The sequence below is a fragment of the Malania oleifera genome, chromosome 9 (assembly GCF_029873635.1).
Source record: "Malania oleifera isolate guangnan ecotype guangnan chromosome 9, ASM2987363v1, whole genome shotgun sequence".
Lineage (NCBI taxonomy): Eukaryota > Viridiplantae > Streptophyta > Magnoliopsida > Santalales > Ximeniaceae > Malania > Malania oleifera.
In genome coordinates, this window is record NC_080425.1 from 34,182,266 (window position 1) to 34,254,354 (window position 72,089).

The 72,089-nt window shown below is 36.8% G+C and overlaps 1 protein-coding gene and 1 pseudogene across 1 annotated transcript; one reads left to right on the forward strand and one right to left on the reverse strand.

Annotated features, from left to right (window-relative positions):
- The first annotated feature begins 12,869 nt into the window (after window positions 1-12,869).
- LOC131163420 (uncharacterized) lies at window positions 12,870-13,388 on the forward strand. Its single transcript, XM_058120007.1, has one exon. The coding sequence runs from the start codon at window positions 12,870-12,872 to the stop codon at window positions 13,386-13,388; it is 519 nt and encodes a 172-aa protein (XP_057975990.1).
- Window positions 13,389-13,532: 144 nt separating this feature from the next.
- Window positions 13,533-55,856, reverse strand: LOC131163421 (uncharacterized; annotated as a pseudogene).
- Window positions 55,857-72,089: the final 16,233 nt, after the last annotated feature.

The window sequence follows — 72,089 nt, forward strand, 5'->3', positions numbered from 1 at the left end:
TCAAACCCACACATCTCAAACACATTCAGGTTTATGGGTAGCACTCTCCCCTGAATTTCTATTGGATAACCTCTGAGCACCCTCTGACACCGTATCACTGACCCTGACGATGTAGCTACTGACAATTCCATATCTGACAATTGGGTCTCATTTCCAGATAATTTAACATAAAATGCAGAGACAAATGAATATATAGCATGTAAGTGAAATAAAACAATAACTGGATATGATAAAATAGTAAAAGTACCTGTCACCATATCCGTGGCAGCCTCAGCATCACCCGGCGTCAAAGCGTAAACTCGCACTGGGGCTACATTCCTCTGCTAGCCTCCACGAGGCACCTGATATCCTCCCCAAGCTGCCTGATATCCTCCCTGATAGGACCTAGGAGCTGGAACCTGGTCTTGTAGCCCTGGGTATGCATGTGCCATATGGTTGGGTCTCCCACAATGGTACCATACACCTCTCCCTACCAGGCACTCCCCTGAATGAGGTCTCCTACATGTCTGGCACACTGGAAAGTTCTGTATACTTTGGTATTCCCGAGATCCTGCCATCTACCTCTGATATCCTCTATCACTGCCTCCTCTCCATGAACCCCTTACTGGAGCTAACTTGAAAACCCTGAGGCACATGCCTCTTCCTTTGACTCTGAGCTGCTTAAACCACTCTGAATACCACTCTCAATGATCACAACTCTATCCACAACCTCCCTAAATGTTTGAGCTCTGAAACCAATCACCTGCTCAAACAAGTTTTGCCTCAGTCCCTCTTCAAACTTCCTTGCTTTTTTCTCTTCATTGGGTGCTAGATGTGAGGCAAAACACAACAACTCGATAAACCAAGTCGTGTACTGAGATATGGTCATATGCCCCTGTACCAGATGCATAAACTTTGCTGCCTTCGCGCTTCGAATGATAGAAGGAAAATATCGCTCAAAGAACATCTCATTGAATCGATCTCATGTCACTGGTACTAGAACTGGCCTCTACTCCTCTATCAATCGCGTTGATCTCCACTAGCGCTTCCCTTCCCGTGTCAGCTTAAATGCTGCAAATACTACCTTATGCTCATCCGAACAAGGAAGCACCGCCAACGTATCTTCAATGTCTTGGACCCAATTCTCAGCTACAATCGGGTCATCTCCTCTAGCAAAGGATGGGGGCTTCGTTCGCGTAAACTGCTCGATTGAACAGCTATGGTCCCTAGAGCTCCTGGCCATCTCAGCCATCACCTTCTGGGTGACACTGCGCAGTACTGCATCTATATCACCACCGATGCTGGAAAGTCTTGACCTGTCTCCCCTAGCATTTGTGCCACTGCTTCCTGGGTCCATCTTGAAAAACAAGAACACACTTAAGAACCTTATCTCCTGCACCGACCCTATCTATTTCATTATACTCAAATCAATTAACTACCCTCACCAATCTTAACTCAAAATCCAATTCTGCCACCTAGACACACGACCCGACGATAATTTACTATGGTTTTCCTAAAATCGTCACCCCAGGAAAAACACAGTAACCACTATGGAAAATCTTGTACCCAGACTACAGAACAACCCTTAAATCATGTCCTATATACTCTAGTATTGCTTTCGCTGCATTCTAAAGTCTATAGAACCTAGCAACCTAAGCTCTGATACCAAATTGTAACAACCTGCTAATAATAATAAAATCTTTTCCCCTATTTTAATATCAAAATATTAACCTAAACAGCAGGAAGCTACATACATAAACATAACCACATAAATTACAATACCAGAGCATCTAAATATCCCATAAATTATACATAAATCACTGTTCTCCTCAAAACTATTCCTTACTCAAGTCAGGGCATACAAAAATACTACCTAAAAATACTACTCATCCTTAACAGAGCAGACTAACAGTCTTTTTACCTGCGAGCCTGATCTGCTCACCTAGATGGTTCACCTGAAACATAATTCAACACTAGGGTGAGATGACGCTCAGTAAGACGAAACATGCTATTACTAGTGTGTGACTAGTGAGTTATATTTCTATATAAATAATCTGATTTAAAAATAATATCATGGATAACTGAAATTGTCAATACTGGTATAAATAACATATATTAAAACTATATAAATTTACTTTTCATAATACTTCTCCTATTTCTGGAAATCTACTTATACTTATAATATCTAAGAAAATTTTCCTGGATGGTTATATGTCATGATTTAACCCCTCATGACAAGGTTGTGCGGCCTGAAGGCGGGACCTATCCTGGTTGGCCGACCAAGATAAGTCAACTAAACTCCGACAGTCTGATTGGCCCCCTTAATCCATATCTGATGGAGAGCCTATCTCGACGTGGGCACGACCAACCTCATACCACTTACTGTCTGAGTAAAGTAGTTGCACTATGAACTGAATGTCTGCAGCTACGGTACTGTGCTCTACTGAATCTGATCCATCGGGGTCTGATACGATATGGGTAGCTGATATCTTTAACATACTGTTTTACCATGGTTTCTGAAATAACCATAACCCCATAAAATTTATTTGAAATTCTAAATTAACTGATTGCAAATATGATTTCTGTATAACTGAACTATTATCTGTATAACTGAATATTGGGGTGTTATGGTATCGAAAAACTGATTATTATGAAATTACTGGAAATACATTTTTCTGAGTATACTGTATACTGAAAGTCCTTCATTCTATAAGCATGTAAATATCATGGTATTTCTATTCATAAACTGTAAACATGGTATTCATGGTTTGTATAAATACGGTACTCTACTCTAATAAACTCAAGCCACACTAATAAATATTATCATAATCAGTCTCTGATACCGTATATATAATATGAATAATAATTTGATAACAACCTATATTTTGTACTAAAATCATAATGAAATTTCCTAACATAGCATGTTTCCCTTACCTGACTGCTAGAAAGCCTCTACTGGATATCGATCCCACACCCGAAGGGTTTCCCACTCAACTCCCTGAAAACAACATTCACCAGAACAAAACATAATTATTTATCTGTCCACTTTATTTCCTACAACTGTTGGAAAGCCTAATTTCGAATAAAAAGCCTTACCCTGAACTTGGGGAGAAATTCAACTCGATCCCATCGACGATCCGCCTAGGTAAACTTGGAGAGAACTTCGCCAAGAGCATTGTGGTGGCCTCAGATCGTCAATCCGGTGATTGACAGGGGCAAATCGAAGAGAGATGGAGGAGAGACCATAGAGAGAGAAGAGAGAGAGTTTCTGTTGAAAATCCTGCGTAAAAATATGAGGTTTACACTATTTATATTGCGGCCTTCGTCGATAAGCCACGCCATCTTGTTGACGAGTCTAAGAAGCAATTCTTCGACGAACTCTCCCCTTCATCAACGAAATTCAGAATCGCCCAAAACATCCTCTCGGTATCTTCTCATCGATGAAACATGCCCTCGTCGATGAGACCCTCTTGTACCCTCATCGACAAATCCCTTGTGTTTGTCGACGAGGCCATGAGAAAATTCCTTGGGTTATTACATCTAAAGTGCAACGTCGTCGACGAATGCGAAGCGTACGTCGACGAAGTCTGTTGCCTCCTTCTGTTTCTGTTCCCATTTTCCTCCCTCTTTATTATTTAAAACCATTATTCTTCGGGTCATTACAAGTATACTGCCATTTTATCTTGCACACAAACTTGGAAAACATTAAATACCTTATATTTGTCATTATCAAAAATGAAATAGGACTCAAAAAGTCAACAAGTAATATATGTATTTAGTAGGTTGGGATTTTAATTATATGATATGTCTAGCATATTAGTAGTATATATGTAGTATGTGAAAATCTTGGTCATATTGTATATTAAGTATCTCAGTATTTTAACAATATTATGTACTTAGTATATTAGGATTTTACTTATATCTTATATTTGGTACGTTAGAATTTTAATTTGAATTGTATATTTAACATTTTTTGTAATATTACTTATATTGTACATATTACTTATACTTGTAATCATTGTATATTTATAAAAATATGAAAAATCATAAAAAGGAGAAAATTAGGAGAAAATTCTAAAAATAATTTTGACTTGACTTTCATTATTATTAATTATCATTTTGATATTAAAGATTAGGGAGATATGGAAAATTACAAAAAAAAATAAAATAAAAATAGAAAAGATAAAAATAAGAAAAAATATTTTGGAACGTGAAGACTATTCCTTGTACCTTGTCACTCTTACGCACTCTCACGAAAATCACCGCATATTGGCTTGATGGCCTTGACCGAGCCTAAAATTGGTCGACTCTCTTTAACCAGTTCATTCCTAAGCTGGTTTAAGTCATCTGAATCGGTATGAAACTAGTTTAGACTTCTATTTTATTTTCCACCTTTTTTTAAAAAAAAATTCCACAAATTTTGCCTTAATTCCATTTTTGTTATTTAAATCACTTCGGAAAAAATATTGAAAAATCACAAAAAATAAAAAATTTCCAAAATGTCTTTGCACTTGAAAAAGTCATAAAATCTAGAATAGTCGTAGGAAAACCATAAAAAAATATTTTTGAGGCCCCGAGAATTATGCCATCCTGAAGGAGTCTAAAAAGCTTGCGGAATATTATTTTCATACTTAGGCAAATCTTACAAATTTAAAACATTCTGGGAGTGTATTTTGTACCTTATTTTCTCAATTTTGCAATCTCGATGATTTGAAAGGGAAGCATGAGAGTGCGATATGCCCCGATTTTGAGGGAATACCTATTTTTGCAAAGGAGTAATTTAGAAAGATTATTAAGTTTAGTTGAAGGGATAATTTTTGATTGGTCTGGTACCGTTCGTAAGAATGGGCGTGTAGGGGGTGCTAATACCTTCCTCTTGTGTAACCGTACTCACGATCCCGACTTTGCTAGTGCAAACTGATTCTATCCTTAATTGGGTAGTAATCAAGTGTTCTAACCATACTTCAAAGGTTAGTGTCGAATCCATCACACTTGTTTTTCGACGAAAATATTCTTTTCAAAATTCACCCCATTTTTCTCAGTTCGCAGCCGCACCTGTGCAGTGTTTGGTGGGTTCGAGACGTCATGACAGATTGGCGACTCCACTGGGGATCTCGAGAGTCAAGCCAATGATTAATTGAGGATTATCTCTAAGCTTAAACCTAATAAGCCTTTTTGATTACTCCTTCCCATTTTGTACATGTTGTTCATACAATTATTTGATTGTAGGTATTTTGTGAATATTATGGTAAAAATGATTAAATAAGTGAATACCTGACTTTAATCATGACTATTTTGTTGACTGAATAAGCATGCAATTACTTGTGAATATTTTGTTCAAACATGCCTTTGCTTGTGAATAACTTGTTTTGATGATTAACTTAATAAGCATGATATTACTTGTGACTACTGTGGATAAGCATATGATTACTTGATTAAGCATGTGGTTGTTTCAATGATCGTTTGAATAAGGCATGTGTTCCATTGTGTATGTTGTATCATGCATGGATAAATGAGGGGTGATGGGGAATTAGGCATAAGACTCACACACATTCACAGCTCTATACTTAGGTTTTCCTTGTTAGGATCAGATAGGAGTGTAATAGTGTTAGTCCCCAAGTGGCAGGGCTTATTGGGACTCGCGAATCACTCCGCTCAGTGTGAGCTTTGTCCAGACCTATGTGAGGGAGGATGAAGTTCAATCTGAGGTCCTTTTTTCAAGTAGGGTTAGAGCCTAACCACACTTGTTTATCCAGAAATCCTATCCTTAGGATAGAGCCTTAGAGAAGCCTGTGAAATGTACCAACCTTCCTTGGGACTAGGACAGAAGCTCCATCCTTCTCTGTGTAGTTTCATGCATGTGTATTTTGCTTTGAATTGTGTTGTATATTTACTGACATTATGCATCCACATAGGCATCCCATCTATTTTGCCAAGGTTTCATAAAAGATCGAATTCATCCAGGGAGAGCACGGTAGTCCATTGGGAGACAGAATCAGTAGTCCGACTATATTTCAAAAATCAACAAAGGCAGTGGGGCAGCAATAAGAGCAAGGAGTCTGTGATTGAGTAATTAGACCGAGTCAACATTAATACTCGGTCCAATTATCTAAAGGAGCCAAAAGACATTTGGAAAAGGTGGACACCCCAACGTTGTTTGATGTTCTCTTAGATATATGGACATATTGACTTTCTATTGCATGTGTCCGTGAACCCTCACGTGATTGACGTATTGGTGGAATTCTGAAACCCTTCTTATTGTTGTTTTACCAGTGATAGGGTAGATCTGGCTCCAACCATTGAGGAGTACATCTCACTGTTGCATCTGGCCAAGCTTCTCGAACCCTACAAAACGTATGTACCCACCCCAACATCTATTGCCAAAGAACTATATGATGTTACCATGATTAAGGTCTAGAAGCCAGAAGATTCAAAAGTCACCTAGCAATCTTTGAAAGAGTTGATGGAAAAAGAAGAGAGGGAAGAGGCCCATCTGTATATGCTAGCACTGGCTATCTACAGCCTGTTCATTTTTCCAAAAGAGTTGGGGACCATTGATCATGCAACCATTGCTTTTGTGGCATAAGTGGAGAAAGGGGTTAACCTGGTGGAATTCTAGCAAAAATGTTATGATCTCTTAACAAGTGTTAGACCAAGAGATGCGCTAGGTTGACCTGTTGTATACCATTGATATATGTTTGGATAATGAGTCACTTACCATGTACTCAAGGGGTACTCTCACGCTTCCTTCTCAATAGTCAGCATCCCCTAGGCGGAATTTAAGGTAGTTCAGTGGGAAGAGAAAGCTAATAGGACTGAATGGAAGGCTAGGCTGCGTAATCTGGTTAACAAGGGGATCATATGGCAAGCACCATGGATGGACCAATGAAAAGTAGTATACAGATGCGGACATATCCCATGGGTCCCACTACTAGGCCCCTAGGGAGGTATAGCCTATGCACCCCTCATGTTTAAAATACAGTTGGGCGCAATGCAGTTCATACACATGACACACGGGTTAGCCGATGCTCTGTTCACACACGAGGGAGATGATAGTCAAAAGAAGGTTCGAGAATTTGTCATATCCTAGAAGTGTGTGCACATAATAGAATCCAGAGATTAGAACTCGGGAGTCCAAGAGAATTATGAGCTATGGAGGGTCAATAGAGCGAATCCTTGGGTTAGATAGACAAAAAAAGCACCAGTGGTAGAAACGCAGCCAAGAAAAAGTGTGCATCCAACAGAGAGAAAAGCCATGGAAGTAGCAACAAAAGAACACCCATAGAGCAAAGAAAATAGGATCTAGCTATTTCTCAACACGGGCAGAACAAACGACAAAAAACCCAATGCACGCAATTAGAGGAAGAGATGGTGGCTTTGAGAAAAGAGAGATGAAAACTTTAGGTGGTGCTCAATCAAAAAACCCAGAAGCTGAGGGAATCTAAAGTTGAAATTGAAGAAAACTCTCGGTGCATTACAACAAAGAACTAGAAAATCTGGAGCCTTATGTCATGAAAGCCAATTATTGGGAAGCCCAATACTGGGCACTAAAACGAAGGGTAGATGACACAGCACCTAGGAAGTCAGAGTTAACCTGAGCAGGCTCGATCCGCATCAACAAGGGCAAGACTCCCGTATCTGCTTGATCCATTCAAAAATTTCTTGTACTACCTTCAAAGTGTTGTATGGAAAGATTATAATGAAATGATGACGATTTTTCCCAAAACCTTGGTTAAGACACATAAGCTGCATGCATGATTTTCATGTTTGTGTACATGCATGATTGTCATGTTTGTATACATTCATGCACTAACTACATTATTGTTGAAGCAGTCATTGCACATCATTTTGAAGAGGAAATTTCCTGTACAAGAGGAAGGAGAAAGGAGAAGCAACTGCGAGTCAAAAAAATTGACGCGCCTACCTATCCATACAATACCTGGAGAAAAGCAAGAATCATGGCAGAACAAGTAAAGAATAGGATCGTAGGTCTGGGGTAGGGCTAGGAGGCAATGAATGAAAAAATAAACAGAATAATGGAATTTTTGATTAGAAAAGGGAAAAAGGTTATGAACCTAAATGAAGACATTGATGAAGACCTCAACTATGCCCCAGGCTTTACCCCAATTCTTGGGCAAGTATCTGGGCCACCTCTCGGTAGTCATGGAGGGACCATTGCCTAACGTGGACCCATTTGTCCCTATAGCACTGGCGCCGAGGTTTCCCTTGGAAAAAGCACCAGTAATGGCAACAACAGGGGCAAGAGCAAGTATGTCTAACACCGAGCATCGCTGTGACGTGCACAAAGAGCACCCGAAGGCCATCGAGGGGATCAATGTATTTGGTTCCTTTGACCTCGCGGATCTCTGTTTGGTACCCAAAGTTGTTTTGCCGCCAAATTTTAAAGTATCAAACTTTGAAAAGTTTGATGGGACCAAATGCCCACAAACCCACCTCTGTCTATACTGTTAAGCGATGACAACCTATTATGACGATGAAAGATTAATGATGCATTGCTTACAAAGCAGCTTGACCAGAGTAGCGGTTCAGTGGTATATTCAATAGGATAGGACCCAGATAAGTACTTAGAGGGATCTCGCTAATGCCTTTGTCGTCCAGTACCGCCATGTAGTGGAAATGACACCGGATTGAATGACGCTACAAGAAATGGAAAAGAAGCCCACAGAAAGATTTAGGGAATATACTTATTAGTGGAGAGACAGCCATTCAGGTGGACCCTCTTGTGAATGACTGCGAGGCCATTTCGTTATTTGTGAGCACATTGAAAGGCCCCTAGAACGGGCACCTGTGGGGAGCAACTCCCTATGACTTCATGGACATCGTGGCTGCATGAGGTAGAATCGAAGCAGACATTAAAGCAGGTCTCCTAAAGAGCAGTGGAACTGAGGCTAGACCAAGTAAGAAGTGGATCGGTAAGAAGAAAGAAGAAGAATCCTAAATGTTTCAAGGACCATCTAATTGAAGAAACCATAGAGGCTGGAGTCAATGGCCTGAAAGGAACTTCATGTGGGAGCCAATGGTAAATCAAGCAGTACATGCGAGCGCTAGGCCCCAATTTACAACTACTCAGCTTGCAGCTCCTGTCCCCACGCTGGCTTGACAAAATATGACGTCCCGTTAGAATATGCAAACCTGTGAAGGAAATGCTCCCCGAAACTGGAGAATTGAACCCATCCTTATGACTTACGTAGAGCTATTCCCTAAATTGAAAGAAAGAGGAATGGTAACAACAATCTTGGTAATACCCGTAACCAACCCTCTGCAGCATTGGTACGATCCTGAGGCCCGTTACGAATACCATGAAAACTTTCCCCACCACATTATCGACCGGTGTTGGGCATTCAAGTATAAGGTATAAGAATTAAGAGATGCAAGTTGGCTGGCATTTGATGACAAACAACATTTAATATAAGGGAGCCCTTTACTGAACCATGGAAGTAATAACATGGGAATGGTAAGAAGTGATGGAGATCCGAGAAGGGGATTTTGACTAGATGACATTAGATTGGGTGTATGAGGTGCTCATGGCTATCGGCCAATTTGAACAAAGGATTACTTGTCCTAGTGATGTGCACTGTGCGTTCTAAGATGTGGAGGAAAGATCGGTATAGAATTGTGCAACCTTCAGAGCTTGTTTGCTGGAAATGGTGAACAGTAAATAGGTGGAAATTGGTTGTGTCTAGAAGATGAATGAGGTTTTAGCTATCTGGGAATCTGACCATCCCCAATTCAAAAACAGGCTATTCATTCCCACCATGAAAAAGGACTTCGCAAGTCTTGGAGGCACTAGCTCATGTAGTAATCTCTGTCCCCCAGCCTTTTTCATACTGCAGCAGCCAAGAAGTACCGTGGAAGTACAATTGTGAGGTGTGCATTGAGGGAGAAACTAGCAATGCAACGGAAACAAGGAGGATTACCAGGAGTGGAAGGGTGTACACACCCGAAGTCATGCAAAAGGTGCAGTTAGGGAAGGCAGAGGAATAGAGCAAGAGCATAAAGAAACCAGTTCCGCCTCAGGAAGTCAAAGAATTCCTGAAAATAATCAAACATAGATAGTACAGTGTCATCGACCAGCTCAAGAAGATGCCCGCGCATATCTCCATCCTATCGCTATTGTTGAACTTAGAAACTCACTGGGAAGCTCTTCTAAAGGCCCTCAACCAAGCCTATATCCCCCAAGACATTAGTGTCAACAAGTTCAATGATGTGATTGGCGGTCTCACAACTTCCAATTACATCATATTCGGTGATGAGGAGATCCCGGTGGAAGGACATGGGCACAACCAGGCGCCGCACATTTCTGCTAAATGCTGGTACCACACGATTGCGCGAGCACTAATTGATAACGAGTCATCCCTGAATGTTATGCCCTTGATGGCCGTGCAAAATTTTCCTATTGACCTTGCCTATATGATACAAAATAACCTGACCGTGCGAGCTTTCGATGGCACCCATAGAGAATTAGTGGGATCCATAGAAATCCTTATACAGATCGGGCCTGACACCTTTGATATCACATTTCAAGTTATGGCCATCACGCCATCCTACAAGTGTTTATTAAGAAGGCCATGGATACACAACACTGGGGCTGTTCCATCATCTTTGCATCAGTGGGTGAAATTCATTGTGGACGAGAAATTGGTATGCGTCTGCGGGGAAACAGACTTGATGGTAACCAAACCCACCTCCACCCCCTACATGGAAGCAGCTGAGAAGGCCTTAGAAGATTCGTTGCGGGCTTTTGAAATCATCAATGCAATGACTGTGACTGAAGGATCTCCAATTCCACAACCCCGTGTTTCCTTTACTACTTATAAAGTTGCCACAAAACTGAACTGGCAGGGGCACCATTCGGGTTGGGGGCTAGGAAGGTGCTTGTAGGGAATTCCAAAGCCGTGGATGGTTCCAGAGGTGAAAAACATATATGGTTTGGGTTATAGACCCGCTTTTGCAAATAGAAAGAAGAAAAAGGCAGAGAAAGAGGCGGAGAAGGGAGAGACTCACCGACAATACCAACATTCAGTGGGGATTAGGTGTTCCATATATAGATCAGACCTTCACGAATAGTAGTCATGCTGATCTCGAGACAGAAATGAGGCAGCTGAGTATATCTGTTCTGGACTCAGAGGCTTCCCCAGACACCTTGAAAAAGTGGGTTCGTTGTCTTCAACCAGGAGCGGAACTACAAAACTGGAGCACTTTTGACTTTCCTACTGTTTTCATGTAATAATTTTTATTCTTATTTTTCCTTTTAAAATTTTTATAGTTTTGTAACCCGGGGGCATTATAGTCCCGGGCTGTTTTTAATTTAATGAAATTGAATTATGCATTTCTTGACATTCATTTGCATCTTAAGCTCAGTTATCAAAAATTTGTTTGCTATGACTTCATGCAAAAATAGGGGAGATAATGACACTAGTACCCTTGACCAAAAAATTAACATTAATTTTGAAAACATAATTCATGAAATCAAAATTGAAGAAAGTGAGGTGAACTTATCCCTCGAAATGGAGAGAATGTTGAAGTCTGATGAAAAGCCAACACTAACTAGTAGTGACCCCACCATCATAATTAATCTAGGTACTGAGGAAGAACCCAAACAGGTGAAATTTGGAGCGTGGTTGGAGGGTGAGGAAAGGAACAAGATAATTGAGCTACTAAAAGAATATTGGGATGTGTTTGCTTGGTCATATCAGGATATGCCGAGTCTAGACACAGATTTGGTAACCCATAAAATTCCCCTCTACCTAGATTCTAAGCCGGTGAAGCAAAAGTTAAGGAGAATGCGGCCGAAAATGTTGCTTAAAATAAAAGAGGAGGTGCAGAAACAATTTGAGGTTAGGTTTCTGAAGGTAGCCCAATATCCAGAATGGATGGCTAACGTCATCTTGATAGTAAAAGAATGGCAAAGTACGAGTTTGTGTGGTCTATCGGGACTTAAATAAAGCTAGCCCTAAAGATAATTTCCCACTCCCACACATTAATGTTTTGGTGGACGATACAACAGGGCATGCTCTATTTCGTTTATGGATGATTTTTTGGGAAACAAACAAATTAAGATGGCCCCAGAGGACAAGGAAAAAACCACTTTCATCACATTATGGGGAGCCTTTTGTTACAAGGTTATGCCATTTGGTTTTAAGAATGTCAGGGCTACTAACCAAAGAGCTAAGGTGACCCTGTTCCATGACTTAATGCACAAGGAGATTGAGGTGCATGTGGATGACATGATCTTCAAGTCACGGAATGAAGATGACCATGCAACAAACTTAGAGAAGTTACTCAAGAGGCTTCGGAATTGCTAGCTAAAATTGAACTCAGAAAAGTGTATTTTTTGTGCCACTTCAAGAAAATTGTTGGGGTTTATAGTAAGTGAGAAGGGAATGGAGGTTGACCCTGACAAAATCAAAGCCTTTCAGGAAATGCCTAGCCCCAAGACTAAGTAGAAGGTATGGAGTTTCCTGGAAAGGATCAATTACATAGCTCGATTTATATCCCAACTGACCCCCACCTGCGAACCCATTTTTAAGTTGTTGAGAAAGAACAACCTGGAGAGGTGGAATGAGGAATGCTAAGAGGATTTTGAGAAAATAAAGGAATGCCTCCTGAATCCCCCAATTTTAGTACCCTCGGTGCCTGGAAGGCCGCTAATTCTATACCTAGCAGTATCAGAGAACTCCATGGGTTGTGTATTGGGCTAGCATGAAAAGCCAAGAAGAAAAGAAATGGCCATTTATTACTTGAGTAAGAAGTTCATGGAATACGAGTCTAAGTACTCAGACTTGGAAAAAACATGTTGCGCTTTGGTATGGATGGTCAGTAAGTTGAGGCAATACACATTGTATTACTCAACTTGGTTGATTTCCAAAATGCACCCGATCAAGTATGTGTTCGAAAAGCCCGTAGTGACAGAAGGGGTGGCATGGTGGCAGATGCTTTTGATTGAATATGATATCACCTATGAAATCAGAAAGGCTATCAAGGGAAGCGTCATTGTGGAGTATCTAGCAGATAGAGCTGTGGAGGATTACCAGCTTATAGAGTTTGACTTCCTGGATAAAGACATTGATTTAATAAGCCAAGAAGAATATGATTATGAAGGTTGGACGATGTTATTTGATGGTGCGGTCAATGTGTGGGGATATGGAATAGGAGCCATACTCATATCATCAGAAGGGAAACATTATTCGGTTGTAGCCAAGCTTGTTTTTCCATGCACCAATAACGTAGTAGTGTACGAAGCATGTGTATTAGGTTTGCAAGCAGCCATAGACCAGGGCATTAGGGAATTAGCTATGAAGGGAGTTTTAGCCTTGGTTATTCATCAATTAATTGGAGAATGGGAGACTCGAGATTCCAAACTGGTGCCATATCAGGAATACATTTAGAAGACAATCAAAGGCTTTGATAGCATCAGTTTCTCCCACCTACCAAGGGAAAGAAATTTGATTCCTGATGCGCTGGCTACTCTAGAAGCTTTGTTCAAAGTAGAACCGGCAATGGAAATTGAGCCAATTCAGATCAGAATACGATCAGAGCCCACTCACTGTGTAGTGGTAGAAGAAGACGATGGGAAACCTTGGTTCCATGACATGAAAACATACATCCAGCAAAATGAGTACCTCGAAGGAGTAACCAGCAATGATTGAAAGACCATCAGGAGGTTGGCCATGGGATTTTTCTTGGATGGTGAAGTATTGTACAAAAGGAACCATGATATGACCCTCCTACGATGTGTCAAAGTGTAGGAGGCACAACAAATCATGCATGAAGTCCACGAAGGAGTTTGTGGTACTCACGCCGAGGGTCATTCGTTGGCTCGAAAAATCCTTAGGAGAGGGTATTATTGGATGACCATGGAAAGAGATTGCATTGAATATTCCCGAAAATGCCATAAATGCCAAGTTTACAGAGACTAGATACAAGTTCCACCAGCTCCACTCCACATTTTATCCACACCTTGGCCTTTTTCAACTTGGGGTATGGACATGATTGGACCAATTACTCTGAATGCCAGAAATGGGCACCACTTCATCTCTGTGGCTATTGATTATTTCACCAAATGGGTAGAGGCGGCCTCATACTCTAGTGTTGTGTAGAACGTAATCAGTTGCTTCATAAAAAGAGAGTTGATTTTTCGGTATGGAATTCTTGAAAGTGTAATATCAGACAATGCCAAAAACATGAACAATGAAGTAATGACAAAGTTGTGTAATCAATTCAAAGTTAGGCCTCACAATTCAACTCCTTATAGGCCACAGATAAACGGGGTAATGGAAGCAGCGTGTAACAACCTGCTTGATTTACCATATAATTTTTTTCCCACATAATAGCATACATAATATCCAGTTAAACTATCATAGTCATGGTCAACCTGGACCCATGGGTACTAGGGATATATTTGTCATAATACTCTGATACCTAAGTAGCGGAAAATATAAAAATCATATACATGCCAAAATACAAGAAACCAAATCAGAGTTCTAATAATTCTGTCATTAGCATATACATACATCCCAAAAGACTAAAATGTATCCTAGGGTCATAACCTAAAAATCCATCCTACCCTAGCTCATCCACTTACCCTACAAATAGGGTAGCTCAACCCACTTCTACTCCTGCGGGGCTCTATCCGCCCTCCCACCTGGATTTCCTGAAATATTTGTAATGCTGGGTTGAGACACCTCTCAGTACGGGAGACAAATTAATATCAGTGTATGGCAATATGAGTATTTTTTATGATATACATATAAACAGTACATAATTCATAACTGGTATAACAGTTGTATCATATTACATAAAAACATGGTTTATCATAACATAGCGTATTATACTAAATTTATGTACTGAGAAATCATCTTATATAACCATATCATATGTAACTTGTTACCCAGGATAGATAGTTAGTTAGCTATCGTCATTCTTACCCCCCACACGACAGGGTTGTGTGGCTTGAAGGTAGGACCTAGCAATGGCTGGTTGACCATACTAGATTAAACATAAGTCTATAAGTACAATGGGCCTATTCCACCTGCGCCGGTCTACCATGGGAACTACGACATTCCCATAAAGCCACATCGAATGTCATCTCCCATACTCTACATAAGATGTGTGGTAGCACTAACATATTCATATTCATAAACATATAGCTATGGTACTGTGCTTCATAAAACTAAAGTAAGCTATCCGGGTTCTGATAACATGTATTACATTTCATATTTAAACATAACTTTTTCGTAATTCAGAGTAATATCTGATGTAAAAATATTTCATAATTTCTTGCATATCATACGTAATCACGGCATTAGCGCCGGCATAAATCATAACGTAAAATCACGACTTTTTCGCCGACGTAATTCATAATGTAAAATCACGGCATAAATGCCGGCATATTTCATAACATAAAGATTACGGCATCTACGCTGGCATAATTCATAACATCATAAACATATATTCTTGCATTATTTAACATAATCTTTAAAACATATTTCCTGTACTGTTTTTAGGATTTTCCTGAAAACCGCTATAACATACTTATCTAGAAAACTCATAATATTTCAACATAGCATAATTTCATGAAAATATTGTACTCATGCCACACAAATATACATAACCTTATAAACTCATAATTAATTTCTGAAATCATATTTCCATAATAAACGTATTAAAACAATTTTCCTATTTAACAGCAGTATTCCCAAACATAGGTCTAAATCATACATATTTTCTTGAGAATAAATGCTGTTAAATTCATAGTAATTTCATGGAAAATACTGACTTAATTTATCCCCTTACATGACTTACTGAGAAGCCCACAAAATACTCCAAATTAACACCCGTGTGTTCCCTAGCTCAACACCCTCAAATTGAATTTTCCCAAACCAAACTTCAGTATAATACTATCTAAAGCATTTTCCCTAATTCAACAATACCAAATAACTTATAAAGCCTAATATAACTTACTTACCCAGATTTTGGGATGGTGCCCAAGTTGGCCTAACCAGCGAACTACTTTACCAGTCTTGAAGAGAATCTTCCCAGAAGTAGTGTGGCTGCTTCTGATTGTCGAACTGGCAAAGGACGGAGCCGAAATCGAAGAGAGAAGGTGAGAGAGACGTAGGAGAGAGAGAGGGAGAGAGAGAGGGGGGGGAGAGAGAGAGAGAGAGAGAGAGAGAGAGAGAGAGAGAGAGATAGAAGGTTTCTGAAAATTTTATCACAGAAAATCCAGAGTTGGCATATTTATAAAATTCTAATTCGTCGACGAGACACGTCACCTCGTTGATGAGTTCATGAAAAGAGTTTGTTGATGAATACTTACTCCTCGTCAATGAGTTTCAGGCCTTGAAAATAGCCCTCTCGATAATTTCTCATCGACGAGACACGCATCCCCATCGACGAGTCCAACAGGCCTGCTCATTGACGAGCACTCTGCACTCGTCGATGAGACTGCTAAAATTCCTTTTCTCTCATTTTTTTATTATTTAATTACTATAATTCTTCGAGTCTCTTTACTCTCCTCTCCTTATAAAATTTTGTCCTCGAAATTTACTATCTATATTGCTCCATCCATTAAAAAAAAATGGCTACTTACGTTATTACTTACCCTCACTTATGGAGGAGAAATGTCGTGGTTACATCAGGGTTCTGGGAGATTACATATTCATAAAAGAAAAATTCTCTCAAAACCAAAAAACTACGTATTCTATAACCTATAATAACACTTATACATATATTATCCCGCTTATCAAACCTTACCTACTTAACATAAAATTCTCCATTTGTCTAGTGCTGGTCCCCACTGAACAAATGTGGGTATTTCTGATGTATTTCTTCCTCAAGCTCCCATGAAGCTTCTTCCACCACATGATTCCTCCACAAGAATTTAACTAATGGAAATTTCTTATTACGCAGTTCCTAGTCTTTCCTGTCTAAGATTTGCACTGGTATTTCCTCATAAGTTAGTGATTCTCTGAGTTCTATCCCTATATAACTAACCACGTGGGAGGGATTTGGGACATATTTACTTAGCATGGAAATATGAAACACATCATTTATTCTGGATAAAACTGGTAGTAAGGCTAGCCGACAAGCAATTGACCCCACTTTCTCAAGTATCGTGAAAGGGCAAATGAACCTAGGACTCAACTTACCCTTCCTCCCAAACCTCATAGTTCTTTTTATTGGTTCTATTTTAAAAAATACATGGTCTCCTACTTTGAATTCCAATTTCTGGCGGTGATTGTTTGCATAGCTTTTTCGCCGACTCTAAGCTGCACTGATTCTTTCTCTAATAAGCCAGACTTTGTTGTATGCCTGCTACACTATTTCTGGTCCCACAACTCGCCTTTCACCAACCTCATCCCAGCATAAAGGAGAATGGAATCTCCTAACATATAGCGCCTTATAAGGTGCCATGTCGATACTAGTCTGATAGTTGTTATTGTATGCAAATTCTACTAGTGGTAGATATTGGGTCCAACTACCCCCAAAATCTAGCACACATGCGCATAGCATATTCTCTAATATCTGAATCATCCTTTCTGACTACCCATCCGTTAGAGGATGAAATTTCGTGCTGAATGACAACTGAGATCCCAAAGCCTCCTGCAAGCTCCTTCAAAACCGTGACGTGAAACGTGGGTCTCGGTTTGATACTATAGACATTGGCACACCATGTGATTGCACTATTTCTTAAATATATATTTCTTCTAGTCTATCTATGGACTAGTTGATTATGATAGGGATAAAGTGAGCGGTCTTCGTCAATCGATCTACGACTACCTAAATAGCATTCTATCCCTGTCGTACTGGCGATAAGCCAATCACAAAGTCCATAGAAATGTGATCCCATTTCCACTGTAGGATGTAAAGTGGCTGTAACTGGCCCGCCGGCCTCTGGTGCTCAGCCTTAACCTACTGGCATGTCAAACATTGTTGTATAAACTCAACAATCTCTCTCTTCATACTACTTTACCAGAAATACTCTCGCAGATCTCTATACATTTTAGTGCTGCTCGGATGTACCGTGTACAGGAACCTGTGAGCCTTCTCAAGGATCATCCTTCTAATATCCTCATCTGCAGGCATGCACAATCTGGTACGTAACCTTAGAGCTCTGTCATCAGAAATATTGAACTCCTCTCCCTTCCTGTCATACACCTTCTTTATCAACTTCATCAACTTTTTGTCATTGTTTTGGGCTGCTTTAATCTTTTCATATAGAGTAGGCTGCACCACTAGGTTGGTAATAAATGCCTAGTGTTCACTCTCTACTAATTCCACTCCAAGACTTTCCAAATCCATCTAGATTGGGCGCTAAATTACTACTGCTAACTGTGTTGTTTCTCCTAATTTTCAGCTCAAAGCATCAGCCATCACATTAATTTTACCTATATGGTGGCTGATAATATATTCATAATCCTTGATGATTTCGAACCATCTTCTTTGGCGCATGTTCAACTCCTTCTACGTGAATAAGTACTTTAAACTCTTATGATCTGAAAATATTTCACATCTTTCTCCGTACAGATAATGCCTCCAAATCTTTAGTGCATGAACCACTGCAGCCAATTCTAGATCATGAATAGGATAATTCTTTTCATATTCTTTCAATTGTCTAGAGGCATATGCTGCTACTCTGTCCTACTACATCAATACACATATGGGCCCCTTCAAAGATGCATCACAGTAGATCATGTAACCATCACCTCTCGATGGAATAGTCAATACTGGTGCTGTAACGAGCCTCTGCTTCAATTCTTGAAAGCTTTGCTCACAATTGTCATCCCATTCAAGCCTGACATTCTTTCTAGTTAGTCATGTTAGAGGTCCTGATAATCCTAAGCATCCATTTACAAACCAACGGTAATAACCTGTCAGTCCTAAGAAACTTCTAACTTCCTGGACGTTCCTCGGTCTGACCCAATTTACCACTACCTTTATCTTGCTAGGATCTACAAAAATTCCATCCTCTAATATAACATGCCCCACAAACACAACTTTTTTTTAACCATAATTCACAATTTCTAAACTTGGCATATAACTTCTTTTCTTTGAGCATCTGAAGTACTAGTTTTAGGTGCGTCTCATGCTCCTCAAAACTTCTTTAGTAGACCAGTATGTCATCAATGAAAATTACAACAAACTAGTCTAAATACTGGTGAAAGATTCCATTGACCCTATGGGTCATACCCGGTTTTGATAATAAAAAATACTCAAGTATTTGATGGCTATCTAGTTCATGTGCAGGTTTATATTGGTAGATACACTCATGACACATGAAGTAAAGCTTGAAGACCTTGAATATCATTTTTGTTGTATTTCATTATTATTTAATTCGGGTCTATAATATTTAAGTAGGAAAGGTTAATAATATTTAATGCATATCATGTTGACCTTATAGGTCATGCCCAGTTTTGATAATGACAAATACTTATGTATTTAATGAATATCTAGTTCATGTGCAGGTCTATATTAATAGATACATTGATAGCAAGTGAAAGCTTAAGCCTTGAAGACCAGTTCATGTTTTTCAGTTGTAGTATATATATTCAGTGGTGAAATTAGTCTATAATAGTAATTAGGACATTCGGTTTGTAATAAGCATACAAAACACATGCATGGTTTATTATGTAAGCTCAAACCAAAATATGAACTAAAAGTGACCTTAGAATGTCCTTAGGGTTTACCCTTCGGTCGACCGACACCGAACTTTTTTGGTGTCATCAAAATCAGACATAAATGACCCTAAGACACACACATTTGCACCTATGTTTCAAAGGTACTTGATTAGGGTTTGTGTGATGTATAACAGGACTAAAATGCACACATTGTGCACTTTTAGTCGACCGGTCAAGGCAGTTCATTTTGCCCTAGTCAACCGAACCTACGCAGTTCAAAATCCCCCAGTCGACCGAAACCCTTTCTAGTCAACAATTTGACCATCTAGTCGACCAAGAAAAAAATGAACTCCAACTACCTGGTCGACCGAGGGTCCTCGAGAAAAATCCCAATGGTCTGGTCGACAAAACCAGTCAGTTCAAAATGGCCCGGTCGACCGAACCTTGGTAAAAATGGGAAATCGCCCACTTTCGGTTGACCGACCACTCAGTTCAAAAATGCCCTGGTCGACCAAACCATATGAGTCCTGGTCGACCGAACTTGTTCTAGTCGACCGGACCTCTCAAGTTGCTCCTCATTCTTTTCCGCAATTAATATTTTTAAATAGGGATAAAATGTTTAAAATATCATTAAAATTTTCTAACAATTCCTAATAGGTCCCCAACGGTCATAATTCAAGGGGTGTCTATATATACCCGTTCATTTGGGAAAATTAGAGAGTGGATTAGCACATATATTCAAAAATTCTCTCTCAAGCAAAAATACTCTCTTTTGTTCATACTACTCATATTCTCTCTGCAAACGCTCTAGCTTACCTTCTCAAGTTCAAAATCCTTTGTAAGTGCTTTGAGTGTATATACAAAAAGGTTTGCTCTCATTGTTTGAAGTGTTTGAATCTATTTTTCTTACGAGAGCATAACCTAAGTATTCTTAGAAGGCTTTGCTAATAAGTTTATCCTAAGAAAACTTGTATTGAACTTCCGAGTGTTACATTCTCATTGCAATATCTTAGGAAGTTTGTATTTGTTTTTGGCTTGCAAAAATATTTTCAAACATACTCAAATATCTTGTTATATTCATATTGACATATTTGTGAAAAGATATTTGTGTGTGATATATTAATCTTTGTGGCAATATCTATTCAAGTATATATCATTTGCTGAATACAAAGATTATCTATTTTGCAATCCAAGAATATACACATTCACGTGATTAAGATATTTTGCTAATTGATATTCTTGAGGCTTGCTTGATATTCTGTGTGAACACGTTTGATTGAATATTTTGAAATACACAGATTGTTGTTGACACTCTCACGTACGCATTACACTGATAGAAAATATCTTTGACAGTTGAACTATTTAGACCACACTGAGCTTACATTTTAAATCATATGCGGTGTATGTGATTGAACGCATTTTGGTACAAATCTGATTTACGTGAAAGCACTTTTATATTATACCATTTGATTGTATATCTGAGTGATTCCAGGTGTGGCTTGAGGGGGCGATAATCCAACCCAGTAAGGATTGGTGTAAAGGTTGAGGTTAGCCCTGTGCTAATTGAGGTGCCTCTCCACTTGTTTAAGTGAGCAAGTTATTGTGGTAATCCTTGTGCTAGTTAGCCAAGGCGGGGACGTAGGCAGTTGGCCAAACCTCGATAACATATCTGTGTGTCACCCTCTCTTTACTGCTTTATGGTGCTTGCGTGATTGATTAAACTGCTTTATTTAATTTCTGGTATATTTATATTATTTGCACTAGATTGGCCATAAGGTTGTGAACATACTGCTATTAGGAGGAATACCGAGGGGTTAAATTTTAAAAATACCAATTCACCCCCCCCCTCTTGGGATTACGGTAAAGCTAACAATTGGTTTCAGAGCCACGTAGCATAGACTAGTTGTTATTTTTCAAAAAGATCACATATGGCTCATAGCTCCGTGACCCCTTTCCCTGAGGGACCATTTTCCACACGACCTCCTATTTTCAGTGGTGTTAATTACACCTTTTGGAAACAGAGGATGCATACCTACCTTCATAAATCTGATTGGAAGGTGTGGAGGATTGTCTCTAAGGGAAACTATGTTCCTATGAAAACTTAGGGTGCAGCTAGGGTTCCTAAGACTGAGGATGAATTTGATGATGATGATATGAAAGCTGTTAGTCTTAATGCCACTGTCATGAATATTTTATATTGTAGTCTTGATGTAAATGAATTTAATAAGATTATGACATGTTCTACTGCAAAAGAAATATGGGATAAGTTAGAGGTCACATATGAGGGTACTAGAGATGTGAAAGATAGTAGGATAGATATGTTGACCAGTGAGTATGAGACCTTTAGGATGAATGTAGGTGAGTCTATTCAGAGCATGTACACTAGAATCACACATATCATAAACTCACTACATGCATTAGGAAAGACCTATCTCACATATGAGATGATCAGGAAGATCCTCAGAGGCTTACCTCCTATTTGGGAAGCCAAGGCTATGGCCATTGCTGAGGGTAGAGACCTTAAGGTTATGACCTTAGATGAATTGATAGGTTCCTTGACTACTTATGAATTGTCCATAAATGAGAGACTTAATGAGCATAATAGGGCTAAGAAAGTGACTGCACTGAAAGCATCTAATAACACAGCTAGTGAGTGCAGTGAGTCTGACACTGATGATGAAATGACTATGCTAACCAAAAAGTTTAGCAGATTTTTCAGGAAGAACAGGAAGCCGTTTAAAAAATATAGACTCCACTAATGAGAAGGGAGAGTCTAGAAAAAGAAAATAAAAATCAAATGCTCCTACATGCTATAACTGCAACAAGGTGGGTCACATCAAACCCGACTGCCCACTTCTGAAAAAGGAGGCTAAGAAAAAGAAGAAAGCCATGAAGGCTGGGACTTTATGGGACCAATTTAGCAACAGCGACTCGGATTCAGATTATAGTGACACGGAGGTCGCTAATCTGTGCTTGATGGCACACGAGGATGAGGTTTTGTCTTTTTGTTCATCATCTTCTTATTATTCATCTAATGATTGTGATTCTGACAGCATACCTACATTTAGAGAATTACAGTTTGAATATATTCGTGTTTCAAAATTGTTAGGCAAAATGATCAAAGAGAATAATGATTTGAAAAAGAAATGTGAAAATTGGTCAAAATTGTTTAACATGGCAAAAACCTCTTATGTTTCTATTTTAAAAGAAAAGGATACTACTATTGTTGAGCTTGAGAGGAAATTGGAGGATAGCTCCAAAATCATTTTTAAATTCACCAAGGGCAAAGAAAACTTTGAAAAATCACTTGGTGCCCAAAGAAACTCCTTAAGTAAAGAGGGTCTTGGTTTTAATGGTATTGAAAATGTTAGACGACCTCATCTTTACTTAGGACATTTTACACATGATTCAAAATTTCATATTCCTCCTAAAGAACCTAAGCGTAGATTGAAATGTTTTAAATGTAAACAGATTGATCACATTCAATTTGATTGTCCACTTAGGAATAAGCATGCTAGAATTAGGAAGGTATGGGTAGTTAAGGAAGATCTAGCCACTAACCCCCGTGGACCCAACAAAATTTGGGGACCAGCATCAGTCACTTAGCTTATTTTGCAGGTATGCCTAAGATCATCCTCCTCCAAGGACAAATGGTACTTGGATAGTGGGTGCTCATGGCACATGACCGGCGGCAAGGGCAAATTCACATCAATCGTTCCCAAGGATGGAGGTTATGTAACATTTGGGGACAATGCCAAAGGGTGTATCATTGGGGTAGGTAAGGTTGGTAAGGATTCCTCTCCTACTTCTGATAATGTTTTGTTGGTTTATAGACTGAAACATAATCTACTTAGTATAAGTCAATTGTGTGACATATGATATAAAGTATCATTTGAAAATGACAAATGCATAGTAGAAAATAAAATGGATCACAAAGTGCTTTTTACTGCTAATAGACATGAAAATGTCTATATTACCTCACTTGATAATTTAGCTTCACAACAAGTAATATGTTTTTCTGCTATAAATGAAGCTAGTTGGTTGTGGCATAGGCGTTTAGGACATGCTAGCATGGATTTATTATCTAAACTTGTTAGAAAAGAATTGGTTAAAGGTTTGCGTAAAATGTCTTTTGTAAAAGATAAAATCTGTGATGCATGTTAAATGGGTAAGAAAACAAAATCTAGTTTTAAGAAAAAGAAATTCATATCTACTACTAGACCTTTGGAGATGCTTCACCTAGATCTATTTGGACCTAATTTTGTGTAAAGTCTTGGTGGTAAATCGTATGCTTTTGTAATTGTAGATGACTTTTCTAGATTCACATGGGTGTTGTTTCTTGCACATAAAAATGAATCATGTGAACAGTTCACCAAACTTTGTAGGAGAATCCAGAATGAAAAAGGATATAAAATCACTCACATAAGAAGTGATAGAGGCACAAAATTCAAAAATGAAAGCATAGAAAAATACTGACTTAGAGGGCATTTCACATAACTTCTCTACACCTAGGACACCCCAACAAAATGGTGTAGTGCGAAGAAAGAATAGGTCACTGTAAGAAATGGGTAGAACTATGTTGAATGAGCATAACTTACCTAAATATTTTTGAGCCGAGGCCATTAATACTTATTAGCTTTACTGTGATCCCAAGAGGGGGGGGTGAATTGGTATTTTTAAAATTTAACCCCTAGGTATTCCTCCTAACAGCAGTATGTTCACAATCCTATGGTCAATCTAATGGGAATAATATAAATATATTAGAAATTAAATGAAACAGTTTAATTAATCGCACAAGCACCAGAAAGCAGTCAATAAAAGGTGACACGTAGATATGTTATCGAGGTTCGGCCAACTACCTATGTCCTCGCCTTGGCTAACCAGCACAAGGATTATCACACTAACTTGCTCACTTAAACGGGTGGAGTGGCACCTATACAAACCAGGTCAAATTATCACAGAGCTGACCTCAACCTTTACACCAGGTCAATTAGCACAGGGCTGACCTCAACCTTTACACCAGGTCAATTAGCACAGGGCTGACCTCAACCTTTACCAATCCTTACCGGGCTGGATTATCGCCCCCTCAGGCCACACCTGGAATCTCTCAGTTATACAAACAAAAGGTACAATGAATGGGTGCTTTCATGTAAAGCAAATTTGTACCACAAATGCGCACAATCACAAACACCATAGATGATTTAAAAAGTAAGCTCTGTGTGGTTTAGATATTTCAACTCTCAAATATGTTTTCTATCAGTGCAGTGAGTACGTGAGAGTATCAATAACAATCTGTGTATTTCAAAGTGTTTCAATCAAATGTGTTCACACAGAATACCAAGCAAGCCTCAGGAATATCAATCAATAGAATATCTCAATCACATGAATATGTATATGCTTGGATTGCAAAATAAATAATCTTTGTATTCAGCAAATGAAATATACTTGAATAAATATTGCCACAAAGATTAATGTAACAAACATAAATATCTTTTCACAAATGCTTCAATGAAGATTCCACAAGATATTTGAGTAAGTTTAAAAAATGTTTTTGCAAACCAAAAACAAATACAAACTTCCTAAGTTGTTGCAATGAGAATGCAACGCTCGGAAGTTTTAATAAGTCTTCTTAGGATAAGCTTATTAGAAAAGCCTCCTAGGAATACTTAGGTTGTGCTCTTGTTAAGAAAATCGATTCAAACAATGAGAGCAAAACCTCAAACCAATAACACTCAAATACACTTACAAATGATTTTGAACTTGAGAAGGAGAGCTAGAGTGTTTTTAGGGAAAGTATGAGCAATAGGAATCAAAGGAGTGTATTTTTTCTTGAGCGAGAAAATTTTAATCCTTTTGCTAATCAATCATTTAATTTTCCCAAATGAAGGAGTATATATATAGACATACTGAAAATTTTGATTGTTGGGGACCTATTAGGGATTATTGGAAAAGTTTAATGACATTTAAATCAATTTAACCCTATTTAAAAAAATATTTAACTGTGGTAAAAATCAGGGCAACCCGAGAGGTCCGATTGACCAGAAATGTTTCAATCGACTAGGACTCATATGGTTCGGTCGACCAGGGGTTTTTTGAACTGAAGGCTCGGTCGACCAGAAGTGGGCGATTTCCCAATTTTTCGAGGTTCGGTCGATCGGGCCATTTTGAACTGCCTGGTTTGGTCGACCAGATCGTTGGGAATTTTCCCGAGGACCCTCGGTTGACCAGGTATTTGGAGAACAAAAGTTCTCGGTTGATCGGGAGGTCAAAATGTTGACCCCCAGGTGGTTCGGTCGACTGGGGTCAAATGAACTATAAGTGCTCGGTCGACCGGACCATGGTCAATATGTTGACCCGGACCGGTTTCGATAGACCAGGAGGAAATAACCTATATGGGTCGATTGACCGAAAGTATAAGACTTGTACATTTCTATCCTTTTTCAAGCATGCAATTACCCAAGTCAAATATTCAAACATATGTATGCATGAGTGAGTGTCCTAGTGTTATTTGGTCCAAAACTAAGACACCAAAAAATTCCGGTGTCGATCGATCGAAGGGTACACCCTAAGGTCATTCTACGGTCACTTTTTGGTTTGAGCTTACAAGATAAACCATGCATGTGATGTGTGTGATTATTACAAACTGAATACCCTAATTATTATTACAGACAAATTTCACTAAAAATATTACAATTAAGAACATGAATTTGCCTTCAAGCTTTAAGCTTTCACATGCCATTAATGATCTGCTAATATGGACCTGTACATGAACTAGATATTTATTAAATACCAGAGTATTTGTCATTATCAAAACCGGGCGTGACCAATAAGGTCAACAATACTGCATGTTATGTTATGAATAGGGTGTTAATTAGACCATCAATTAATAAAACCCCTTATGAATTGTGGAACAACCATGAGCCTAATATTTCCTATTTTCATGTGTTTGGTTGTAAATGCTTTGTGCTTAGAGATAATGAATATCTAGGAAAGTTGGACTCTAAATCAGATGAAGGCATCTTCCTAGGCTATGCACTTAATACTAAAGCATATAGGGTTTTCAATAAAAGAACTTTAATTGTCATTGAATCTATTCATGTTGTGTTTGATGAGTCTAATCCATTTTCTAATAAATATGATGAAGATGATATTGATATTAGAAAATGCTTAGAGAAAATTTCTATTAAAAACAATGCAAGTGAAAATCAAGAAGCAAATGAAAAATCACTTGAAGAAAATGAAAATGGAAATCAGGAGTTGCCTAGAGATTGGAAATATATAAAAATCCATCCTTTAGACCAAATCATAGGTGAACCATCCTGTGGCGTAGCCACAAGATCCTCCTTGAGAAATATAGTGGATCATTCCGCTTTCTTATCTCAAGAAGAACCTAAAAATATTAAAGAAGCCATAGAGGATGAGTCTTGGGTGATGTCCATGCAAGAAGAACTTAACCAATTTGAAAGAAGCAAAGTGTGGACCTTAGTTCCTAGGACAAATGAGCACACCATCATTGGAATTAAATGGGTATATATAAACAAGAAAGATGAGAATGGGGTCGTAACTAGGAATAAAGTTAGACTAGTTTCCCAAGGGTATAACCAACAGGAAGGGATTGACTTTGATGAAACATATGCTCCTGTTGCTAAATTAGAAGCCATTCGTATGCTACTTGCCTTTTTCGGTTTTAAAAATTTTAAACTATTTTAAATGGATGTTAAAAGCGCTTTTCTAAATGGCTACATTAATGAAAAAGTATACGTAGAACAACCACTCGGTTTTGTAAATCATAAATATCCTAATCATGTTTACTGGTTATCTAAGGCCTTGTATGGATTGAAACAAGCTCCTAGAGCTTTGTATGAGAGGTTTAGTGGTTTTCTACTAGAAAATGGGTTTACCAGTGGCAAAATTGACACTACACTTTTCATCAAGTCCAAAAATGATGATATGTTGCTTGTTCAAATTTATGTGGACGATATCATTTTTGGGGTAACAAATGATGAGTTGTGTAATGAGTTTGCCAAAAGCATGAAAAGTGAATTTGAAATTAGCATGATGAGTGAACTTAGTTTCTTCTTAGGGCTACAAATTAAGCAAGCAAATCATGGAACTTTCGTATGCCAATCTAAATACATTAGGAACTTGCTAAAGAAATTTAATATGGAAGATTGTAAAATTTTGATACACCTATGAACTTTTCCAATAAGCTTGATAAAGATGAGTAAAGAATCCCTATTGAAGTAAAATTGAATCGTGGCATGATTGGGAGTCTCCTATATCTCACTGCTAGTAGGCCTGACATTATGTTTAGTGTGTGTATGTGTGCTAGGTTTTAGGCAACCCCTAAGGAATCTCACTTAAAAGCTGTCAAACGAATCCTTAGGTATCTAGTTGGGATTATAGAGTTAGGCTTGTCGTACCCTAAGCATACTACCTTTGAGATTATTAGTTACACTGATGCTGACTTTGCCAGTAGTAAGGTTGAAAGAAAAAGCACTAGCGTCATTTGTCATTACTTAGGACAATCTCTTGTTTCTTGGTTCTCCAAGAAACAAAACTCAGTTGCCTTATCCACATCCGAAGCTGGATATATTGCGGCTGGAAGTTGTTGTGCCCAAACTCTTTATATGAAACAACAACTTGTAGATTTTGGATTGCACTATGAAACAATACCGATCAAATGTGATAATACTAGTGCAATCAACATCTCTAAAAATCCTATCTCACATTCATGAATTAAACACATTGAAATTAGACATCATTTTCTTCGTGATCATGTGCAAAAAGGAGATGTGGCTCTTGAGTTTGTATGCACTAATGAACAGTGGGTCGACATATTCACTAAACCACTACCTGAGGATAGATTCATACAAATTAGACGTGAGTTAGGCTTAATGCATAGTAGAGAAGCTTCCTAAACTTAAATGTTTCTTAACTTGCATAAATTTTGGGGGAGCCCTCTCATGGGAACTTTCCAAGTCTTAGCAACTACTTCTATTGTTGACTTATCTTCTTGCTTTAGACTTTGTGAAAGTTGATTGCTGATTGTGTGCATATGTCATATATATATATATATATATATATATATATATATATATATATATTGCATGCTTATATTGACTATCATCTGTGTTGCACAATATGTCCAATTCATGCTTATATTGATATTTTATCTGCTTGATTGGACCATACTGAACTATTTGAGTAGTTGTGGATAAATTGTTAGGAATTTTCAACTCAAACAGGTTACACTTATACAGGTTTTCTTTTGGAAAGTCCAATTTACAAATGGCACTCTGTTGAAATTTTCAAAAATTCTTTCCAAAATTATTCTTGTATAAATGTAATATTCACCCACTGCCTAGAATTTTAATTCAAATGGCCCTTTTTACTATTGCCAAAAGGGGGAGATGGAAAAGGGGCAAAAATAATGGGTTTGCTTAAAAATACATTGGATGCATATTGTGAGGGGGAGCCTTCCTAGGCTTAACCCTGTATTTTTGCTAATTGTATTGGTCATCATAAAAAAGGGTGAGACTGTTGACCTTATAGGTCATGCCCAGTTTTGATAATGACAAATACTCATGTATTTAATGAATATCTAGTTCATGTGCGGGTCTATATTAGCAGATACATTAATAGCACGTGAAAGCTTAAGGCTTGAATACCAGTTCATGTTTTCAGTTGTAATATATATATTCAGTGGTGAAATTGGTCTGTAATAGTAATTAAAACATTTGGTTTATAATAAGCACACACAACACATGCATGGTTTATTATGTAAGCTCAAACCAAAATACAAACTAAAAGTGACCTTAGAATGTCCTTAGGGTTTACCCTTCGGTCGATCGACACCAGACTTTTTCGGTGTCTTCAAAATTGGACATAAATGACCCTAAGACACACACATTTGCACCTATGTTTGATAGGAACCTGATCAGGGTTTGTGTGATGTATAATAGGACCAAAATGCACACATTGTGCACTTTCGGTCGAAAGGCCAAGGCAGTTCATTTTGCCCTGGTCGACCAAAACAGGTCTGGGTCAATAGTTGTCCAAGGCCCTGGTCGACAGAACCTATGCAATTCAAAATCCCCCGGTCGACCGAAACCCTTTTTGGTCAACAATTTGACCATCTGGTCAATCGAGACAAAAATGAACTCTAACAACCTGGTCGACCGAGGGTCCTCGAGAAAAATCCCAACGGTCTAGTTGACCAAACCAGCCAGTTCAAAATGGTCCGATTGACCGAACCTCGGTAAAAAAGGGAAATCGCCCACTTTCGATCAACCGACCACTCAGTTCAAAAATGCCCTGGTCGACCAAACCATATGAATCCTGGTCGACCGAACTTGTTCTGGTCAACTAGACCTCTCGGGTTGCTCCTCATTTTTTACTGCAATTAATATTTTTAAACAGGGTTAAAATGTTTAAAAGATCATTAAAGTTTTCTAACAATTCCTAATAGGTCCCAACGGTCATAATTCAAGGGGTATCTATATATACCCTTTCATTTGGGAAAATTAGAGAGTGGATTAGCACATATATTCAAAAATTCTCTCTCAAGCAAAAATACTCTCTTTTGTTCATACTACTCATATTCTCTCTGCAAAAGCTCTAGCTTACCTTCTCAAGTTCAAAATCCTTTGTAAGTGCTTTGAGTGTATATACAAAAAGGTTTGCTCTCATTGTTGAAGTGTTTGAATCGATTTTTCTTACGAGAGCATAACCTAAGTATTCTTAGGAGGCTTTGCTAATAAGCCTATCCTAAGAAAACTTGTATTGAACTTCCGAGTGTTGCATTCTCATTACAATATCTTAGGAAATTTGTATTTGTTTTTGGCTTGCAAAAATATTTTCAAACTTACTCAAATATCTTATGATATTCATATTGACATATTTGTAAAAAGATATTTGTGTGTGTTATATTAATCTTTGTGACAATATCTATTCAAGTATATATCATTTGCTGAATACAAAGATTATCTATTTTGCAATCCAAGCGTATACATATTCACATGATTAAGATATTCTGCTGATTGATATTCTTGAGGCTTGCTTGATATTCTGTGTGAACACGTTTGATTGAATATTTTGAAATACACAGATTGTTGTTGACACTCTCATGTACGCATTACACTGATAGAAAATATCTTTGAGAGTTGAACTATTTAGACCACACTAAGCTTACATTTTAAATCATCTATGGTGTATGTGATTGAACGCATTTGGGTACAAATCTGCTTTACGTGAAAGCACTTTCTTATTGTACCATTTGATTGTATATCTGAGTGATTCTAGGCGTGGCCTGAGGGGGCGGTAATCCAACCCGGTAAGGATTGGTGTAAAGGTTGAGGTTAGTCCTGTGCTAATTGACTTGGTTTGTATAGGTGCCGCTCCACCTGTTTAAGTAAGCAAGTTATTGTGGTAATCCTTGTGCTAGTTAGCCAAGGCGGGGACGTAGGCAGTTGGCCGAACCTTGATAACATATCTACGTGTCACCCTCTCTTTACTGCTTTCTGGTGCTTGCATGATTGATTAAATTGCTTTATTTAATTTCTGGTATATTTATATTATTTGCACTAGATTGACCATAGGGTTGTGGACATACTGCTATTGGGAGGAATACCTAGGGGTTAAATTTTAAAAATACCAATTCACCCCCCCTCTTGGGATTACGGTAAAGCTAACATATCATGCATGTAGGAACTACAAGCTCAAAGACCTTAGAACGACTCTAGGTCCTTACACAAAATCAAGACTATAAATGGACCTTAGGGAGCACCCTTCGGTCAACCTTCGGTCGACCGACGCCGGATTTTTTCGGTGTTTTAAAGAATACCTAGAAATGACCCTAGGACACTATATATATATATATATATATATATATATATATATATATATATATGATTTTTAGAAAAGGGTGATCACATATTTAAAAAGAACCAAAATGTATGAAAAATACATGTTCAATCGACCGTACTACTCAAGTACAATAGCTCTCAGTCGACCGAACCGATGTCGGGTCAATAGTTTGACCACTTCCCGATCGATCGAACTTGCCAGTTCATTCTCACCCGGTCGACCAAACTCTCTCTAAGTCAACACATGGCCATATGGTCGACCGAGCCAATTTCTTAAGCCAATGCCCTTGTCGACTGACTTCCCACGTATGAGAACTCAACACTCTAGTCGATCGAACTACTTAGTTCAAAATCCTCCCGGTCAACCAAACCACGCAGAAAAGGAATATCGCACTTGGGATGCCATGTATGGTCGACCGAACTTCTAGCTCATTTCTTACCCGGTCGACCGAACTTGCACAACTCGGTCAACTGAACCTTGCTTCAGTCGACCGGTGCTCTCAGGTTGTCAAAATATTTTTACCGTGGTTAAAGTTATTAAACGGGGTTAATTATGCTAAAATATTTTTAAACAATCCCAATAATACCCTACATATCATGAATGGTTATATTTTTGGGGAACTTTATATATACCCCTTCATTTTCAAAAATTAGGTGGAGATTAGCAAGATTATTAACGAAATATCCTCTAAAATTTAAAAAGCTTATTTTGCCAAATACTATCCCAAATACTCCTCTACTTCGGTTTCTTTGATCATCCAAGCCTAGAGAGAGTGTTTAGATTATTAGCGTTTTCTCCTAAATAGCCCTATACTCTTATTGATATTTGTATTGTTTGATTTTTGTTGAAAGTTTGGCTAGGGTTCTTCCCATAGATTTAACTTGATAAATCTTGTGCTGGGAAAACCCTTTAGCTTGAGGATCTTTGCATTGTCATTGCAAGATTCCTTAAGTAATTATTTTTGTGTGCAAAATATTTTATAAAGCTTGTTTTCAAACAAACTCTTGTGCTTGATACAATTTGAGAAAATATTTTTGAGTTCGTTTGAATAATTATCCTAGCATCTTTGAAACACTAATCTGATATTGAAATTTCATATACTTTGTTTTCAAAAATTAGCTTGCTTGAACACTCTTGTGCTTGATTGAGTATAATCATTATATTGAGTGTAGATTGCATATACACCACTTAAAACATTTATTGTATTCCAGGCATGGGCCTAAAGAGGGAGAGTAGCCCTATTGAATTGTCTCGGACTGGCTTAGACCCGATTAGGAAAGTTAGGTATGTCATCCTGATAAGGCGTGTTGGTTGAGGTCAGCCCCTTGAATTGACCTAAGTGTAACCGGTGCTGCTCCACCCGTTAAGTGAGTCATTAGTGAAATCCTTAGGCTTACGAGCTTGAGGCAAGGACGTAGGCACAGTTGGCAGAACCCCGATAACATATCGTATGTCTATTTATATTTCCGCACTTTATATTTACCGCACGTGTATGTTATGGTGTGAATGATGTGATCTAAATTTTTGCATATTATTTTTATCGGCGCATTTGGAACTGTATAGACAGACCCTAGGTTGCGAATATACTGTTGTTGGATTAACTAAACTTGGGAATAAATTTTAAAGTTTCAATTCGTCCCCCCTCTTGGGAATACACCAAAGCTAACAATTGGTATCAGAGCCTCGTTGCACTAGACTTAAACATTTTTACAAAAAGATCGCAATGACTCAATTTGGCGTATCCCCATTCAGAGAGGGACAGTCACCTTCTAGGCCTCCTGTAATTTGTGGTGCCGATTACACCACTTGGAAAATTAGAATGAGCGTATTTATAAAATCAATGAATTAGATGGCGTAGCGGGTGATTGTTAATGGAATCTGTATGCTCTTGGATGAAAACGATAGTAGGTTAATGCATGGGAATTAATATGCCATGGACATGTTATATCTTGCATTAGATTCTGATATTCTTGTTGAGTTCGTGGCATGTATGACTGCAAAGGATATTTGGGATGGACTCGAAAGGAAATATGGAGAGTTGCAAGAGAATAAGACCACCACTCAAGGAGTGGTAAGTGATATGGAAATGGCATTAACAGAATAAGATGTAACGACTCGAAAAATAATGATATTTAAATAATAAAGGGATCAAAAATGGAAACTAGAAACAAAAGGAGGCAGTCGACGATGTTGCATTTTGGAAAGGATAATCCCAAGGAATTTTCAGTTCCTTGTCAACGAATACAAGGGACTCGTCGACGAGGGTATAACAGGAGCTCGTCGGCGAGGATAGGATTCATTGACGAGAAGATACCGAGAGAGGATTTTTTGGAATCCTGAAATTTGTCGATGAGGGTTGAAGTTCGTTAATGAATCTCGCAGTATAAATAGGGTTAAACAAAAATTTTCAGTCATTTTCCTCCGCCGAATCCCTCTCTCTCTCTCCTCATACGATTTCTCCTCCTTCTTACTAAGATTTTGGGTTGGATTTCCGCTAGTTCGACAATATGAAGCCACCACGATGCTCTTGGAAAAGTTCTCTGCAAGTTTGCCAGAGCGGATCGTAGGTGGGGTTAAGTTGGAAACCATCCCAAATCAAGGGTAAGACTTTCTACTCAGTATTTAGTTAATTGAAAGTTGTAGGAAGTGATATACGCGTAGAAGTACTAAACTTTAGTTCCGGGGAATGCTGTTTCCAGGGTGTTGAGTTGGAAACCCAGTGGGTGCGGGACATATTTTCTTAGGGGCTTTTCAGGAGTCAGGTAAGGAGATAAACTAAGCTAGTTCTTTTAAGAAAATGTACGTATATATAGCATTTGATTTCAGGAAAGTAAATATGTCTATATATATGATTTATATTTGAAAAAACACTGTTGAAAATGATGGTATGTTGAATATATGAAAAACCTATTCAGTGTGACATGAGTAGAAATTGTTATGAAATACTATTTTCTGGAAATGTGATTATGATATGGATTTTTATAATGGAAAACTGGCGTACGGGCTGAGATTTTTATATATGTTTGCCAACGTATGGGCCGAGCTATGTGTATGATTTGCCAGTGTATGGGTTGTGTCATGGATATGATTTGCCAGCGTATGGGCTGTGCTATGTGTATGATTTGCCGTCGTACGGGCCGAGTTTTGGAAATGATTTGCCAACGTATGGGTTGTGCTATGATATGATTTGATGGCGTACGATCCGAGCTATGATAAAATGTGAAATACCGCCGTACAGGCTGATGTTTTTCATGATATACATATACATGCAAAATGATATGATTAATTTGATAATTAATGATATGAAATATATATGTATCAAAGTTTTAGTATATGTTATATGATATCAGAACCTGGTTGGCTTGGTCTAGGCTAGCACTTGCACGGTACCGTTGTTATGTGTCCATGGTCATCATGATCATAATATTTGTGTTAACGCCACTGTACAGAGTGGTGTGAGATTAGATGGTCGATGTGGTTTTTAAGAAGTGTGTGAGCACCCTTGGTGTACGGACCAGGTCTGGAAAACCTATCAAACTTATAGACTGTACTTTTGACTTGGCAGTGGTCGGCTAACCATTGTTAGGTCTCGCCTTCGGGCCACACAACCCAGTCATGTGGGGGTAATACATGACAACAACCAGTTAACCTACCAGGAATGTTTTTGTATTATTATTATTATATGACATGAAATATGTTTATGAGAGGTGTCTCACCCCAAAATTTTATAAACTTTTCATGAGCCCCAGATAGGAGAGCGGGAAAAGCCTTGCTGATCTAGTGTTGTTTGTCTGCCCTCTTTGAAGGGTAAGTTTTAGTAGGGACAATTGGATTTTGTGGGAAATGTCCCTAGATTTTGTTTTTGGTATGTATATACTGAAATACAGTGTATATAGTGACTATGGTGTTTATGGTAATGTGATGGACTCTTTCATATTTATAATATTGTGATTGTATGTTTCCTACTGCTTAGGCTTCCATTACGTGTTCTGATGTATCCCTAGCACCCACGGGTCCAGGCGAATTATAATCTGCTGAGTTGAGTTTTATGATTTTGTAATATAAAAAAAGATGTGGAAATTAAGCAGGTCGTCACAAAAGAGGTATATGATTCTAATTCAAATTCAATTGATGATTCTTACATTAATTGTTGTGATATGTTGAATGCTGAATCATCCGTTAAATACCATAATAATTCTATTGATGATGCATATGATGATTCTTATGTTGAATGCTATGTTGTGTCATATAATGAATCATCTAATATTTCCTACGATAATACTGTTGAAATTGCATGCAATGATTCATATAACAACTATGATATATCGTATGATGAATCATATGCTGAAGTGATAAATGAAAGCATGCCCTAGTATAAAAAGCTAGATAAAACTTTATTGAAAATGAATAAATTTCTAGCAAAGTTATCTAAGAAGAAATTCATTTTGAAAAAGGAAAATAAAAGCATGGCAAAGCATTTAGGAAAAATAAAAGATTATTATGCCATCTTAGAAAAGAGAAAGATTAAGAAGATCTTGAAAATTGCCTGCTTAGATGAAGAAATGGATAATTATTTTATAGTTGCTTTCAAAATTAAAAATGAAAAGAATAATCATAATAAACCCTTAGGAATTAAAAGGAAAATTCTATTCAATAATGGCTCAAGCTTAATTTATATATCCCATAGTGTTGCCTCATCAAGAAAAAAGAATTTAAATAAACATAATTTTTCACATATATACAAAATATGCTTATTTCATGAAAGAAAAAGGCACGTGTAGCTTAACTGTCTATTTAGAAGTGCCAGAGGTTTAAGTAAAGAGATGATATGAGTTATCATGATAGCAAACCCAGCAGAAGATGAGGAAGGATGGTTTCAATAGATATTACAAAATTATTTGATTCTTCCTTACTTCCTAGGTTTAAGGGTAGTGATGACTATAGGCTTGGGAAGTGGTTGGTGCTTAAAATTCCAAATCTTAGTATATTCATTCACTATACACTATATTGAATACTAAGATCATTAGAAATTCAAGCGAACATGCAATTCAAGCAAGATATCCAATATGAACTCAATTCATTTATATCACAATAATTGGATAAAATATGAAAACACCGGCTATAGCATACTTGAATGAAATCCACTTCCAAATGGACAAGGCTTTCTTGCTTGATAAATAATTCTAAATGCTTAACTCATGCTTGCAGATAAAACATCATAAGTTAAGAAACTGTTGTCCATTGCACAGAGATGAGTTTTAGGGATCCATCATATTCTATATATCCTTAACCCTAATCTCATTAATCAAAATATGGTCATCATTCTACGTATACGCACTAAAGATAATAAATTCCATATCTATCGAGTGCTAATAAAAGGTCATCCTCCTTGTAATCAAAATTAGAGGCATCCACTAGGGGAGTGTCCCTTTTAAATTTAGATTGTAGTTATATTTATAGGATACTTTCCACTCTCCGAAGAGAATTGTTCAAGGAAATTCAAATACTCATAAATGCCCTTTGCCTAAGCGGTTGGACATATCCACTTCCATGAAAATATCTTGAATCATGGCCACATATATTGAATACTCTTCGAACTTAATAGAAATTATAATCCTTAAGAGTATTTAATCTACTTCACACGCATAGCTCTCAAAACGTTAAGTCATATCCTTTAGAGCTTCATATCCTTTGAAATGAGTTGAATGGCTAAGTTGGTTGCACTAGGTCTTAATCTAGATGAATATATAAAATTCAAGTAGACCTATGCATATGCATTTTTAAATTGGAAACCATTCGAATTTGTGCGTCTCACATGTATTAAATTCATAAGAAAAGAGGCAGACATAGGCTTATCACACTTAAACGAATATATGTTGTGAATTTTTGGTCAAATAAGCCTATAGCATTCATGCCAAGATTAAACCATTGAGAATCTTATAATTCTTGGCTAAAGAAATTAGAAATTGAAAAAGGCATTAAGTGAGTTAAGTGCATAACTCAGGGGGAGCTTTTGCCTTCATATCTACATAAATGAAAATGCTCTTATATTCTTATATCATTTATGTCTTTATGCCTTAATGAATAACCATGCCTTATTGAACTCAAATCTATCCTCTGCTCTCTATATTCTTTAATGGATAGATTATATTTTATGAATTGTTGATTACTACTAGATTGCATGCTTGTATTGAAAGCCTCCTGCATGGTGGGTGCAGTTGATGATAATTGCATGCTGGTAGTGGATATAGGTTCTCGTGTTCCTTGAACTGAATAATATATTGCTTATTTGAATCTATCAGGTACAAGTTTTATGAGAAAATTTCTGATTTACAGACGACATGCTGCCAAAATTTTAATAGGAATTTTCCCAAAATAAAACCTTGTGCTAAAGATGATTATGATAAAATTAATATTAAAACATTTTTGAAAGGATGAGTGAAGCCAAATAAATAATTAAACTTCATCCTAGCATAATCATCAACCATTTAGAAAGGCCTAGACCCATCCCTATAGGAAGCGCATAAATGATCCATATGCATTACTTTCGTCTACTGAATCTCGAGGCTCTTGAGAATACCCTAAACGTTATATCCAGTTCTTAAATGCTTGTGATTTGATATGGAATGTTCTTAGGTCATGAACATTATTGCACGCCTCAATATATACTCTCTGATGCATCTATGATCTATAGGGACAACTATACTAATCAAGTGACAAATGAAATTGACAAATACTCAGTATAGTTGATTTTAAATATTTGAATTGATGGCTTATACTACTAAGCATAATGAAATTAATTTTTGGTTAGTATAAGTAGTTAAAGAATCTAAGCGCACACTCAAATTGATAGGGGGAGCATCTAAACATAAATTCCTATTTTGTTTTACTCACAAATATGTTTAGCTTAGATCTATTATTGAATCAAGTGTGGCATGTGTTTAAATGAAATGCTTTATTAAAAATCATAAATTTGAAATATGTTGTTGTTGCCACAGTCACATGATATGCCATATGATCTTGCATGTTATTATTAAATTTTTAGGATCATTATGGTTGTAATTTTCTGGGTATATTTTAGTATGTGCTTAATTAACAAACTAGAAAATTTGAACTTACTTGTTTTAAATTAAAACTTCTTTTTTAGCAAGCAACCCCAACACCATTTTGCAAACATTAAAAAGCGGATGTATATTATAATTATATATATATATATATATATATATATATTTACATATACTTTCGGAAAGATCAAATTTCAAAACAAACTCTTTATCACTTGCCTTATTATTATTATTATTATTATTATTATTATTATTATTATTATTATTATTATTATATACTATATGTTTTTAAATTGCATATCTGGTTCGGTAACTTGACATGAAAATACATGTGAACTAGTTTGACTGCCTTTATGCTTAAACCTTCAATTTGGTATCATATGTCGTGTGCTTTTAACTCAAATCTTTCACGGGTCTTATGATATGTTTCAATTGCGATGGTTTGTGTATATTTTTGTTCTAATCATGTTTGTTATGTCATCTGAACCTTTTGATGACCAGTTATGCCATTTTTGTGCCTCATTGCTATATTTCATGTTTTGTGAATTTGTTTATGCTTTGAAATGCATGACTATCATATCTCCTGCATGTGGATAGTTATACTTCTGTTTATTGTTTTTGATCATACTGGATTGTTTGAGTAAGTTGTTATGGATATATTGTCAATATATTACTCAATTAAGTCACTTGTATACAAGTATTTTTGGGAAAAAATGTTTTGTTTTTAAACGTCATGCTGCCGAATTTTCTAAAAACCTTTTTCAAAATATATCTTGTATTCAAATGATTATTTGCCTATGTGCTTAAATGTTTATTTAGGCTCTTTTAGCTATTGCCAAGAGGGGGAGAAGTAGGCAAGTCTTTGTCATCATCAAAAAGGGGGAGATTTTGACCCTATGGGTCATACCCAGTTTTAATAATGACAAATACTCAAGTATTTGATGACTATCTAGTTCATGTGCAAGTTTATATTAGAAGATACACTAATGGTACATGAATTAAAGCTTGAAGACCCTGAAGATCATTTTTGTTGTATTTCATTATTATTTAATTCGGGTAGTAATATTTAAGTAGGAAATGTCTGTAATATTTATTGCATATCATGCATGTAGGAGCTACAAGCCCAAAGACCTTAGAACGACTCTAGGTCCCTACACAAAATTAAGACTAAAGATGGACCTTAGGGAACACCCTTCGGTCGACCAATGCCGAATTTTTTTGGTGTCCTAAAGAATACCTAGAAATGACCCTAGGACACTCACACATTCATATATATATATATATATATATATATATATATATATATATTACTCAATTAAGTCACTTGTATACAAGTATTTTTGGGAAAAAATGTTTTGTTTTTAAACGTCATGCTGCCGAATTTTCTAAAAACTTTTTCCCAAATATATCTTGTACTCAAATGATTATTTGCCTATGTGCTTAAATGTTTATTTAGGCTCTTTTAGCTATTGCCAAGAGGGGGAGAAGTAGGCAAGTCTTTGTCATCATCAAAAAAGGGGAGATTTTGACCCTATGGGTCATACCCAGTTTTAATAATGACAAATACTCAAGTATTTGATGACTATCTAGTTCATGTGCAAGTTTATATTAGAAGATACACTAATAATATATGAATTAAAGCTTGAAGACCCTGAAGATCATTTTTGTTGTATTTCATTATTATTTAATTCGGGTATGTAATATTTAAGTAGGAAATGTCTGTAATATTTATTGCATATCATGCATGTAGGAGCTACAAGCCCAAAAACCTTAGAACGACTCTAGGTCCCTACACAAAATTAAGACTAAAGATGGACCTTAGGGAACACCCTTCGGTCGACCAATGCCAAATTTTTTTGGTGTCCTAAAGAATACCTAGAAATGACCCTAGGACACTCACACATGCATATATATATATATATATATATATATATATATATGTGTGTGTGTGTGTGTGTGTGTGTGTGTGATTTTGAGGAAAGGGTGATCACATATTTAAAAAGAACTGAAATGTATGAAAAATACATGTTTGGTCGACCGTACTGCTCCAGTACAATAGCTCCCGATCGACCGAACCAATGCCGGATCAACAGTTTGACCACTTCCCGATCGACCGAACTTGCCAGTTCATTCTCACCTGATCGACTGAACTCCCTTCAAGTCAACACTTTGACCATACGGTCGACCAAACCAATTTCTTAAGCCAATGCCCTGGTTGACCGAGTTCCCAAGTGTGAGAACTCAACGCTCCGGTCGACCGAACAACTTAGTTCAAAATCCTCCCAGTTGACCAAGCCGCATAGAAAAGGAAAATCGCCCTTAGGACACCATGTCCGGACGACCGAACTTCTAATTCATTTCTTACCCAATCGACCGAACTTACATATCTTGGTCAACCGAACCTTGCTTCTGTCGACCGGTGTTCTCGAATTGTCAAAATATTTTTACTGTGGTTAAAATTTTTAAACGGGGTTAATTACGCTAAAATGTTTTTAAACAATCCTAATAATAACCTACATATCCTTAACGGTTATATTTTTGGGGAACTCTATTATGCCCATTCATTTGCAAAAATTAGGTGGAGATTAGCAAGATTATTAATGAAATATCCTCTCAAATTTAAAAAGCTTATTTTTCCAAATACTGTCCCAAATACTCATCTACTTCATTTTCTTTGATCATCCAAGCCTAGAGAGATTGTTTAGATTATTAGTGTTCTATCCTAAATAGCCCTATATTCTCATTGAAATATGTATTGTTTGATTTTTGTTGAGAGTTTGGCTAGGGTTCTTCCCACGGATTTAACTTGATAAATCTTGTGCTGGAAAAACCCTTTAACTTGAGGATCTTTACGTTGTCATTGCAAGATTCCTTAAGTAATTATTTTTGTGTGCAAAAATATTTTATAAAGTTTGTTTTCAAACAAACTCTTGTGCTTGATACAATTTGAGAAAATATTTTTGAGTTCATTTGAATAATATTGCTAGCATCTTTGAAACACTAATCTGACATTGAGATTTCATATACTTTTTTTTCAAAGATTAGCTTGCTTGAACACTCTTGTGCTTGGTTAAGGGTAATCATTATATTGAGTGTAGATTGCACATATACACCATTGAGCTTACAGTTCTTACATGTTTGGTGTGGATTGATTATTACTTGCTTATATTGTTGTACATATCTACTTAGTGTGAGAAGCATATTTTCATGTACTCAAAAATTGTATTACACATTTGTTGTATTCTAGGCACGAGCATGAAGAGGGAGACTAGCCCTGTTGAATAGTACCAGACTGGCTTAGACCCAGTTAGGAAAGCTTGGTACGCCATTCTGGTAAGGCGTGTTGGTTAAGGTCAGCCCCTTGAATTGACCTAAGTGTAACCGGTGCCACTCCACTCATTAAGTGAGTCATTAGTGGAATCCTTTTGCTTGCAAGCTAGAGGCGGGGGCGTAGGCACAGTTGGCTGAACCCCGATAACATATCGTGTGTCTGTTTATATTTATGTACTTTATATTTACCGCACGTGTATGTTATGGTGTGAATGATGTGCATGATTTAAATTTCCACATATTATATTTATCGGGGCATTTGGAACTGTATAGACAGACCCTAGGTTACGAATATACTATGTTAGATTAGTTAAACCTGAGAATAAATTTTAAAGTTCCAATTCATCCCTCTCTTGGGAATACACCGAATCTAATAGATTCTATTCATCAAATCCATGAATATAGCAGGGGCATTCGTTAGATTAAAAGACATAACTAGAAATTCATAATGCCCATACCTGGTCTTGAAAGTTGTCTTTGAAATATCTTCTGCTTTAACTTGTATTCCAGGCACCTGATAACCTCCTCGGTGTGGTTTGGGAGTAGGTATCGTATGTCCCGGTACACCGCAGTGATAGCAGACTCCTCTCCCTGCTCGACACTCTCCCAAGTTTCTCTTTCCACATGTATGACGAGTTGGGTAGACCTGCATACCTTGAGTTCAAATAACAATCAATGGCCAACCGAAAGAACTATGGCTAAGAGAGTTGCTGGAATTCATGATTTGGAGCCGTTTTCTACCCTTTCAGCTCAAGTTGTTTCTCTATCCCATCATATTTCAGCTTTGTTAACCCAAATGATACCACAAAGTGCAGAATATGTAGCAGCTACAAGTAGGACATGTCCGAGCATAGAAGCGAGTCAAGAACAAGTTCAATACATCAACAATCAGAACTACAACTATCGTGGTAATCCTATGCCACAATATTACCATCTAGGGCTTCAAAATCATGAGAATTTGTCTTATGGAAATACAAAGAATGTGCTACAACCTCCTTCAAGATTTGATAGTCAACAAAGCAAAAAGAAGATGTCACTTGAGAGAAAAAAGCAAGGTTTAAAAAGACTGATTCACGGTTGGATAACATTGAGACTCATTGCAGCAATATGGAAGCCACTATAAAGAATCTTGGAATGCAAATTGGGCAACTGGTCACGACCATAAATTCCCAACAAAGAGGAACTTTTCCTAGCAACATAGACGTGAATCCAAAATAACAATGCAAGGCCATCACACTTAAGAGTGGAAGAGAATTTGAGAGATCACCATCAAAGGAAACCATGTCCACACCTATAGCTGAAAATAATGGCCAAAGCAAGAATAAAGTGGAAGATGAGGAAATCGTGGATGATACACCAAGAGAGATGGACACGCCTCCAACAATTTCATTTCTTGACAATCCTCCTATTCTCTCTACTCCACTTCCTTATCCTCAACGTTTTAAAAAACAAAAAATAGATAAGCAATTTTCTATGTTTTTGGATATTTTTAATAAAATTCACATAAATATTCCTTTTGCAGATGCCTTGGAACAAATGCCAAAACTATGTCAAATTCTTGAAGGACATCATTTCCAAGAAAAGAAGGTTAGAGGAGTTCGAAACAGTGAAGCTTACTGAAGAATGCAGTGCTATTCTTCAAAAGAAATTATCTCAAAATTTAAAAGATCGAGGGAGTTTCACTTTGCCTTGCACTATTGGAAATTCATTTTTTGATAAAGTTTTATGTGATCTTGAAGCTAGCATTAATCTTATGCCACTTTCTATTTGTAGGAAATTGGGACTTGGAGAGATGAAACAAACAACCATTTCTTTGCAACTAGCAGACCGATCCATCAAGTATCCACGTGGAATCATAGAATACATATTGGTAAAGGTGGACAAATTTATGTTTCTTGCTGATTTTGTGGTTTTAGATATGGAAAAAAGACCAAGAAGTCCCACTAATTCTTGGCCAACCATTCTTCGCCACTAGAAGGTGTTTAATTGATGTTCAAAAGGGTGAGCTAATATTAAAAGTAAATAAGGAAGAGGTCATGTTCAACATCTACCAAGCCATGAGGTTCCTAGAAGATCCAAGCACTTGCTTTCAGGTAGATGTCTTTCAGCAATGTGTAGAAGAATCCTTTCAAGAAGATGTACCAACTGATCAATTAGAATGATGTATCACCACTTCATCTCTTGCTTATGATTTTAATGACTCTTCTGTTTGTGAATCTGATTTACCTTTTGTTAGTGAGAAATTTCTCCACTATGTATTTGCCTTGGGAGCTTTGTAGCAGATTACAACACTTAGCAATGAAGTGGGGAGGATAGAACCTATGGTAGCAAAGACGGATTCTGTAATTTCTAAAGAAAAGATGCATCAAACTACAACTCTAGAGTTGAAGCAATTACATTAGCATCTTCACTATGCATTCTTAGGGGATTGTGACACCTTTCCAGTGATTGTCGCAACATCACTCACATTCGAAGAAGAGGAAAAGCTTGTGCGTGTGTTAAGGGAGCATAAAACAGCCTTGGGATGGACTATTTCTGACATAAAAGGTACAAGTCCTTCAATTTGCATGCACAGGATTTTAAAGGAGGAACTTTACAAACCGTCCATCGAGCACCAAAGAAGATTAAATCCAATAATGAAGGAAGTTGTGAGAGGTGAAAATTTGAAACTCCTCAATGCTAGAATTATTTATGCTATTTCAGACAGCTCATGGGTAAGTCCAGTGAAGCTTGTACCAAAGAAAGGTGGAATGACGGTGGTGAAAAATGACAACAATGAGTTTATTCCTACAAGAGCAGTCACGGGGTGGCGTGTATGTATGGATTACCACAAGTTGAATAAATCAACAAGGAAGGATCATTTTCCACTTCCCTTCACTGATCAAATTCTGGATCGATTGGTTGGATATTCCTATTATTGCTTCTTATATGGTTATTCGAGGTATAACTAGATTTCCATAGCACCTGAAGATCAGGAGAAAACTACATTCACATGCCCCTATGGAACATTTTCTTTTAGGAGGATGCCCTTCGGATTGTGCAATGCCCCAGCGACATTTCATGGTGCATAATGGCTATCTTTTTTGATATGGTGGAAGAGATAAAGGAAATTTTCATGGTTGACTTTTTAGTTTTTGGTACATCTTTTGATCATTGTTTGCATAATTTGGCTTTTGTTTTCAAGAGATGTGAAGATAAAAATCTAGTCCTAAACTGGGAGAAGTGTCATTTCATGGTTCAAGAAGGGATTGTGCTTGGCCATAGAGTGTCATCTAAAGGGATTAAAGTTGATTGAGCTAAAATTGCAACCATAGAAAAACTACCACCTCCAAAGAATGTGAAGGGAATCGGAAGCTTTTTGGGAGATGCGGGATTTTATAGAATATTTATAAAGGATTTTTTCTAAACTCTCTAAACCTTTATGCAATCTTCTTGAAAAAAATTCTACATTTGACTTTAATGATTTTTGTTTGTAGGCCTTCAAAAGTCATGTGTGATGCAAAGGACTTTGTAATTGGAGTAATGCTAGGACAAATGCTAGACAAACTGTTTAGGGCTACATATTATGCAAGCCGGACATTGAATGAAGCTCAATTAAATTATACAGCAATAGAGAAAGAGATGCTTGCTATGGTATTTGCTTGTGACAATTTTTGGTCTTACCTCATAGGTACAAAGGTGATAGTGTTCAATGATCATGCAGCACTTCGCTATTTGTTTGGAAAGAAGGATGCTAAGCCTAGGTTGATTCGTTGGATCTTGCTTCTGCAAGAATTTGATTTGGAGGTTCGCGATAAGAAAGGAAGCAAAAATTTAGTTGCTGATCATCTCTATCAGTTGGAGCAAAAGGAAGTAAGACCAGATTCAGTGATCCAAGAAGCATTCCTTGATAAGCAGTTGTTTGCATGTGAGATCAAGCTTCCCTGGTACACTGATATTGTAAACTATATAGCTTGCAAAGTATTGCCACCAGATCTCACTTACCATCAACGCAAGAAGTTTCTGCATGATGTGAAATATTATCTTTGGGATGAGCCTTTTCTATTCAAAAGATGCCCTGATCAAATCATTAAAAGATGTGTGCCAAAAGAAGAGATGCAAGCCATTCATCGTCATTGCCATTCCTTATCATATGGAGGACACTTTGGAGCAACACAAACAACAGCTAAGGTACTTCAAAGTGGCTCCTTTTGGCCTTCTATTCTTCGTGATAGTTATACTTTGGTGAAAACTTGTGACTGGTGCCAACGTATGGGAAATATTTCAAGATGTTAGGACCTACCTGACTCACTCGAAAAATGAGCAGCTCGGAAGCTATCCCAAGTATAGGAGTTCTGTCGTGTAATATTCAACCCAAATGTCAGATCCTCTCCTCAAGGAATGCAGTTTATTCTCAAATTTTATGTATTTCCAATCAAAAATAAAAAGTTACTGAACATAATTCAGAGTCAGGTTTTTTGGATTTTTTTGAGATTTATTTTGATAAATTAAAGGAAAATGCAATTTAAACCCTAATTCCTAACATGCATTGAATTAAATAACGAGAAACATGCTTGTCATTTTATTTTGTTCATCATTGTCCAATTCCCAAGCGTAGGAAAATTCCATTGTCAAGCATAATAAATCTTGGAGTCCCAAGGTCATTTCCACAGGGATTCAATTGGTAAGTTTAAGAGTTCATACCTCACAAATTAATTCAGAGTGAGAGGTGTGGGGATTGATTTTAATGAATACAACTGTCACTTGATTATAACAATTTAATTAAAGGGTTAGGCTTTAGATTTCATCCTAATTTCATCATTGGTAATCAAATCTCATCTTTATAACTCAACCAACATCAATATACCTATTGAACTTGATCGGAAAATATATCGCTTGAAATGCATAGGTTTGACAACAATTGTTTAATAATGTCAAATGAAAATATTTTAGCAAATTTTTAGAATGTAAGAACAAAAAGCATTGGTTGTGTCAAGATTTAACTTGTCTACAATCAATCAAGAAGTTTACAAAACCAAAAGTTTTTAGAAAAAGATCATTGAACATTAACCAATCTTAAACATAAAATACTTGAAGACTAAGATGAGAATTACCAATAATAAGATGTAGGACTCCACCCTTAGCCTAACTTGAAATTTAGTTGGCCATTAGAATGAAAAGGAGAAATACTTAAATTAAAAACTTTCGAATGTTTACAAGGAAATGAGAGAGAGAATACAAGAAAATGAGGTAGCTCCCTAAGGCTAACACAAGCCTCTTATTTATAGGTTGACAAATTACTACTTCCACTCCAAAACCTAACACAATTTATTAGTTACACTCCTATACCTACCACAAACACCTTCACCTACCAAAAACACCTTCACCTACCAAAATGGTAGTTGCACTCCTTGTGATGTTGAAATTTATTGTTTAATCTCGTCACCTTTCTTCTAACTCAAATTTGGAAGGCTAAACATTGTAATTTGGACTTTCTCGTGAAATAAAAATTTGTAGATCTTGAAGTCTTCTTTGAAAGGCGACTAAGTTTGCATAAATTAGACAACCGAGTCAAAAGTTATGACTGATTTACCAAAGCTGCGCAAAACTGCTACATTACTTCAATTAACCCCAATTAAAGTACTATTGGATGTTATTCAATTCTTACAAACATCCTTCCTCACTACACAAATTAGTACTTTGAATCCTTAAAGTCTTTGTAGCCAATCCATACTCCACCCGAGGGCTAATCAATTATTTATTGCAATTTACCTACAAATCACAAAAATCACACAATAAGTTCTATATGCATATTACGTAGATGATTTACTTATTTCTGTGCACTAAGATGGCGTATAAATGTTCATAAATATGCAATATTATGTACTAATCACACCCCCCAACTTGCACATTGCTAGTCCCTAGAAAATATTTTAAAGAAAACTTCAAATAAAGTACAAAATTGGAAAATAAAGTCACTTTCGTAGGGAAACACGATTGCATTTAGCGCATGCAACAAGCCTTTAAACCCCTAGGTTCCCCCTAGTGGACGAGTTAAGTCTTGTGAGGGCTTGTAGAGATGCTACCCACAAACATCATTCATGCTGTCAAAAGAAAATAACAATGACTATAGTAAAAATAAAAGTAAAAATAAAAATAAAAAAATAAAGTAAACTACTACTACCTTAAAACTTAAAACAAGAACTCCCTTATCAACTTATGAATTTTAAACTAGTCCAATAAATAGAATGCTCAATTAATTAATTTACTTACAAGTAATACAAAGTTTTAGAGAAAAACTCAAATGCATCAATCCAACTCTCAATGTGTAAGTGAATTTAGCCATTGAAAATAATCCAAGTTATCCAAATGCAGATGAATTTAGATCATTCCATTTTTGAGTTTTGACTTCAAGACCTTACCATAGTGTCTCTCAGAAATAAAATATCTCATTGAAAATAGGGTAAACATCCACCCAAGAGCTCATGTGAACAAGAGTATTTGACTAGCAATTTCAAGTATAATTCACATGAATAGAAAAACGGCACAGATGGAAACAAGTCTCGAAAACTGAGTAATGAATTATAATCTTGATAAGTGGCATGTTAGTGGCACATGATTCATTAAAATTATTTAACATTGAAACACACGGAAATTCATAGAATCAAAAAGGACTTTCATTGGTTGTAATGTAATTCAGGTAAGAAGGAAAGGGGATCAAAATTGTGATGGTTTTCAATGTGGCTTAGGACACTACCCATGACCATCACAAATTCTAACCTATCCAAACACATAGTTAAATACCCAAACATAAAATGGGATTGAAGAAAACACACCATACAAGGTTGTAAACCTCAATCTTTAAGAAGTTATTGCTCGAGAGGGCTACAAATGGGGCATTAAATATGGCACCAACATGCTAATAATAAAGGGTATGAACTGAGGTTTTTTTTTTTTTTTTTTTTTTTTTTTTTTCTTTTTTAAGAATGAACCCAGTCCTACGTTCCTTCAACGTTTACAAGCCACTACCAACATTTCCAACCCTTGAACAATATTTACCCACAAAAGACTTCCCTAAGCTGGCCAAGAATGGGGAAAACACTAACAGCTCAAAAACAGGGTACAAATGATATTTAAAGTTAGAAGAATTAAGGCTCGAATTTTCAAGAGGGCCTAAGATCATGTTCTATAAATTGCCACAATTCAGTATTGAATAATAATAAGGCTTAAATATATGTCACTAACAGTGGAAAATTTATGTATTGAATTAAAATTACCCCCAATTGAAAGATAGGCACAAATATGACAAGAAGGTTTAAGTCTCCACTTGATTTGTAAGGACCTCATTCACAAGCATTAATAACTCAAATATGTTTCAAATGGCTTGTAGATGTGCACGAGTGAGATGCCAAATTGATGATTAAGCATGTCTCAAAACAAAGTATTACACTAAGTCTATGAATCACATAAGAGCATACTAGAAATCAAGCAGAGTTTAAATTCACTCATCAAAAAGTCTTCTCTCTTTCTCACTCTTTTTTCAAATATATATATATATATATATATATATATATATATATATATATAACTGATATCTTCACACCCCCAACTTAAATTATGCATTGCCCTCAGTGTATATAGATGAAATAAGAAGAAAAGATTAGGGAGAGTAAGGAGAAGGTATCACCTTGAGAATGAGTCTACGACATATCTGTAATTAATGGGTAAGAAAAAGGACAAAACACCAAAATCAAAGTAAATGTCTGGGCTGCGCACGCCTGTATTCTTATCCTGACAACAAATTTGAGAACTAGGAAGGAATGCCTTTATTTGATGGGGTTTTTCTCTAGCCTTCCAGACCTGAATGATCTATCTGCAACCAACACAGACAATAGGATAAGAAGACAGGTTGTCTGCCCTTTCAAAAAAAAATCTGGAAAATGAGATGTAATGGTGCTTATAAATGGAAGTGAATGCACAAGGGTTAGGCACTCAAGACATCCGTTCGATCTTGCACTCCAAAATTTCCTAGCTTCTTTTAAAGGCTCTCAATCATCCCCATGGCAGGATCATCATCCAACCCAATTTCGGATCTGAATGTGGCACCAGATGTGACGACCAGTCCTAATGAGCTACTAAGATATATCCCTGGTCTATCTTATTTTTCACCTCAGCTCCAAGGTGATGTGATGAAAACTGAAATGGTAATGGCCACAATGTCTGATACAAGTGCAGCTTCCCATGCGATTTCTCTGAGTGCTCAGGTGATCACGTTGATATCTCACTTGACCCAACGTCTGCAGAGTCGGAACACTACTGTGAACCGCCTCCAAAATGAGATTGCCTTTCTGCAGCAGAAATCCCGAGAAGACCTACAAAAAGTAAAAGACTTGCAGCAAGAAAATAAGGAGCTGAAGCGAGAGGTCAATGAGTTGAGGAGGCTGGTGGAAAAATACTCCAATGATCTTGGGCCTAGGGTAGCAGGGCTGGAGGAAAGTCGGGAGCATTTCCAGAAGGAACATAAATGGCTCAAAGCCATGGTGTAAGGAAAGGGCAAGACCTCCTGCTTTTCAACTTGAGGGGGGAGGCATGATAGAGATTCGGTCTAAGGGTCTTCTCTTTTTCCTTTTTTTTTTTATTTTGAAAATAATAGACCGAGTAGCACGGTGTGTAAACCTCTCCCCCCAACTTGAAATGTACATTGTCCTTATTGTCCAAAGTGATGGCATGATGCAAGCCTGTGAAAAGGGGTTAAAAAGAACACGGGAGAACAAGAATAGTTAAAATAAAAGAGAAGAAAGAGAAAAAAAATAAAAATAAAGATACAAGAACATAAAAATAAAATAAAGAAAGTGAAATATATAGAAGACTACAAGACTAAATGTGGTCTAAGTTGACGGGAAGTCTAGGTAAACAGGATCCACCATTTCCTCTCCAGTGTTAACACGAGAGAAATCTTCCAAAAATGGTTTTAGACGTTGCCCATTTACCTTGAAAACATTACCATCTTTGGGATTTTCAATATCCACAGTACCATGAGGGTAAACCGCCTTTACTATGTACGGACCTGTCCAATGGGATCTTAGCTTACCTGGAAACAAGTGAAGCCTAGAATTGTACAATAAGACCTTTTGGTTAGGTTGAAATTGTCTCCTCATAATATGTTCATCATGAAAACCCTTTACCTTCTCTTTATAAATTCTAGAGTTCTCATAAGCATCTCTTCTTAATTCTTCAAGTTCATTTAACTGCAAACAACGATGGTCACCGCCCATTCCAAGATTGGAATTCAAAGTGTTAATGGCCCAGTAGGCTCTATGTTCCATTTCCACAGGTAAATGGCAAGCCTTACCATAAACTAGCCTATAAGGAGACATACCCAAAATGGTTTCGAAAGCAGTGCGGTATGCCCAAAGCGCATCAACCAATCTCAAGGACCAGTCTTTACAATTCGGGTTTACCGTTTTTTCAAGGATAATTTTAATCTCCCTATTAGCCAATTCTGCTTGCCCATTAGTTTGCGGGTGATAGGCTGTTGAAACTTTATGGGCGATACCATATTTTTTCATTAAAGTTTCAAAAGATCTATTACAAAAATGTAAGCCGCCATCACTAATGATTGCTTTAGGCATCCCAAAACGAGATAAAACATTTTGTTTTAAAAACTTGATCACCACCTTGTGATCGTTAGTTCTCGTTGGAATAGCCTCTACCCATTTGGATACATAGTCCATCGCTAAAAGAATGTACAGATAGCCAAAGGAGGAGGGGAAAGGACCCATAAAATCGATGCCCCAACAATCAAAAATTTCAATAATCAAAATAGGGTTTAAGGGCATCATATTTCTATGTGTAATCCCTCCTAACCTTTGGCATCTATCGCACCGTTTGCAAAATTCATGAACGTCTTTAAAAAGAGTGGGCCAGTAAAAACCACTTTGTAAAATTTTTGTGGTGGTTTTTCTTGAAGAGAAATGCCCACCACAGGGTCCACTATGACAGAATGAGATGACACCTTGAGTCTCTTCATTTGACACACATCTTCTTAAAATCTGGTCTGGACAATATTTAAACAAGTATGGGTCATCATAAAAGAACCGCTTGACTTCAACTAGAAATTTTTTCCTATCTTGGGCATTCCAATGTGATGGCAGTTGCCCAGATACGAGATAGTCAACAATGTCGGCATACCAAGGTAGGTTTACCACAAGGAATAGTTGTTCATCCGGGAAACTATCTCTGATAGGGATATGCTGTAGAGGGTTATCAAATACCAGTTGAGACAAGTGATCAGCCACAACATTTTCAACTCCTTTCTTGTCTTTAATAATTAAATCAAATTCTTAAAGGAGCAAGATCCACCGGATGAGCCTTGGCTTAGCATCCTGCTTAGAGAGCAGATACTTGAGCACAGCATGATCTGTAAAAACAACAATAGGTGAACCAATGAGATATGACCGAAACTTGTCCAGTGCAAAAACTATTGCTAGTAATTCCTTTTCTATGGTGGTGTAATTCATTTGTGCATCATTAAGAGTTCTACTAGCATAGTACACCACACAAGGTTTATTATCTCTCCTTTGCCCTAGCACCGCTCCAATGGCATAATCACTTGCATCGCACATAAGTTCAAAAGGCATTTTCCAATCTGGTGGTTGCATTATAGGTGGAGAAATTAACATTTTTTTCAGTTTTGAAAAAGCCGCTTCACATGCATTTGTCCACTCGAATGGAACATCCTTAGCAAGAAGGTTGCACAAAGGACGTGTAATGGCACTGAAATCTTTTATAAACCTTCTATAAAACCCTGCGTGTCCAAGAAAGGACCGCACATCCTTGATGCAAGTTGGTGTAGGAAAATTTGAAATAATTTCTACCTTGGACTTGTCTACTTCTATCCCCTTAGCAGAAACAATGTGGCCCAACACAATACCTTGTGTCACCATAAAGTGACATTTTTCCCAATTTAAGATGAGATTTTTCTCCTCACATCTAGTGAGCACACAACCTAAATTTCCCAGGCATCCCTCAAATGAGTCACCGAAAACAGAGAAGTCATCCATGAAGACTTCCACAATTTCCTCAACCATGTCACTGAAGATACCCATTATGCACCGTTGAAAAGTTCCCGGTGCATTACACAATCCAAAGGGCATTCTCTTGTAAGCAAATGTGCCAAAAGGACAAGTGAATGTAGTTTTTTCTTGGTCCTCTAAGGCAATCTCGATCTGATTGTAACCAGAATACCCATCCAAAAAACAGTGGAAAGAGTGACCAGCCACTCTCTCTAGGACCTGGTCCAAAAACAGAAGCGGGAAATGATCCTTCCTAGTGTAAGAGTTCAATTTTCTATAATCAATGCACACACGCCAACCCTTTTGAATACGAGTTAGAATTGATTCATCATTCTCATCAACAATCACAGTCACTCCTGACTTCTTTGGTACCACTTGAGTGGGACTAACCCACTTGCTATCAGCGATGGGGTAAATGATACCTGCATCCAAAAGCTTCAATACTTCCTTCCTAACTACCTCTTTCATTATAGGGTTCAATCTACGCTGTGGTTGGTGAGATGGTTTGGCATCTTCCTCAAGGTAAATCCTATATGTGCAGATCAAGGGGCTAATACCTTTGATATTAGCTATGCTCCATCTTATAGCACTCCTATGGGATCTCAACAAGTCTAACAATTTGGCCTCTTGGGCTTCCTCTAATGTAGAGGATATCACCATAGGGTAAGTCTCTCCCTCACCTAGAAAAGAATATTTTAAATGTGATGGCAATGGTTTTAGCTCAGGCTTGGGTGGTTGGACATGAGATGGTAAAATTTTAGTCTCAGAAGGAGTTAACTCCTCAAATCTAGGAATCCAACCATGAACTTCAAAGACCTCAACTATATTGAGAAGAGAGTGGAAGTGCTCCGCTTTGGGGTTCTCAACACAGTCATCCTCCACAACATTTAACAGGCATGCTTCAAGAGGGTCTTCATAAGAGAAGGCATCCAAGTGTTCCTGCGAAATAGCATCAATGCTATTAGCTTCAAACACATCACCATCATCCCCAACTTGCTTCATGACATTAAAAATGTTATGGTCAGCAGTCATGTTCCCAAATGAGATTTTCATTAAACCATTCCTGCATTGGATGTTAGCATTGCTCGTAGCAAGGAATGGTCTACCAAGGATAATAGGAATGTGGGAATTTTTGGTCACCACTTGTTGAGTATCCAGTACCACAAAATCAATAGGGTAAAAGAATTGATCCACTTGTACTAAAACATCCTCCACGACTCCCTTAGGGATCCTAATACTTCTATCTACCAATTCTAAGGCCATCTTGGCTTCAACTCTCCCAACCCAAGTTGTTCATAGATAGAGTAGGGGAGAAGATTCACACTCGCCCCCAAACCAAGCAAGGCACGCTCGAATTTTAATTCCCCTATCACTATGGAAATGGTCAGCCTCCCAGGGTCTTTGTATTTGGGAGGTGTAGTTGCATTCAGGATTGAGCTCACTTGTTCAGATAAAAGGACTTTGCTATGCACATTATGCTTTCGCTTCACAGTGCACAGATCCTTTAAAAATTTAGCATATGCAGGTACTTGCTTTATGGCATCAAGTAAAGGTATATTCACCTTCACTTGTTGGAACAATTCAAGCATTTCAACATTACACCTTCCCTTTTGAGGAGCCTTGAGTCTTTGTGGGTACGGAATGATTATTGGATCTTTTGCAACAACTTTCTCACCCTCAATCTCTTGGGGCTCTTGCATCACCTCATTACTCTTAGATTCATGAATAGGCTCTTTGAAAACATTGCTTGAAGAGCCTTCATCATTTCCTTTTGAAATCTCTTTTTGTGGAATTTTTCTTTCAACTTTCTTACCACTTCTAAGGGTAATGGATTTAGCATGCTCCATAGTCACCTCAGAGTCACTAGTACTCGCAATACTATGTTGACCCACTGGATTAGCTTGGGGTTGGGAAGGAAATTTACCTTTTTCTTGTTGAAGTACCCCAACAGTAGTGTTCAACTTAGTAATTTGAGCTTTCATGTCCCCAATAGATTGAGTGATTTGAAAAATTGATTGACTCGTGTGGGCTATGAATTGTTGCAATTGATCCTCCAGACTTTTTTTATGAGGGGGTTGGTATGGTGGAGCATTTTGTTGCCCTGGAGGGGCATATGCTTGAGGATGATTTTGAGTATACCCTTGAGAACTTTGACTTTGATGGAATTGGGCTCCCTGCCCTTGAAAATTTGGTGGGGCATGGTGATTGAAACTTTGAGCAGGAAATGAAGGATTAGCCACCTCTTGATTCCTCCAACTAAAGTTAGGGTGATTTGACCACCCTTTGTTGTAAGTTTCAGAGTATGGATTGTTGAAGGGCCTTTTGAATTGATTCAACGAATTTACACTTGCCTGACCACTAATCACTTCTTTCAGAGAGGGAATGGTGGGACACTCACTAGTGGAGTGTTCCTGGGTTTCACAAATTGCACAAATATTTTCCAATCTAGGTCTAGTGGTAACCTCATTTACCCTCTTCATTTGCAAAGCCTCCATTTGCCTTGTGAGGTTTGCAATCTTAACTAACACATCGTCCTTTTCTTTGAGTTGGTACATCCCTCCTCCACTCTGAATACCAGGGTGCCTTGATGTTCCAATGGATTGAGGAGTGCCCCAAGTTTGGGGTCGTTCCGCCAAAACATCAAAGTAATCTAATGCATCCTCATGTGATTTGTTTAAAAACTCACCATTGCACATCAAGTCTATATACTGGCGATTCTTAGGTGAAAGTCCTTGCATGAAAAAGTTCACAATTTGCCAAGTATCTAGACCATGATGTGGAATGGTTTGTAGAAGCTCCTTGAAGCGTTCCCCCACTTGATGAAAATCTTTATTCGGTTTTTCAGAAAAATTTTCAATTTGTTTGGTCAAATCAATGGTTTTTTGTGTGGGAAAAAACTTCTTCAAGAAGTCTCTTTGCATTTCTTCCCAAGATGTAATAGAATGAGGTTTAAGGGAATATGGTTATGACTTAGCTTTATCCTTTAAAGAAAAAGGGAAAAGCTTAAGTTTAACCATATCTTCAGGGACAACGGAGTTAGTAAGAGTTGAACAAACCTTTTCAAATTCCTTTATATGTAAGTAAGGGGACTCTGAATCCATCCCATGAAATGTGGGCACCATCTTAATCATTTCAGGTTTCAACACAAAGTGGCAAGCTTGCATTGGTAAACGAATACAAGAGGGCTCACTAGACCTTGGAGGATTGAAATAATCTCCTAATGTTCTTGCATGTTGAATGATGGGAACAATAGGGACATTTTGATAATTTGGGGCATTTTGAAAATTTTGAAAATTTTGAAATTGTTGTGCCCCCATTCCTTCTTGGTCTTGCATATTACGTTGATTTCCGAAGAAAGGCAGTTGCCCCACTTGACCTTGGCGAAAGGGTTGGTTGTTGTCACCCCCTTGATTAACTTGAGCGAATAAGGGGTTGGCTTCTCCATATTAGGGTGGAGCATTCCTGGGAGAATGAATTGGGCCTCCATTTCCATCCCTCTCATGTGGAAGTTCTTGGTTATTTTGTGGTTCCAACGCCATTGGTCCTCCAGAGGATGAGGGTCCTCTTTGGAAATTTATGGATGGAGGTGCTTGGATGGGCTCTTCCGAGAATTCTAAGTGACGTTGAACTAATCTAGAAGGCCACTCCCTAACTAGCCTATTAGTTCCATCACGAACCCAACTCAACATACACTATGATTACGAAATTCAATAAAATGAAATAAACAATTAGTTCCTGCAAAAGAAAGAAAATGTTACTACAAGTTAATATAAACAGTTCAGGCGATACAACCGTCCATGGAAAACAAGGAAACGTAAATACAAATAAATGTACAAAAATGAATAAATAAATAAATAAATATATAATAGTTAGTACAAGTAGGAGGTAGAAAAACCAGCCATTGTATATACATATATATAGATATATAGTATTATGCACTTCTTCTTCTTCTTCTTCTTCTTTTTTCAAACTTAAACTAAATCCCCGGCAACGGCGCCAAAAATGCTTGTCATTTTATTTTGTTCATCATTGTCCAATTCCCAAGCATAGGAAAATTCCATTGTCAAGCATAATAAATCTTGGAGTCCCAAGGTCATTTCCACAGGGATTCAATTGGTAAGTTTAAGAGTTCATACCTCACAAATTAATTCAGAGTGAGAGGTGTGGGGATTGATTTTAATGAATACAACTGTCACTTGATTATAACAATTTAATTAAAGGGTTAGGCTTTAGATTTCATCCTAATCTCATCATTGGTAATCAAATCTCATCTTTATAACTCAACCAACATCAATATACCTATTGAACTTGATCGGAAAATATATCGCTTGAAATGCATAGGTTTGACAACAATTGTTGAATAATGTCAAATGAAAATATTTTAGCAAACTTTTAGAATGTAAGAACAAAAAGCATTGGTTGTGTCAAGATTTAACTTGTCTACAATCAATCAAGAAGTTTACAAAACCAAAAGTTTTTAGAAAAAGATCATTGAACATTAACCAATCTTAAACATAAAATACTTGAAGACTGAGATGAGAATTACCAATAATAAGATGTAGGACTCCACCCTTAGCCTAACTTGAAATTTAGTTGGCCATTAGAATGAAAAGGAGAAATACTTAAATTAAAAACTTTCGAATGTTTACAAGGAAATGAGAGAGAGAATACAAGAAAATGAGGTAGCTCCCTAAGGCTAACACAAGCTTCTTATTTATAGGTTGACAAACTACTACTTCCACTCCAAAACCTAACACAATTTATTAGTTACACTCTTATACCTACCACAAACACCTTCACCTACCAAAAACACCTTCACCTACCAAAATGGTAGTTGCACTCCTTGTGATGTTGAAATTTATTGTTTAATCTCGCCACCTTTATTCTAACTCAAGTTTGGAAGGCTAAACATTGTAATTTGGACTTTCTCGTGAAATGCAAATTTGTAGGTCTTGAAGTATTCTTTGAAATGCCACCAAGTTTGCATAAATTGGACAACCGAGTCAAAAGTTATGATCGATTTACCAAAGCTGCGCAAAACTGCTACATTACTTCAATTAACCCCAATTAAAGCACTATTGGATGTTATTCAATTCTTCCAAACATCCTTCCTCACTTCACAAATTAGTACTTTGAATCCTTAAAGTCTTTGCAGCCAATCCATACTCCACCCGAGGGCTAATCAATTATTTATTGCAATTTACCTGCAAATTACAAAAATCACACAATAAGTTTTATATGCATATTACGTGGATGATTTACTTATTTCTGTGCACTAAGATGGCGTATAAATGTTCATAAATATGCAATATTATGTACTAATCAAAACATATATCCTGTGTCTAATCAGGTAGGAATTAAGCACGCAATTCTAAAAACTCTACTAATAACAAATCTAAATGAAAGCTGATTTTAATGTGATTAAGAACGTAAACAAAAGTTCAAAACTTAAGAACTAAACAGTAAACGAAATACACTAAAAAAAAAATCGTACTTAAACTAAACGAACTTAATTTAAATAAAACCCAACAAAATTTAATTTCTAAAGAAAGACAACAAATTTAAATTGCGAAGGAAATATTTTTTTTCTTTTTGTATTTTGCTCTTCTTTTTTTTTTTTTTTTCAAAAACCAAACCGAACCTTAATCAATAATAAAAAAATAGCTTAAACATAAACTCACACTAATAATAAATCCACTCTAATAATAATAACCCTACAAGATTCAAAAACTTAAACTTTAATAAAAACTCACTAAAAAAAATAACAAGCACTCAATTAATCAAAGGTAAGAACAAATAATAAAACAAAAACTAAATAAAAGGAAAAGGAAGGGGAAAAAAAATAAAGAAGGAGAAAAGAGAGGGAAAGAGATGCTCAGGCAACAAGTTGGCCGAGGGGTGTATCTCAGGATGGCTAGCCGTGGCTCGGAGTAGTAGCACGCTGGAGGAGTAGGGGAACAGGGCAGCAAAGGTGGTGGGTTTTGGACTCAACTGCAGTAGGATAACAACAGGACTCTTGGGGTTCAGCAGCTGTGGCAGCCAGGAGAAACATTAGCAGCTTCAACAGAAGCAATAGAATAAGGCAGCAATGGCAGTCATGGGCAGTGGCACAACAGCTGACGAAGAAGAAGAAAGGGCAGGAGAGGGGTTCAGGGTTTAGCAGCTGTGGCAGTAAGGCAGCAGGGAGCAGGGGAAGGGAGGGAAGAAGAAGAAGAAGAAGGAAAGGCGAAGAGGGAGAAGAGAAGGAGATAGGGAAAGAGAAAGAGAGCTGAGGTTGTGCAACTATGGAAGAGAGGAGAGAGAGCATCCGAGAGTGGGAGAGAAGAAAGGAGAAAGGAAGGAAGAAGAAGAAGCTGAGAAGGAAAAGGAGAAGGGGGAGGGAAGGAGGAAAAAGGGGCAATGGGGCTTGACTTGCCTGAAGGAAAAAAAAACATATATAGGGAAAGCAGGGAAACCCTACACACACCAAGGAGAGGGTCCGGGTGCATGGCCGAGTCACATCAGGTAAATATTTTTTTTTCTTTTTTTTTATTTTTTCTTTCTTCTTTATATTCTTTTTCTTCTTTAGAGAACAAGGATGATTTTTACCATCCTAGAGCTCGTTTCTCTTGAAACTCAAAACACGGAAGTTGTAAATAATCTTCTCATCTTTCTCTAGGATTTTAAATCGTCTTAATCGGAGCTTAGACAGGAAAATTATGCACAAATTATGAACTGGTACCAGTTTCAGCTCCTAATAATTTCTTACAATAAAAAAATGCCAAAAATTCATAAATTGCTCAATAAAACCCAAATGTTACAATAAGGACACCGTGTTAAAATATTGAGAGTAATTAGGTATTTAATTAAAAATATAAGCCTCAATACATGAATTAAAGTACCTAATTACGCAGTTTAAGCGCATAATCACACCCCCCAAATAACATTTTTCTAGTATCTAGCAAATAATGTATGATTTTAAGGGTGGTATCCACAAATACTAACTCCAGCAAACATGAAATTAATGCCTATACAACACAATCATACCATTTCACATACAGGGATATAACCGAATTTCACACAAGCTCATCATATGCAATGCACACAACTCCTTAGTAAGTCATTCATGCGAGTTTCATTGTTATATAGCAACTAGGAACAGTATACTCACATGAAGTTAATCAGCTGTACAATTTAGGGTTAATGTGATCATATAAGTTCGAGTATAAACAAGTGAAATTTCAAGGTATGTGCAATGTGTATAACTCGTTACACCCAGGATACCAGTTGACACCTATAGAATAGTCGTTTTGACTCTGTCTAACTGGTATACCCTCAAAAACACTCAAAAGGAATGAGTTTGCTCATCATATGTGAGGAGGAGTGTCATGATCAAACATCCTGCATATTGCTAGGAACAAACGCTAAATGTATGGAGTGGACTAGTTTGAAAAAGATCCAGCCTATTTGTGAGGTATTGGGTCCTTCATCCTAGCATCTTCTCACCTACTCGTCATGTCCAATCGAGACCACCCTAGATCAACTTATTCACAAACTTGACGTGAATACATCTGAGGCATTAAACGGTTGAAAAATCTTCATACATGGAGAATATGTGTCGTGTCCTTGACTTTTTGTGGTATTTCTATGGAGCAAACATTATTTCATATGCATTCCTATTTCTTATTCTTTCTTTTTCTTATTCTTCAATTTCTATCTTTTCTTGGTCAATTAGGACAATCATTACACTTCTTTCATTATCTTCATACCACCAATGGGAATTAAGCTAAAATAGTGGTCCATGAACTAAGTCTATCTTTAAGGGTGGCTCAGCCTTCACATCTTGAGTAGGCTACAAGACCTAGGTTTTATCTCCCCACTAGATGTCACCTCTAGGCTAGCAAGTCAAAAACGAAGACCAGTGTACAAAGAATCATCCAGAAGAAAAGAGAACTGAGTTTCTTGAACTCTGATTTGATGTTAATACTCAAAATGACGATAAATAGCTCAAGAATATCTCACAAGGTGTCATAGTTGCCACGGGTATTCTCTCAGTGCTCACAAGGAACTCTAAGTGCAATGAATCACGTGAATGTGTCTATTTAGTCTTATAAGATATCGTGTAAATACAAGAGTTTATATAGCCAGATTAACAAGAGTGTACTACCAATCAATTCTTCATGGAGTTACAAAGTCATATAAAGAGAAACTACGCATAAATGACTCAAGTGTGTAATTCTTAGGTTATATGCAAGTATGTGAAGGGTATAAGTCAGTGTTTATCCTGACATAATCATGTAATTCCTCAATACTCTTTCTTTCTTTCGTTTTTTTTAATTTTTTAAATTATGAAACCCAGCAAGTATACGTGCACAGTGTCACATGCAAATGCTTAATCCCCCCCCCCCCCGGCACAATTAAAGTGGGACATTGCCTTTAATGTGAAAGCATAGGGGAAATAGAAAAACTATGCATGGGCGAACAAACTAATAGAAAATCACTACCAACTAAAGCGACAGAAAAAGAAAATAAATATGCAAATAAAAAAATAAAATGAAAAAGAAAAATAGTAAGATAGAAAGGTTAAATGACTCCCATTCTGCAAGACCTCTTTATTAGGATCGAAGGGGATCATGGGAGGCTTGAGTTGCTATTCAATAACCATGATGTTGTTATCATCCGTTGGATCTACCAGTTCTGATGCATTGTGGGAATGAGCGTGTTCAACAACATACGAGCCACCCCATCGGGATCTTAGCTTCTAGAGAAACAGACGGTATCTAGAATTGCATAGAAGGTCTTGCTGATTCGGGAAGAGTTGTTCATCCTTGATTTTATGCAGCAGCTTCATCTGCTTCTTCACTGAGTGGTCCTTGTCATAAACTTTCCTCTTGGATTCTTTAAGCTCACGCACTTGCAACTTTCTCAAACCTTTGGTATTATCAAGTAAAAAGTTAATATGTTTTATAACCCATAGTGCATAATGTTGAATCTTAATAGGTACATAACATGCCTTACCATAAATCAAACTATATGAAGTCATCTCTGAATTTTTCTTGAATGCAGTTTGGTAGGCCCAGAGCGCATCAACCAATTTCTCGAAGCAGGGTCTTTGGTTAGGAAAACTCGTCTTCTCAAATATGATCTTGATTTCTGCAAAGAACTGTCTCTTATCCTGCATTATCTAATATTCTGGCGATCGATCAGTGGCAAAGTAGTTCACAATATCATCACCCCAAGGGCCACGTGACATGTTGGTAGTAGTATAAGTGATGTCTAACATTTTCAACACTTGTTTCTTTATCACCTCCATCATGGTGGGGTTCAGTCTCCATCACTCCTCACGGACTGGTATTGCATTTATCTCCATGGACTGCCCCCCTGATTTTAGTAACGCTTTAATCAAGGGAACTTTTTCATCATATACTTTAGGTAGCTTGGGAGATTCATTCTCAAATGCATTATCAAAACCAAATGCCCAAAACAACTCTAACATATCCAAGTCATCTACCACATCTAATGTGTGTACCTTTGAATCATCATACATAGTCGACATCTTATTAAACACATTCATCTCCAATGTTATGTTTCCGAACCGCTGAGTACTCCGCTTTGACAGTTAATCAAGGTATTAGAAGTAGTAAGAAATGAGCAGCCAAGAATAACAGGGGCCTAATATATGGTGGAAACAGGCTACTGCATGTCCAAAACAACGAATTTCACTAGGTAGTAAAATTTGTCAACTTGAATCAATACATCCTCAATAACGGCTCATGGAGCTTTTACGGATCTGTCTGCTCATTGTAGCATCATAGTAATTTACTTCAGCTCACCTAAACCAAGTTGTTCATATATAAAAAACGGGAGCAAGTTCACACTACTCCCCAAGTCAAGTAGAGCTCTCCCGATACGAGATTCACCAATCATGATCAAAATAGTGGAAGAACCAGGGTCTCAAAGTTTTTACAAGGTTTGACTCAATATCAACGCGCTAACTTGCTCAGTCAAGAAAGCCTTTTTCTTCATGTTCAGTTTCCTTTTTACTGTGCATAGGTCTTTTAGAAATTTTGCATATGCAGGGATTTGCTGTATAGCCTCTAAAAGTGAAATGTTGATCTTCACCTGTTTGAATATTTCTTCTGACCAGATGTCAACCACTAAAGATAGGGTACCACAGGTTGATACTCCTTAACCGACTCATCCTCCTTATTAACTAACTTTGTTAAACTTGAGCTGGCTTCATCTGATTTTTCTTTCCCTTCATCTGTCTTAGTTGTCAGTTCAGGTGTTGGAGCAACTGTTTGTTGATCAATAGGCGTTTCAGGATTAGAAACCTTTTTTCTGATCCTCAAAGTAATAATTGTCTTAGCTGACTCAAAAGCATCCCCTGAAACATTGTGCACTGGTTGCTATTGTTGTCTATATACCTAGGGATTAGGCTGAGGTTGTGCAGGAAATTTCCCTTTTTTCAGCGTATTTAGTTGTGTACTTATCTTATTCATGGCATCTCCAAGCGATACCCCACGCTCGGTCACTCCTTTAATAGGCTAGAGCAACGCCTCCCCAAGCGATAACCCATGCTTGGTACAACGATCCTACAACCTGGACCATCAAAGAAACTACAAGACAAGAACAAATTCTTTGTGTACAAGAGATTCTCTCACATAAAGCTGGTTAGTACAGTTGAAATCACTAATATACTTCAAAGTAAATATCAATATGGAATGAAATTGAAGCTTCAACGAATTTATCACTAGGATCTTCTTTCTTTGATTGAAAGTTTCAGAATTTTTTCTCAATTTCAGTGATTAAATCTTAGTAATACTCAATAACAAAACTTCAGGAAGGATGTGTGCAAGAGAGCCTTTGAAGATTGAAAGCAAAAAGAGCTTGATTGCTGCATTTTAAATTCTTGGTGTCTTTTGATTTCATAAACCATGTATTTATAAGCTCATAAAGGTTTAATTTGTGCTACCCAAGATTACTTGGAGTGTCCCCTTTTTTAGAAAGTTTGGGGTGCAAGAAATACAAAATTTGAATTTAAAACGTTTAAAAAATATGACTGTTGCCGAGGTTAGTCTACTGAACTTCAGGTTTAGTCTGCTAAGGTTCAGGTTCAGTCTACTGAAATTTTAGGGTCAGACAACTAAGAATACACTGCCTATTTATAAATTCATCCAGAAATTCTTTAGTAGACTAAACTTAATCTTCAGTCGTCTGAGGAAATTCTTCAGTCTTCCGAGATTAAACTTCAGTCGTCTGACAACTTTGACCCCCCTTTAGTATTTTGGTCATAATTTTTTCTATACAACTCAAAATTAGACGTTCTTGGTATCAATAGAAAGCTAAGAGAAAATACCACAACTTTCATGTTGAAAACCTCTTAAGATAGAGAGTTTTAGATAGATAAAAATTGTACATAAATCCTGATATATAAAAAATAACAGAATTTAGAAAATCCCGTTTTAGTGCTTTTCATTCCAAAAATAATTTTATTCTTTTTGAAATAACTTTTGACCTTATAAAAATATTTTCCAAGTATTTTAAAAGGCATCTAGGTCCAAGAAATTAACCTAAGAGTTTCATGCATCCATATTGAAACTGTTTGATGTACTTGTATAAAGACTTCTTAAGACTTTGACATTCTAAGCACAAGTCTTCATGCTTGTCTTTCTTTGACTCCATCTTGTCTTCAAGCTTCAATATGCTTTAAGCTTTTAGCAAGTTTTCTTTAATATTCATGTTCTCATGATTTTCAAGTTTTATTAGATCATCTTTGAATCCATGCCTTAATATTCTTGAAGCCTCATTTGGTCATCTTTCTTTGGGGTATAAGCTGTCAATGATCCTTATAAGCACTTGACCTTGTATTCACATACTTGAGTTCTGAAATATCATAATTTAACCAAATATCTTAAGTTCCTCTAATTTTTTATCATCAAAATAAGATTTCAAGCCTTGTAAAGCCAACAATCTCCCCATTTTTGATGATGACAAACAAGGAGCAAAAAATTGAGTAAGCCTTAAAAAGACTCCCCCTTACAATAAGCATCAACTTAACAATATTTGCAATATCAAGATCAAATTTAATATTAATTTCAATATCATTTTCATATATCAAAATCACATCATTCAATATCAAGATCACATCATTCAAGATCAAATACTTTCATACTTGAGCCAATATACATGCTTAAGTATGCAGTATTATGCTCAATTTTTGCCCAAAACTTCTCCCCTTTTTGAAATCAATCAAAAAGAGTAAGATATCAAGAAAAACGTATAAACACTAAGGCAATGAGAAACCATAAGAAAATGTATAGATCTAGTAAAGACTCAAAATAGAAACTTTGCATTCAACATGCATAAAAAGATGGACAATAAGTTCCCAAAGTAGTATGAGAAAATACAAAAGATTGTATATGTTAGCTTTGGTGTACTCTTAAGAGGGGGGTGAATTGGAATTTTAAACTTTTTCCTAAGTTTAACAAGGCATTTGCAGTATTACACAACCTAGGGTTTGTCTACCCAAATGTGCAGATAAGTATAATATGCGGAATTTAAATCATGCACATCATTTACACTATAACATACATGTGTGGTAAATATAAAGTGCGCAAATACAAATAGACACACGATATGTTATCGAGGTTTGGACAATACTTCCTACATCCCTACCTTGACTACACCAGCACAAGGATTCCACTATTGCTCACTTAACGGGTGGAGCAACACCGGTTACAACTAGATCAATTAACGGGGCTAACCTCAACCAACACGCCTTACTAGGATGGTGCACCTAGCTTTCCTAACCGGGTCTAAGCCAGTCTGGAACTATTTAACAGGGCTAGTCTCCTTTTTTAGGCCCACGCCTAGAATACAACAGATCTTATAAAATTTATGTACAAACAAATGCTTCTTACACAAGCTGATATGTACCACTACGTACAATATAATCAATGCACCTCAAGAATGTATGAACTATAAGCTCGGTGCCCTACGTGTACAATCAATACTCAAGGATGTATAATCTCAAATATGCGCAAAGTGTTCTAACAGACTAATCTTTGAAAGCAAAGTATATTAAATGTCAATATCATATTAGTGTTTCAAAGATACTAGCAATGATATTTAAACGAACTCAAAAAATATTTTCTCAAATGTATCTAGCACAAAAGTTGTTTGAAATCTAGTTTTGTAAAATATTTTGCACACAAAAATAAAGTTGTAGGAATCTTGCAATGACAATGCAAAGATCCTTAAGCTTATGAGTTTATCCCAACACAAGATTTTATCAATTAAAATCTGTGGGATAAACTATGCTAAACTCCCCAATATCAATATCAAATATTCAAGCAAGACAATGGGAGTATTAGCAATACCTAATAAGCACTAGCACAATTTATAAACTCTCACAATGCTAAAATGTATCAAGGGAATGAATATATGAGAGTATTTGGAGTGGAATAGGCAAAAATAGGCTTTTTGAGATTGAGAGGATTTTTCACTAATTATATTGCTAATCTCTCTTTCATTTTGCAAATGAGCCCCTATATATAGAGAATGACAAAATTATAATCGTTGGGGATATATAGGGCATTATTAGATTTGTTTTAAAACCAATTAAGCAAATTAACCTTGTTTACTTAATTTTAACCTCGGTAAAAATCAATTTAACACGAGAGATTCAGGTGCCCGGTCTGAGGTTCGGGTGCCCTAATAGACTTAGTAAAAAAAAAACATTTTAAAGAGTTTGGTCGCTCGAGTCTAGGTTCGGTTGGCTGAACAAAAGTTAGAAACATTTGGCGCGCGGTTTGGGTGTCCAGTGCTAAGTTCGGTCGCCCAAGGCCTATTTGAACTATGAGGTTTGGTAGCCCGAGCTGGTGAGAGATCCCCTTCTAAGGGTTCGGTCACCCGAGGGAGATGCGCTCATTTCTGGTTCGATCGCCCGAAAACAGGTCAACCCGCTGACTTCCCAGCTGTTCGGGAGCCTAAGGTGTTTTGAACACCTGGGGTTCGGTCGCCTGACCTCTCATATATTTTCAATTAAGTCCAATTTTTTTGCTTCAATTAATTCCCCTGATATTATAAGTGCTATTGGGGACTTTTTTACATGCAAGTTCTAGGACCTTGGGTCTTTCTAAGGCCTTTTTAAGTACGCCAAAAAACCTGGCGTTGGTCAAACGAAGGTCGACCGAAGGGTGATCCCTAAGGTCTTGAGCTTTATAGTTCTTACATGCATGCCATGCAATGATTATTACAGACCTTTCCTACTTAAATATTACAGATTCAATAATAATGAAATGAATTACAACATGAAAATAGTCTTCAGGGTCTTTAGTTCTTTTCAGGTTGCCGCATGCCATTATATGAACTTGCCAATAAGAACTTGCACACAAATTAGACAACCATTAAATACCAGAGTATTTATCATTATCAAAACTAGGAATGACCCATTGGGTCAATAGTATATCATAATTTTCAATGATTTTCAGTAATGAACATAAATCATGATATCATTATTTATCAAGTTTAACTCCCCCTGAATGAAATGTATTTCATATTCAATAGGTTTATAATTTCATTCTTGAAGTATAAACTATGTATTTATGAAGGTGTTAAGATTACCAATCATGATTTTAAATTTATCATGTCATGCTCAAATATTAATTAATTTCATGTAAGTGCTCATGGATACCAATATTAAGAATAATACCAATATCATATCAATATCATCAATATCATAACATGCTCATGTTTAGTTTCTTCACATTCAAATTTTGCTAAATTTTCTCCCTCTTTTTATATTAACAAAATGATTAAACTGAAAAGAAATCTTATGCTAAGGTACTAAGGACCAAAAAATTTCACATTTAAATTGCAATAACAAGATCCATAAGCCAGCATTTATCATAATATGTTTATCCATTAGTCAATCATGCAAGAGATATATAATGTGATCCATCATTAGCATGTAAACTGATATGGTCAAGAATTAATTTTATACTCATATATCAATATCATATCAAGATTCATGCTTCATAATCATGCTCAATAATTTCAGGCTCAAATTTGCAATGTATAGTGAGCCATAAATCATTAATATAAGTCAAGTCATTATAAGGTCTTTGGCAATATCAAGATATCATACATGTCAGCATTTTAGCATAGTCATAACTTAGTATTTAGTTCATATTATCATATCATTAGTACCTCGCCACATATGCATATCAAAATATTAGCATTTAGCATGTAAGTATGTAGCATATCAGCATATCATATAAGCATGGAGCATATTATTATCATTTGTGCATTGTGCTACAATTTTACTCAAATTGTTCTCATGTTACTCAAGTATCTCTCATTCTCAAATATCTCTCATTTTGCTTAAATACCTATCATTTTTCTCAAATATCTTTTCTTAATCAAAATACTCATGCAATAAGCTCAATTTGTTTCAGATTTTCTTTCTTTTGATTTCCTATGAATTTCCAAAATTCATATTGCTTTCCAAATCTTAATATTTTCTAAGTTAAGCCTTGTACGAATCATCCTATGATTTTGGCCAATAATGTCATTTTTGTTTTAATTTGTTTCAATGTTATAGTCATCAATAAGCTCTTAAACTCTTCTTTTAGATTTTCCATTTCAACTAGTTCAATATCCTTGTATTGAATTGGATTAAGTAGCTTTCTTAATTTCTTAAAGGGAATGACTAATCCTAATATCTTTGGAGTCCTTAGGTTGTAAACTAGGCTTTTTATCTAGGTACTCATACTTTATTGAGTCCAGATTGTTTAGAAGAAGTTGATTCTTTTATTCTCCAAACTTGTCTAATTTGACATCTTTCCTCTTTAATGGACATTTGAACTTAATGTGTCCTTTCTTCTTACATAGAAAAAATGTAGTGTGAGTAGAAACATTAGAGGAGGTGCTAGCATAGTCTTTGGAGGCTTTCGTAAAGTACCCCGTAGAGGTTCTTTTTCCTTGTATTTTCAACTTCATTGAACCTTATGCCTTCTTTATTCAAAGACATTCTTTGTGCATCAATCATTCTATCAAAGTTCTCTTTTCCTTTCATGAAATTGTAAATTATTTTAGCTTAATCCTCATCTTTCCTCTTAAGATCATTGATTCTTGAGTCTAGAGTATTTTTACCCTTTTCTTACAGCTTTTCTTGGTTTTGAGACATCTTGGAAATTTTATTTTCTAGTTTAGAAATGAATAAATCTTTTTCATTATCCATAGAAGTTTTGGACTTCAGATCTTCTAATTCTTTTATGACCTTCTCATTCTTGCTGTCTAGTCTATTGATTTTAAAATCTTTTTCTCTTTCAGCAAGTTTTAGAGATGACAACTTTTTCATTACACCTTCATTCTTATTTTTCAATGATGTATATCTTTTAATCATATTAACTAGAATCTTGTGCACCTTGAATAGTTCATTTTGAAGTTCTTCATAAGAAGGCATACTTTCATCAGTGGATTCTTCAGCCAAGTCATCACAAGAATTATTAAAAGATTTGGACAAGGAACTTTGTTCTTCATCATTATCCCATGCCATAAAACAATCAACCTCTTGGTCACTTGATTCATTATATGAACTACTTGTACTCATATTATCCCAAGTAGTTGCTTTCATCGCCTTTTTACTTTTCTTTTTGGAAACTTTCTTAAGTTGTGGACAATCCAATTTTATATGTCCAACTTTCTTACAATTATAGCATGTTGGAGGTTCAGCCTTTATTTTCTTTTTACTAATTTCCTTTTCTTCTTCTTCATCTAATTTTGAGTTCCATATTTTTCTTGCAAATTTATTCTTCCTTCTAAGAATTTTTGCAAGTTTCTTGGATATGAAGGCTATTTCATTTTCATCCATCTCTTTTTCATCTTCATCACTAGAGTTTTCGTTTAATGCTTTAAAAGCAATGGATTCCTGAGCTTTAGATTTTCCACTTCTTTCATTCATAGTCATTTCATATGTGAGAAGGGATCCTATGAGTTCATCTAGTGAGGTAGTCTTAAAGTTTCTACCTTCCATTATGGTTGTAGCTTTTGGTTCCCATATGGGTGGAAGTCCTCTAAGGATTTTACGTATCATCTCATAGGTAGAATATGTTTTCCCCAAAGCGTTTAATGAGTTTATGATATGTGTAAACCTAGTTTATATGTTTGTAATTTATTCACCGAGATTCATTGTAAAAGCTTCTTATTCGTTAGTCAACATATCAATTCTATTGTCTCTAACATCTACGGTACCTTCGTAGGTTACCTCAAGTTTATCCCAAATTTCCTTTGCTGTTTTACAAGCCATGACTCTATTGAATTTATTGATGTCAAGAGCACAATATAAGGTGTTTATAGCACTAGAGTCGACTCGCAGCATTTCATGATCGATTTCGGTCATATCTTTTTCTTCCCTTAGAACCTCTTTTCCATCCACTAGTTTGGTAGGAATTAAATCACCATTTGTGACAACCTTCTAAGCTTTCCAATCCATAGTTTGAAGATAAGTTCTCATTTGTTGTTTCCAAAAAGTATAATTAAGTCCACAAAAAACAGGTGGTCTAGTTGAGGATTGACCATCTCCAAAGGGAGCTACTCCTATATGTGTTATGTAGATCTTTATATAACTACTTTTTAAGATTTTTTATAACTTGGCTCTGATACCAATTGAAAGTTAAAGTGTATTCCCAAGAGGGGGGGGGGGTGAATTGGGTTATTAAAATTTTCTTTTAACTCTTATTACAAATTTGCAACCTTTTGTTAATTAGTAAACACACAAGTTTGTTTTAACTTCTAATGCTTAGTTAGATTAATCACAACTTATATATCAACACATCCAAATAATTCTCAACAATATCAATTAAACAAACATTAAACCATTCAACCACAATATCTTAATCAAGATATGATATGTAGTACTTTTGCAATTTTCAGCTTTTACAAGATCTCAAAGTAGAATTTGTTTGTCACCCTATATATATGAATTTGATTCAAGCCTTGAATGAATGGATTGTGTTTCCACAATACAAACCACAACTCAAATTCTAAATAAACTTTTAGTTATTTTGTCTTGGGTGTTCACCAATCAACATACTCCCTTTGAGTTTTCTGCAATTTATATTGATCAACCAATCTACTCCCTTTCGGTTTTCATAATCCCAAAAATAAATTAAAACTTGGTTTATTTAATTTTCAATCCACGTAGCATATATGATCAAGAATTAAAATCCAACCACACATTTAATATAAATAAGAAATTAAACGAGAGTAGGGAAGAGAGTGAGACCGAAATTTTTTACGATGTTCGTCTTATACCTAAAGTACATCCTCGCCCTTGGCTAATGCCACCTAAGGTTTCCACTATGCAACTCCTTTTTGGGTGGAGCAAACCTTTACAAATCCCTCCTTCAGGGTGGAGCACCCTCTCCAAGCGATACCCCATGCTCGGTCACTCCTTCAATAAACTAGAGCAACACCACTCCAAGCGATACCCCACGCTCGGTACAACGATCCAACAACTTGGACTATCAAAGAAACTACAAGAAAAGAACAAATTCTTTATGTACAAGAGATGCTCTCACATAGAGTTGGTTAGTACAATTGAAATCACTAATATACTTCAAAGTAAATATCAATATGGGATTAAATTGAAGCTCAAAAGAATTTATTACCAAGATCTTCTTTCTTTGATTGAAAGGTTCAAAATTTTTGCTCAATTTGAGTGATTAAATCTCAGTACTACTCAGTAGTAAAACTTCAGCAAGGATGTGTGCAAGAGAACCTTTGAAGATTGAAAGCAAAGAGAGCTTGATTGTTGATTTTTAATTCTTGGTGTGTTTTGATTTCATAAACCATGTATTTATAAACTCATAAAGGTTTAATTCATGCAGCCCAAGATTACTTGGAGTGTCCCCAAGTTTTTAGAAAGTTTGGGGTGCAAGAAATACAAAATTTGAATTTAAAACGTTTAAGAAATATGGTCGTTGCCGAGGTTCAGTCTACTAAACTTCAGGTTCAATTTATTGAAGTTTAGGTTCAGTCTACTGAAGTTACAGGGTCAATTGACTGAGGACACTACCTCTTCAGAAATTCATCTAGAAATTCTTCAGTAGACTAAACTTAATCTTTAGTCGTCTAAAGAAATTCTTCAGTCTTCTGAGATTAAACTT

Excerpts from the sequence above, each read along its gene's own strand:
- LOC131163420 (XM_058120007.1), top strand. The coding sequence starts at position 12,870 with ATGCACCCGATCAAGTATGTGTTCGAAAAGCCCGTAGTGACAGAAGGG.